The sequence below is a fragment of the Papaver somniferum genome, chromosome 9 (genome assembly GCF_003573695.1).
Source record: "Papaver somniferum cultivar HN1 chromosome 9, ASM357369v1, whole genome shotgun sequence".
Taxonomy (NCBI): domain Eukaryota; kingdom Viridiplantae; phylum Streptophyta; class Magnoliopsida; order Ranunculales; family Papaveraceae; genus Papaver; species Papaver somniferum.
In genome coordinates, this window is record NC_039366.1 from 9,947,285 (window position 1) to 10,019,373 (window position 72,089).

General features: G+C 36.5%; 3 protein-coding genes and 1 long non-coding RNA gene across 4 annotated transcripts in view; 1 reads left to right on the top strand and 3 right to left on the bottom strand.

The window, feature by feature from the left end:
- The window catches only part of LOC113307858, a 3,372-nt gene extending 1,776 nt beyond the window's left edge, over nucleotides 1–1,596 (bottom strand). The window contains exons 1-3 of the long non-coding RNA XR_003339354.1: nucleotides 1,221–1,596; nucleotides 819–888; nucleotides 464–677 (exon numbers count right to left, since the gene is read on the bottom strand). This is a non-coding gene — a long non-coding RNA (uncharacterized LOC113307858). The remainder of the gene's footprint in view (nucleotides 1–463; nucleotides 678–818; nucleotides 889–1,220) is intronic.
- Nucleotides 1,597–25,948: 24,352 nt separating this feature from the next.
- LOC113311338 (thioredoxin-like protein CDSP32, chloroplastic) lies at nucleotides 25,949–26,980 on the bottom strand. The gene has a single exon (XM_026560177.1). It carries the CDS (start codon nucleotides 26,978–26,980, stop codon nucleotides 25,949–25,951), a length of 1,032 nt encoding a protein of 343 aa, XP_026415962.1.
- A 3,785-nt stretch (nucleotides 26,981–30,765) lies between these two features.
- Nucleotides 30,766–35,841, bottom strand: LOC113310381 (probable ADP-ribosylation factor GTPase-activating protein AGD6). Its single transcript, XM_026559039.1, has 3 exons — nucleotides 34,973–35,841; nucleotides 32,888–32,977; nucleotides 30,766–31,557 (listed from the first exon to the last, which is right to left on the bottom strand). The coding sequence occupies exons 1-3, from the start codon at nucleotides 35,741–35,743 to the stop codon at nucleotides 30,994–30,996; spliced, it is 1,425 nt and encodes a 474-aa protein (XP_026414824.1). The 5' UTR covers nucleotides 35,744–35,841; the 3' UTR covers nucleotides 30,766–30,993.
- Nucleotides 35,842–36,172: 331 nt separating this feature from the next.
- Nucleotides 36,173–37,549, top strand: LOC113311339 (cleavage stimulating factor 64-like). Its single transcript, XM_026560178.1, has one exon. The coding sequence runs from the start codon at nucleotides 36,173–36,175 to the stop codon at nucleotides 37,547–37,549; it is 1,377 nt and encodes a 458-aa protein (XP_026415963.1).
- Nucleotides 37,550–72,089: the final 34,540 nt, after the last annotated feature.

Sequence of the window (72,089 nt, forward strand, 5' to 3'; positions counted from 1 at the left end):
ACGTAAGTATTTAAGCATATTCTAAAAACGTAACCCTTTACTATTGAAATAACAATTTAAAGTACCAAGAACAAAAACTCATATTTCACAAGCTGGGTTTCAAAAGCACTGCTAGTCTTAACATGATTTAAGAAATTAAAGGCAAACAGGATTTAAGAAATTAAGCTGTGCTGAACTTGGACATAATCTTAAGATTCTTAGCAAACCAGTGATTGGGAGACAAGCACCTATCATTTTTCAAATGGGGTTAACAATCTTGGATGTCATAAACAGTCACCGCATCGATTTATGGAGCTACTCGGACAAACCCATCATTAAATTTCCAAAACCGTAAACATTTCTTTTGAGTCATTTCATACATAAAACTAAATCACTACAACTACTGAAGTTAAATAGTATCACAAAAGCATCATACAAAAGATTAAATAATCCAAATTGAACTTGACTGAGATTGAGATTAAACCTCATAAATTGAGTAGATGAAATCTGCCTCCTTTTACTCTTTGGATTGACAACACATATGATCCAACCTGAGTAGGGAAGTAACGGATGACATTGGCTGTGTTTCCTCTCCACAATGATCCAAACCCTATTTCCTTGATTATTCATCCAAAACACTCCCCAATTCCCTTGTCGGATTCAGAGAGCCTGCCTAACTTGATCATCTGATCCTGGTTCTGGACCAACCAAAACACAATAAACATTTATCTATCTACTGAAAGGCGAATTTCCGAAACACAATAGACATTTATCCACATCACCAATCAAAAGTTCCACAACAAAGGAAGTTAACCAAGATTAAAGAAAACACAACGTACCCATGTGCCTCATTAAATTTCATGATTTTATCCAAGTACCAGTTCTTTCTCTACCTATCATATCTCTCCCCTGCATCACAAACAAAAAATTAGCCACATCATACACCACTTCCCTCCAAGCTTTCAAGGTAGTAGTCATTGACATCTTCCAGTCACATTCATTTACAACAAAAATCAGATCTTTAGCATTAATTATACAACAATAACAAATATAACCATCAACTAAAACAAAATTAACACATCTTTACCATCAATTTGACATTATTGCAGTAAAATCAAACAAATCATAGCTTGCATTTATATCTAATTGAAAAGGAAAAAACAATAAATCAAAACTAGGGTTTGGCTTACATTTGAAGGAAAAAAAAAACCCAAAGTTACCCGAAAGAGTTAATGACTCACCAAGTGGGTTTCTAAAGAAATCTTCTGAAAAAAGAGAAGGGATTTTTGGGGGAAATCTCGTGCCAACGACACCCACAGAACAGAGAAAAACACTTGCAATCGATTAACTCTGATTTCCCTCATTTGGTCGAAAATTTGTAAATCGTAGATGATTTGAGAATAAAAACATGCTATGGGTAATCCAGATTATAACATGGTGAATCAGGTTAAAGATTTTGAAGTGGAAGAAAAAAAGAATCTGAATCTAGGGTTTACTTCATAAAAGTGAAATAAAAATGGAGAAACAGTTCGTAATGAGGATTCATTTCTTCTTCGATGACAACGAAGGTTTGGTTCTGATGAAGATGATAACGATGTTGGTAGTGATAGAAAGAGGGAAAATAGCTAGGGAGAACGAGAGAGAAATAAGAGAATGAGATGGAGAATGGTTATTTCCGATAATAAAAGAGATAGAGAACCGGGTCAGGACTCAGGGCTGAATAATGAGTCAGCCAAAAAGTGTGGGCAGCCACACTCTCGATTCGCACGCGTACGACTCCAATCTGTTGAGATTCGTAACACGAAAAAACAGTTGCGAGTTTTAACAAAGCTGGACTGTTGCAAACAATTCGCAACAGAGGCAAAGCTGTTGCGAAATCTAGTTACTAATCCTTGAATTTGGTGTAGTGAAAGTACTTTCGGTGTTGTATTCATCCAACAAAAGAATCCCGAATGTTAACCTGTTACCAAAATTCAAGTGTGTTTTTTGATTAGATGAAAAAGAAGAAGGACTTTAAAAGATTTATGTGAAATGAGAAGGCGTTTATATTGATTTTAATGACTCCTAATTCCAACCTTTTGTAGACATTAATCAAACTTTCATCTATGAAAAAACCCCAAACCAAATCCCAATTCAAACACTAAGTCAATTAAATTTTACATTTACAGAGCCACTGTCGGTATTGTATTCATCCAACAAAACTTTCGGTATTGTATTCATCCAACAAAAGAATACCGAATGTTAACCTGCTACCAAAATTCAAATTCGATTTTTCTTATTTAAATATAATTTCGACTTTTTTTTATAACCTAGATGGTTTTGATTCAAATCATTTTGATTATCATAATTTGCGTCGCTACTCAAAATGATTTGTTTGATAACCTAAATAAAAAATCATACATCATGATTTATGTTATTTTTTTGATGGAGAAAAAAAGTGAAGCGGGGATACTAAAAATAATTGGTTTTTTGGTTTTTCTTTTTAATTTTTATTAGGATAAGGATAATATGGTTATTTCACACTTAAAAAAAGGAGCCCTTCATCAAAATACAACCCTATTTAATTTTGAGTGTCCTCCAATTTATGGAGGTATCCCCCATTACGCCTTCCTTATTTGAACTTCACATTTTTTTTTTTGTTAATAATAGTATTTGCTAGCAAATTGTAAGCTAGTTATTATCAATATTTAATTAGAGGCGAAAACTTGAGTTTGTCTTGTTGCCAAGAGTCATTGTAACAACACAAAAAAAAAGTTCTTGGGATTTGAGCCTTAGCCCCGCCCATCGGATTGTTTGTTTAGTCATCCTTTAACATTTTTAGTGAGCATGAGTAATTAGATGCTAAGAGCAATTCCTATGGGATGAACAAACTCAGAGTTTGTTCATTTTATTCCCACTATGGAATAAACAAATCAAGAAAATGGATGTTCAAATAAACAGATCTGTTCATTTGAACATCGAGTTGGAACATCAGACGCGTGTCTGTTGCAAAGACGCGCGACATCCCTACTAGCACGCGAGCCAAGAAGAAACGCGGGCGTCACTAGCACAATCGCGGGCATCACTAGCATGAATGCCCACTGCAAATTCAGTTTTTTTACTAATATTTTTCTCACTTTATCCTATTTTATCTCATTTTTATCCTATTTTATCTCACTCCATCCTATTTTATCTCACACAAATATGATATTTTATATTTCAACTTTATCCTACAAAGCATTTTATATTAAAATGAAATACTAGTGGGGCCCTAGAAAACCAAATCTGTTCATTTTGCCCCGTTTTATCATAGTGGAGAAACCCGTTTGACCATCCACGTGGCTACACAAAATTTTGAGTTTGAACATTACCATAGGAACTGCTCTAAGAGGAAGCTGGATACTTTGGGCATGAAAGGCATGCGTCAGAGATGAACAGCTACGGACATTCCAGTCTTTTCCTTTTGTTTTCCAACCGGGTTTAAGAGAGAGAGGTCTGGGTGGTGTTTGGCTTTGGAACAATAGCCTTTTCCCCTCACTTCTATCAACATTTCTTACTAAAAAACAACCTGTAGGAATTAAAGGGAACACTTTGGGGATTTCGAATTTAAATTCTGAGTTCCACCCATTCTCTGTTTCCAGTGGTGTTTGCCTTCTGCAGAGGTATAGGGGGTTCTTCCTCTCTCAAATTAGTTGATTTTGCTTACTGCTTTGGTGCTCTGTGCTTGCATAAAAGGCGATTTCTCTTGTTTTAAGAATTATGGGTCTAATGGCGTTGATCAATTTGGCTTATTTGATTTTACTATCCATTGAAAAAAAATTGTGACTTTTACAAACCAATAAGTGGGGAGTAATATTTTCATGTGAACCTGAGTGATTTTGAATTTTATAATGGTTTGTAAAGATTAAAACTGTTTACAGTCACTCAAGTATGAATTCCTTCGCATTTCGAGTTTTCATTTCGAGTTTTCTAAGCCAGCCTCATATCTGTTTGTAAGAATGACCCACTGGGTTAAATGTTAAACATGCAGTGCACCTAGACTTGCTCATGAGTCATGAGTTATGCATTCATTAGTCTGACCGAGCGAAGCGAGAGAGGACTTCGTATATGCTGACTTTGTGTCAATGGGACATGATCTTTTTTTCCAATTTCGCAAAAAAGATTGGATTTGGCTCATCGATGAAAGGACCTCAGTGTCCTTCCTTAATTTTTTTCCTTTTATAAACAGACGTAAATAATTACAATGTCGAGGACATTTTTGTAAAATGAAAAAAATCAAAAAAACAGAATAGAATTAGAGGTCCTGGGGTCGAATCCGGCCACCTCCAAATTTTTTTATTTTTCCTCCCTTTTTCTTCTTCTCTTCTATCTATCCCTAATCTAACTTTTTCTACCAAACAGGATTCGAACAACAGCAAAAATCTCTCTCGAATCCTTCCTTCTTCGTCGAAATCGAAATCCAGTTTCAGTTTCATTTTGATCAATTTCACACCCTAAATCTCCACTAACCTTCATCAGTCACCAGCAGCTCCGCCACCACCTCTACCGATAACACCTCCACCACCACCTCCGTCGTCACATTTCCTCACCCACACCCAATATATTACACCACATCGAAACATAATAATTATTCAAATTAAACATTCACTATAGTTCAGATCATCAATTATAGATATTCCCCCATAATCAAAGACCCTTTTTCATCAATTAAAAATCATAATATGACCCACAGTATACCCTAACTTTAATTAAAACAAAATTAAACAAATTCAAACTGAAATTTAGGTAGAATAATTTTCAAGAACTATCAACTGTTCTTCGGGGTTCTTCGAATATTAGACGGCTAAACTCGCGATGGGATCCTCTCTTCCATTTTTCTTCCTCACACATCACCTGAAGCTTGTTAACAAGAAGAGAAGTGAACATAAAATCCTAATTTTTACTCACCTCTCGCCATAAATTTTTTCTCTAAAACATAGTCACATAGAGCAATCTTCCGATTTCAGAATATATATTCCATTACATATACTCTTTTTTTCTTTTAGTAAAGGTGACTTCTCTATTTTTTTCAAACCAAATAAAAAAAATGTGTCAATGTGACTTCCATACTAAATTGTGGTTAAAAGATCTTTAGGCCTTCGTTATAGTGTTAACAAAATTTAGTTTTATGTTAATTTTTCGGGTCGGCCGCCCCAACGTGGCAGCGGTCATCTAGTTAGTTTTGTAACTAATTAATATCCTGGACAACCTTATCATTTAAACTCTTAAGCATATTTCTGTTCATGCTTTACATTTCAAGCTTATCATAGGGGCGGCATGATTTATTAGAGGGGCGGCATTGTGATAGTAATGTCCCTTTAGTTGGTTAGGGGATGTCCTAAAGGGGATGTAAATTGACTTTCTTCATCTTCTCTTCTCCTCCATCAACCGTAACCTCCATTAAAACTGAAAATTTCATCGTCTTCGATTAAGCGACGATTCGAAAAATGTTTGGAAAAACCCAGTTAGGGTTTAGTTTATCGTGTTGGATTTAAGTTAATTTTGTATCAAAAATTAGGGTTTTGTATGAAAATTGAAATTGAAATTGAAATTTCTGGTTGCATGTGAGTTACAGTTGGTAATAACTCAAATACGAACCGTAACTGTAGATTGGGTTGATGTTACAGTTGGTTTTAACTCAAATACCAACTGTAAGTTCTTAGTTTTGAAAAATATGTTCAGTTACGGGTTGTATTTCCATCATATTTATCAACCGTAATTGAGTTACGGTTTTTTACTCAAACAACCATACCAACCGTAAATAATCCTGTGTCTTAATAATTTATCAAATAATGATTTACGGTTCAAAAGTTAAGTTGACACACCAACCGTAGGGTAGTTACGGTTGGTCTCGATTCATTAGTTACCAACGGTAGTTTAGTTACGGTTGTTGTCCAAATTTAATTACCAACCGTAACTGGTTTTACAATTGGATCTTTCCCAAATTTAACCAGTTACGGTTGGTATTCGATAACTTACGAACCGTAACTAAGAGTTACGGTTGGTCACGAGCAAAATTGCAACCTTAAGTTCTTCTGAAAATTTAAAAGTTTTGATTTTGTTACGTACTTTAGATAATTTTGAGCGAGAAAAAGCTAATGGGAACTAATTTAGAAGTATACCGGGTCACTGGAATCACTCATTTTGGTTGAGTGAATCAAAATCTAGGGTTTCACAAATATCACAAAAGATTTTCTTTTTCTTCTCCTCTAAACTTTTTTCTTTTTAACTCTAAAAATCTGATTTTGTTTTGATTTTGAGTTAATATAAGTGAAATTAATTTGTCATTTCCAATTTTTTTGATAAGAGATACCTTGAATGATCATGCAATGACCCTTTTTGTCCTATTAGATGTCGCCACTGTAATAAAACATGCCGCCCCTATAATAAGATTGTTACATTTATGTCAATGCATCATATGTCTGTGTATGGTAAATCAATAATTCATTTATGTGTCTTGAAATGATTTTATGAGTTTATTCATAGTATTCTGAATGCTTTCGTGTTATGAATAATTTGATAACAACAAGTAGGACATGGCAATTGGCCATGGAAATTATTAGAGCTTGGCAATTGGCCATGGAAATTAGAAGAGCTTGGCAATTGGCCATAGAAATCATTACGGTTTGGCAATTGGCCATAAAAAGTAGCTGAATTTGGCAATAGGCCATGAATGAAATTGTAGAGTTACTTCTTGTTGTTTTAAATTATTAATTGCGCAAAGTTTGCATTTTCTTTTACAAATGTTCTTTATCCTTTGTGTATTATTTATGTTTCCGCAAGCACTTTTTCTTTCGCCATCAACTCCTATTGGGCATTGCTCACTCCTTTTCTCTGTTTTCTTCCCGCGGAGTACGAGAGGAGCTTGCAGCAGTAAGCTGGGCAGAGCCTACGGCAGGGCCTGAAAGCACAAAAGTTCGTATTTTGTCTTGTTTAATATGTATATCACGGGGACGGTTCTGGGGGTAGTATCTTGATTTGATCCCATGATTATTTTGTTACATTTTGTGGTTTGTGTATATCTAGGATCTGGTTTAAGACCTTCACGCTGTTTGCAAAAATGAATCATTAGGTGGCGTAGTGTTTTTGGATGGGTCTTACCTTGGGCGTGTACTGACTTTTTTTTTGATAGGCTAAAACTGGACGCTGGCCCCTACCCAAATTTAGTCAGTTGGACTTGCCCCACTGCTAGATCCAATCCCGCCAAACCCCTCTATACAACTAATTAAATACAAACTTCTACTACGATAAGGATCGAACTCACCCCTCTATACAACTAATTAAATACAAACCTCTACCACGGTGAGGATCGAATCCTGACTTCCTCTTTACTGGAATTGATGGGATACCACTGAGCTATGCTTTTGGACCCGTGTACTGACTAGTTTGAAACCCCTTTGCTGTGTAAATAGTGCTTTAAAAACTGTCTTGTGTATATATAACTATTACATGGACTCTCAACGCCGGGTTATTAAGTAATGGCTCTCCCTCATATATGTTTAGCTATATTTTAACTACTGCGGACCTATTTCATTTCACTGTATATATTGCAATGTATGTCAGACCTTCTTACTGGTATCTTTAACCGTTTTTCGAACCGAGAAAGAGTAGTGTAGGTGCCTTAAATGGCTTGTCTTATGGCTAAAGTCGTTATTAAATTGGTTAGGTTGGATTCAATCAATTGTACAATTTCATCCACTAAATTATCAGATCTTCTCATGTAAATTATTCTCTTGAGTTTACACATGTTTCTCAACTTTTAATTTACTGATTTCGAAATCGATTTTAGAAATAGTATTATGGTTACATAATCCTAAGTACTCCAATTTTCAGTTCTAATTTCTTATTCGATTCGGGATCAGAGTTTAGATCTATAAGCATCTCATCTTGGTAATTAATTTGAGATAAAAATTTCGCAATTTCACTAGATTTGTTAGAGATCATCCCTGTAAACTAAACAAGACTTTCAATTTATTCCTCTTCAATATTGTGAATCATTTGCTTCAGCGGTAGTAAGTGTTTTTGTTGTTTTCATTTCTTATATGTTAGAAACTATTCGCAAATGTATGTGTATTTCCATTTGTTTCCCTTGTGCTAGAAACTATCAATGCAATCTTTAGTTTAACCATTGTTAGTTGTTACTACAAAAAATACGGGACAAATGATGATTGAATTGTTCCATCTTTTTGTCCTCCACTGTAGTTTTGGTAATTTCTAGTATAGTTTATTAATCCTTTCTGCGGTATACATGGTTTTTTCTGTTGAGTAGGCAATATACTTTTAGTTTGGAGTACGCCTTTTGTGCATTTGCTGATACATCATTTCTCTAGCAGCTTCCGGGGGTTGACACAAATGATGACTCGTTAAAAGATTTGATTGCGTCTTTACCAGGTCATGCAGAAGTAAGTTGGAAAAATCTGGTTCAACTTCCTTATTTTTAATACATTAGCAATATTCACTATTTTATCTTTATATTATTGCAAAGTACATGTGAATGTCATCATGAAGATTTCTAGCATGGCTTGACCTATCAAATTATGTTGAACTAGAAATAGGTTGACGAGTCAATTGATCAGGTCGAAAATTTTATGAAGTTTTGTCCCACAAAAATTAGATGGAACAACTTGAGGTGGATCTTTCTAATACATTGCAAGCATCTTTAGATTTTTGTAAAACTGTTCTTTGCATATATAATGCATATTCCTGCGGGCATGCTATCTTATTAACTGCCGTTTCCATCGTTGTTTTTCCGGTATTACGATGTTTATAAAGATGTCGTGAGGAAGTGCGAACAGGTTGTTTTACCACTATCCATGAGCCCCGTTCTTGCGTTTCTCAGTTCACTCATGTGACATCTACAACTCTAAAACTAACCAAGTAAAAATGGTATACACAAAATTTTCATTAACTAATTCTTAGTCGATATGGAGGCTACTGTGTAGACATGTATTAGATTACTAAGATGTATTTCTAGCTAGTTTTATCATGTTTTAACTAGCCAATCTGCAATTTCTTAGTTGGTTATGTAAAAGCCATTTTAGTTTTATCATTTTGTCAGTGGTATTGAATTTAAAGACATGGGTTGATTCCTTTAGCAATATTGTTACCAGCTAATATTGATACCCATCTTTAGCAGCCGTCAATTCTTCTAAAAAGTTTAGGATTTATTTTGGAATGTTCCTACATTTTTAGGCACTTTAAATTTTGAAATGAATGTCATAGTTGATGCTAAGGTTTTTAATGTTCACGTAGTTATACACATGTTGATCCTCAATGTGTATATATGTTAATTTTTAATGTGTACATATTTGTACACCTGTTGATCGTTAATGTGCCCATAGTTGTACATCGGTTAATCATTAATGTGCATATAATTATACACCTGTTAGTTGTTATTGAGTGCAAATCTTGCTTTTTGGACTAGATATTTTATTGATAAGATCTATTGGATGATGACATCTAACTTATATCTTTGTAGGATTATTAGCAATACTTGCTTAGTATCATACTTGCCCTCTTAGTATCATGATCTTTGCCCATTCTATTGGGATGGTTAGAAAGCTAATATTGGTGGATTTATGTAAGGATCATAATAAACTCAACTCCAGGTGTTGCTAGGTTATTCATTCCATCTTAATATTTATATTTTCTTGTAGTTTTTGCATGTACCAATTCCTATTCAGCTTGGTCAACTGGATTAGTCTACTTTTCCTGTATCTGAAATATGTAAATTAAGTAAATGCCTTATTGTTGCTGGTAATCGCATAAAGCTCTATCCAAGAGTAAGGTAGTTAAGGAAGATAGCAGGTGTCATCCTTGCAATATATGAGACATTTTATTTCGGCCAGGTTTTAGTCTCAAACTCTAAACTACATAATTCAACTTCTAGCACTCCCATTGTTTTGGTTGTTGTTATTTTTTGTTCAACTTCTAGCACTCCCATAATTCAACTTCTTGCACTCTCCCTGAAGATAGGGAAGCTACAGTCTGACTCTTGCATCAAGAGATTCTAAACCCTCAAATGAATTTTTTAATTATGCACATGTTTATCGTTAACGTGGACATAGTTATACACCTGGAATGAATTTTGTAATTCAACTTTAACAAAATAACCAGTCTGGACTGAAATGAATTTTATAGTTGCACCTAATAAATTTCAGATGGGCATGTATTTGGCTCAGAATTTTCGAGTTGTTCACTAATTGTTGAACTGATTGATTTTTTTCCGTACATGCTAGGTTGCTTGCTGGGAATTCCAAGTGAACATCGGTTTCCAGGGGTAAGCAAGCTAATGAATTGAGATTAATATCCACAATGGTCACCCCAGAAGTTGTCATCTGATCCTAACCTCGATGAAGCTGCCCAAGGTATGCCTTTAGTGAGTTGAACTCAAATTATGATTGCCCATTGTGACGAATATCACATGACATTATAATCATGTACCTAAGCTTTGTATGTGTTAACAACAAAATAAAGGGCCATTTGAATTGGTTTAGAAAATCATGTATACCTGGATTAGTGCTCAACTGCTATTGAAGAGGTTCTGATTATTTTTGTTGTCACATAAATTACATGTGTACATATTGGTACACCTATAATATAAGTGTAAATTGTTGTACACATATGACAAAAATTACATGATAGATAATAGTACACCTATAGTATAAATGTACATTTTTGTACACATGTGACAAAAATTACATGTGTACATAATAGTGCTCCTTAATGAACAAAATGTTACTCATAATTTCTTGTACTGTAAATCTAAGAACATAATGTGTTTGTTACAAATTTTGAGGGTTGTAAATTGCAGGGAGAGACATGCAGTCTAGAGGTAGTGGTGAAAGACCCAATAGTTGTTGAGAATGTATTCTCTCTCTCACATGCACAACCTAGCTTATAAGGATGAATAACATTTTAAACGTGAAAAGGCATACAACCAAACATCATGATTATAAAACTGTTAACCGTACTTGTATCATTTTAGAATTTCTCATATATGATTGGTTTCGTATCACTTGTGCATTTTTGTTCACTAATTCTTCTGCTCTCGATGCCAGAATATTGAAGCGGCATATCTTGCCAAGGCTCAGCAGTGTAGGTGTGGCGTGTTGTATCATGAGCATATGTGTGTGACATTATAATCAAGGCTCAATAATGATGAGCATATCTTGTATCATGTTGGTGTATACATAGTTTTACACAAGCTAGCATGTATGTAGCGGCATGATTCTCAAATAGAAATTTGTTTTTTTTAATGAGAACTGTTTTTTTTTCCACTAGAATTACTCCCAACGTGGAATATGTTGCATGAGCACTATATATATGTGGCGTGTTGTAGGTGTGCCCCAAGATGTGTGAATTTGAACTTGAGTATAGTATTATGCACCACCAGTTTATATTGTTGTGTGAAATTGAACTTGATAGAACTGTGTTATTGTTTTTCAGTAGTAATAATTTGATGATTTCCCAGTTTCAGTTTTAATTTTGTTTTTTAAATTTCTCCTTGTTTTTCTGAGGTCGAGACTTGAATCTGATTGCATCTATTTTGTAGTTTGACTGAGTAATTCATGTGAAGGTGGTAGCAGGTTGAACATGCTAAATTATCAGGTGCATTTGAGACACTGGTAGCAGATACTGTATGCACAAGGATGAGCCTGATTGGGATACACCAACGGGTGGATTCGCTTCGGTAGATGAGGCTAGGATTTTGCTTAGGTGGACGATTCAAGTTGCATGTGGTGTACAAACTGGTGCACCTTATCTTGTCTTTGGATTTTCTAGATTTTTTATAGTGTAAACTAAGATTTTAAAAAAATAAAAATTATATAGTCATATGGCCACTCTTTTTGTAAATCTCGGAAAGAGCTTTCCAAATATATAAAATTTGCAAATTTTGGACCAAAAGTTCGAAAGATAAATTGGTTTGTAATTATTTTTATATTATTTAAAATTGTTGACATCATCATGGACTAAACTGTAAATATTTGGGCTAAATTGTAAATCAGTAAGGTTATATGTGTATTTTCAAGTTCTAATACTTTTGTTGAATTCTTCAAGTTCTTAATAGATATTAAACCACAAGCTACCACCTTTTGGTCCTTTCGGTTGGAGAATTTCCCAACGATAAATGTTTCTCCAAATTTTTCAACCATGAGCTTCCTCCACAACGCATCTTTCTCTACGCCAAAACGCCACCACCATTTTTTTAGAAAAGCCGAGTTCATTTGCTTAGTTCTTCTTATACCAAGACCACCTTTTTATTTTGGTTTTGAAGCCAATTTCCAACAAATATGGTGAATTCTTTTCCGACTTTCATCATCCCATAAGAAATTTCTCACAACTTTATCAATTTTCTTAGTTAAGGTAAATTTAGTCTTGTATAAAACGTGTAATATAGATTCAATCTTGACCGTAGATATTATATTTTGGGCTACTCATATATACCAATCTTAATGATGGTCTTGTAGAAGAGAGAGGAATCCAACTTGGGTTCCTCATAATTTACCATGAACGATTTTTTGGGGACCATCGTTTTTTTTGGGGACCATGGTTTTATTTTGGGTAAAGACATTAGAAGTAAATCTAGGTCACCCCTTATCTAGATATTTATAATTACCCTAAATTACCTAAATTACCCTCCTGATTAATTTTGGGTGATGATTAGTTAGTGTTAATAATAGTTAGTATAATGATTAGTGAGATGATTAAGTTAAAGATAATTAGTGAGATTAAAAAATGAGATGGTTTTTTTTTAAAGAAGTAAAATTATTGAGAGAGTAAAGTTAGAGAAGATGAAGAAGGAAAACATGAAAAACGATGGATTTTACCAACCATAACCGGAGGAAGGGTATTTGGGTACTCAGGTGTGCTTCAAACTTAGATAATGTTGGTTGAATTGCTCCAAACTTTCAAAAAAAATGATTTTTCTTATGTAGATTTGGGTCAGTTCGGTTACCATATGTCAAGAACATGTAACCGAACACACCTGAAAGTGTAGTTCGGTTCCGTTTTCCAAACACGCAGGTTACCGAACTCGCTCGTTAATAGAGGTTTTGGTCGTACAGTGTAATGTTCGGTTACCTAGGATAAAATGGTAGGTAACCGAACTTTGAACTTAACAATTTATTTGGGTACATCTTGTGTGTTCGGTTAGTTCGCAAACTTTAAAGCTACAAAGTTCCCAACCGAACTGCAGGTTAAAAGTAACCTAGTGTTAGAAGTTTTGTTGGTTCGCAAACTTCAACATATTTTGTGAATCAACCGAACTGGGCTTATATATGCATATATGCAATTAGACAAATGTTCGGTTACTACGAAATGTATTTCTTGGCGAATTAGGTAGAGTTCGGTTATGAAGTTTCAAAGGTAGAGTTCGGTTACAAAGAAAACTTAACATTTTTGCGAACGAACCGAACTTGTGGACTTCACATTATTTTCGTAAACTAAAGTTCGGTGATATCCTTATTTTGCGAAAGAACCGAACTTATGGACTTGTGTTGTTCTAATACAAGGAGTTCGGTTAAGAATATTTTTTTGCGAATCAACCGAACTCTGAGTTCGGTTAAGAAAAAATTAATTTGTGATAACCGAACTTTTATATGAAAAAAAAACCCTCCATTAAACCTCTCTGCAACTTCCATTTTCAACTCATTTTAATGATTACTTCTCATTTATTCAATCAAAAACGAATGACAAGTAATAGGTTTGTGAGAATATCTTTGTTAATGTTTTAAATTAAGCTATATATATATATATAGTGGTGGTGGTGGTTGGTGGTGGCGGTAATTGGAGGTGGTGATGGTAATCGGTTGTTGGTGCTGGTGATAATCGGAGGAGGTGATGGTGGTAATCGGCGGTGGTGGGCGATGGTGATGGTGGTAATCGGTGGTTGGTGGTGGTGATATCAGAGGTGGTGGTGGTGGTAATCAACGATGGTGGGAGGTGGTGGTGGTAATCGGTGGTTGGTGGTGGTGATAATCGGAAGTGGTGGTGGTGGTAATCGGCGATGGTGGGCGGTGGTGGTGGTGGTAATCGGTGGTTGGTGGTGGTGATAATCGGAGGTGGTGGTGGTGGTAATCTGCGATGGTGGGAGGTGGTGGTTGGAGGAGGTGGTGGTTATATATATATACTAGGTATCACCCCGGCCTACAGCCGGGGCTCAACCTTTTTCGTTTTCGTTTTGTTGTTTGATTGGCTAGTCCGTATTCTACCAAAATCTTTTTTAGTCATTCACAAAACTAATTAGATTATAACGGTCAAACATCGAGCTTATAATTTAGTTCAGACTTGCGTCCCTAGTATTTGTGGTTGTGTCAAATTAGCCGGGGCTTACAGCCCCGGCCGTGGTCCCTTGAGGATACCATAGTATTTTGTTGATCGGGTCAAATTAGCCAGGACCGTGGTCCCTTGAGAATACTATAGTATTTTGTTGGTCAGGTCAAATTATCCGAGGCTTACAACCCCGACCGTGGCCCTTAAACATTCCCTAATGTTTTGTTGGTCGGGGTTGTGACACTTATATCTCGCACATAAATCTTTACCATGTTTTTTATTTTATTTGTTTTTTTTAAAATATCTTTTAGATTAGTTGAGACTAACTTAAATTTTCTTGAAAAAGTTATGGTACAAATCATTATGCTTATTGGATGATTGAACGTTCGATGGACCAGAGTATATCTGGTGTATACGAATAATCTTCATGGAGGGTCATCCACCAAACATAAGCCAAACAGACCCTTAGCCATATGTTTTCCGTGTATTAGTAAGGAGATATTTGGTTGCATTAAACATAAAACCTCTTACCCAATTCACCCATCTTCCTCTATTAGGTTTTTTTCTTCTCCTTTCCTCTTTAGACCAATTTTTTTTTTAAATCATCAACTCTGTTTTCTTTTATTTCACCGTATCCATCCTTTAAATCATCCATAATAATAACTTAGTATTAATAACTCAGTATTATTATGATATAGAGAGACGAAGTTAAGAATTAGAAGTCCTTAATGGAGGGGAAGAACTATAAATAAAAGACTATCTGTTGGTGAAACCGTTAAAGAATGACGCTCTTCCGTTCTATAAATACATCTACTTAGTGTTAGCCTATATTAACGGAAACTTAGTCAAATTAGGAAATCCGACGCTGCAGTCAAATTAAGTAATCCAAGGATCCAACGTCGTTAAATAATCTTTAGAATCATATTTTTATTAGGAAGCCAAGGGATCGGACGTACGTCTATATATGACATATAACCGATCAATCTCCATCGTGGGTAGGGCTGCACATAACCGACCCTACCCGCCGACCCAACCCGCACCCGATCCAACCCGGTTAGGAGTGGGTTGACTATGGGTGAGCACGGCCAAACCCGCTGTATGATGGGTCGGTTGCGGGTAGCTGCTTCCATCACCCGACCCAACCCGCCCACCCACCAGAATTTCCTAACCTTAGATTATCTATCCTAGGATTAATCTCATCCATAGAAAATACCATATACAATGCCTAACCCTAATCCTATCAACTTTCATTCGCACCCCTTTTCACTTCACTCCTCTTCATCCTCTTCTCTCCTTCGCTCGGTTGTGCCTTTTCACTTCAATTGCATTAATTCTCAACTCAGATCACCACCAAAAATCCAATAACGAAAGGTAAGAATCGTAAGTCATACTAATTGATCTATTTATAATTTTTAGATTCTGTGATTTTCTTTGATTTTGAATTATTGGTATCTGTTTAGGGTTTTGTTGTTTTTTTTTCAATTTGGGGTATCTATTTTTGTTATAATCTTTGATTAATTGATCTTGCGATATTCTGACTTTGTTTTGTTAATCTTTTGTGTATATTGGAATTGTAATTTGGGGATTTTGTTCACTTCTTAAAGGAGCTAAAAGTAATCTGCGATTCTGAGGTACTATACTTATGACCCTTATCCAATCTGGCAACATCCAATTGATTCCGAGCTAAAAGTAATCTGAGATTTTGAGATTTTGTTAATGATTTTGGGGATTTTGTTAGTGTAATGGTATTTTTATGGTTACTATGATTGCTAAAAATTGCTAAAAATGTGAGACTGTAACATGTTATTACTTGAGCACATTGGCAGTAAATAAGAAACGAATAAATTCATTGTTTCTAACATTGTTTCTAACAGTGCGGTATACTTCCTATTTTACAGAATTTTTTGTGTTTCAGTTTTACTTTATTTTACTGGATGTTAACAGCCATCCTCAATCTTTCACCATGGAAAGTGATGTTACTTGCAACAGATAGCTTTAATTGGCAGCAGATAGCTTAAAACTAAAATTAGTGTTTGTATTTGAAAATAAGAAAGAGTAAAATTCTTGGCTCTAATTCTCTGGGTGGATTCCCCTTTTAGAGTTGCTTAAACTAAAATTGGCAGCAGATAGCTTTAATATGTTATCTAGGTACAATCATCATAAGCGGCATCTGTTTTACATTTTTGGTTTCTGCTGCTCTGACTGACCCCCCTGCACTGTAATTATCAACGACAATATGTTTTGCAATGTTTTCATCCTCCTATGAAATGACTTTTCTCTTATTATAATTTTCTGGGGTGATATTTGTTTGTGGTTTTATATTCTGCAATGGATGATGATTATTGAACTTGTGCCAGAACTGTAGAAGGTAACTCATACAATCAAACAACAATATGTATCTCTTTGGTGACTGAATATGTTTGACATTTAATTTGTATGATATAGTCTCTCTAGTTTTGAGGCTTGAGTTGTATGACATTTAATTTGTATGATTCTCATGGTCATCTGGTTGCGTCACATGGATGGCATAGCAGAATTATACCCCATTGTCGGTGCTTTGATTACTTACATCAACTTTCATTCTAATTGTTCATTTCCCTTGCAGATCTATTTGGTGACCTTGCTACTTCTTACATCATCATAGATGATTGATTTCTACTGGGTTAGACAAGGTAATGACGCCAAGGGCCACTGTCAGTAAATTGATTCTGAGTTCGTTGGTCTGTTACATATATGTTATTGTAAGTTGTAACTAATTGACATACGTTGATTGATTTCAGACTTCCAACGCATTTAGGGGTAAAACGTCTATATTTTTTGATGGAGGAAGCTGGTCGCTTGATGAATCACATCTCATGATCTTTCTTTTCTCCAGCTACTAGTATAGTTATTAGGATTTAGTACAGTAGCCAGTAGGCTAGTAATTCACCATTTGAGCTTTTAGAAGTTGAACTCATTTTCATTTTGTGAACACTCTTAGTTGTAAGTAACTTGTTATGATGCTAATTGTCTGCACTTTTAGTTATTTGTCATGTTCATACAATTCATTTCATTTTATGACGGGTTAACCCGCCACCCACCCGAACCAACCCGCTGTAATGTGGGTCGGGTTAAAACCGACCCACTATGATGTCGGGTTGGTTGTGGGTGACAACTTCTGTTACCCGCCATCAGTGGGTTGGGTGGTGGGTGAGGCCAAAACCGACCCAAACCGACTCATGTGCAGCCCTAATCGTGGGATGACGAAATCGATGGTCGGATTTGTAAGGCTACACACACCACTTCTTTTTATAATATTGATAGGTGTTATTGGGTTGGTTTAAATTAATTTAGATTAACGGTAGGTTAGTCATTTCAATGCTTTAGGACACCCCTTATAACTATAGGGAAGGTGGCCTAATAAAACTATGATTTCCTAGAAAAAAATCATGGTCCCTAAAAAAATCGTTCTTTACCATTCTTCGTTAAAAGGGACCAAATTTTGAATAGAAATAACTTGACTGGAACTAAATGGTTGTAATGTCAGATTGACAACGCAAATGTGTCACATGATGATTACCACTAAAACCAATTGTGCCGGGCAAATGCGTATAAGTTAGTCAGACCCATGAATGGGTCATATCTCAGAGTCAACACTTAGTTTAATAGAGGTGTAAAACGTACTATTACAGTATGCTGTTCTGGCACAATACTTAAAGAACCGTGCCTAGCGTGCTTGGTTGTTTCCTGGAATTAAGTGTGTCACGTGGCGGTGTGTATTTTTAATCGAAGCACGGTATGGCATATCCACACATCACACGAATATCCATGATGTGCCACCTGCTAATTTATATTTCGGAATATAATACTAACATTTTTGAGATATATACCTAGAGTGGAGTATTATCTAGTTAACTATAGTAAATTTATCAGAACGGTAAGCTTTTTTCCAAATACAATATAAGTTGTGTGAGTTGACGGTTTGATTTGGATGAAGATGTACTTGGTGTCGTTGGAAAAAAAAATGATTGCTGAAGAGTTATCTTTTGAAGTGAAGGAATTCCACCTCTAAAGGTAATACTAATATCGTTTTCAGAGTCTGCTTTCTACATCGGTTTTGCATTTTTTTCCTACAGTGTGTCTCATGCTTATGTGGAACCCCATTACGAAGGAATGTATAGCTTTCGGAAGACTGAGATTGAAAGTGAAAAAGAGATGGCAAGCACATAAGGATTTGGATTCAATTGTTTGGACGTTTTCGTGGTTCTTCTTTTTGTAAATATGACAGGATTAAACTTTCATTAATAAATGAATAAACAAACAAGATGGAACGCCTAAGCGATACAAGCCGAGAGACCATAAAAGTCTACTTTACAACAAACGCACAAAGCAAAAGCTAAGCCGAAGGCCGGAAAAAGCTACAAAAACTAAACCATTTTAGCATGGGTTCTATAACCTCTCCCCACGCTTTCCTTCCGATTCTCATTAATCTGACCATCACGTTTCAGTCGTACTAGTTCTCGATGATTCCTTTCAATCATTTTTTCTCCGTGGGAAAGATGATTTGTCACTCTCTCAAACTTAGTATTAGAACAGCCTACAACATCAGAACACTCTTCTACAACAATTCTTTCTTCCATGTTCTTTGCTGCAAATTTATCGCCACTCTTTTTTCCATGTTCTTTGCTGCAAGTTTATTTCCGATTATTTTCAAGGGAATAGACACCTTCGATGTCAATTAAGAGTGTAAGGTTAATAATAGGTACCACCATGTCATGGAGGTGAATCCAACAACAAAAGAACTTTCGTCATCTGTACTCCAGGACCCGTCCAGATTCATGTATAAATCTGATTTTTTGTTTCCTTTGTACCATGTTCCACTCACTTGATTATCTCCAAGATGGAGAATCTATTAATCATCTCTTATACTTATATTCTGGTTTTTGGGTTTTCTCCCCCATTTCACACATGACTTGACATAAGATTGTAAGTAGACAAAAATATAAACAACGAATGAGATAACAACAAGGTGAGGCAAAACAATCAAACATATTTATAGATAAGAGATCACTCTAAATCCCAGATTGTAATTTTGAGAAGGTATAAGAAGGTAATGAAATATTGGTTGGTGAAATACTTGTTTAAAATAACTCGGATACAAAATAGCGTTAATGTGTTCCACAGTCATTCTTATTAAGTATTTCACAGTCATAGATTATTTCGACTCTTACTAAGTATCCCACAGAAATCTCCAGAAGTCCCGAGTTGAGTTATTTAACCTAATGAATTTCATTTAAAACAATTATTGGCCTAATCACTATAAGGCTTTACACTTTTACCAATTCGAATCCAGAAAACAACTCTCCTTAATATACCGAATCAAGGCTTGAATTTTACCCTAATCATGATCAACAACAAGAACAGATGATGGATGTAAGAGCAGTGAGGCGGTGGTTCTAAAAAGTTTTCTTAGAGTGAGTTGAGAAGAATAACGTGATGCTAGGGTTTGTGCTGATCACACGGAGTCTTGGCAAATATGCCAACTTTTAGCTCCAATGGGCTTGCACTAGGCCATTTTAGTTGAAGACTCCGGCGACCAGCTTTATCATCTCTTATATTTATATTGTAGTTTTTCGGTTTTCTCCCCCATCTCACACATAACTTGATATAACATTGTAAGTAGACATAAAAATAAACCACGAAAGAGATAACACCAAAGTGATGTAAAACAATCTGACATATTTATAGATAAGAGATCACTCTAAATCCCAGATTGGTAATTTCTTGAGAAGGTATAAGAAGGTAATGAACTATTGGGTGGTGAAATACTTGTTTAGAGTAAACCGGATTAAAAATAATGTTAATGCGAAGGAATATATATTTAAAAAGCATGACCCTCACCATTTACATGGAATGAAAGATAGGTTTGTAATTAGTAGCTCTCCACCATTTTTGAGTAAATGATTCTACATCCTCATAAGATGATGAAGATCTCACTAAATCCCTTTAAGGTCCGTACGCATAAGAGCAAGTTTTATGGTGAAGGATTTCATCTTCTATCTTTCATCTTCCACGCCACATCAGCACTAGGAGTCATTCATGGAATGTCAATGGGTGGAACCGTCAAAATCATAATAAGGATAGCTTTGGACGCTAATGTAAATAGCGTAGATAAAGCCCCGGAATGAATAGCGTACAAAACAGTTCCCAACTCTTTTTTTCTTGTTTTGAGAAATCAAAATTTTATATGGGAGGGACCTACATGCTATATATACAGGGAGTATAATGTGGAACGTGGCGAAGATATTACTGTTTTTATATGGTATGATCTTGATACCGTTTCTGAAGCTCTGCATTTGGTCAACCATTGACATATTTTAACCAATCGGAGTAGAGAAGATTCACCAACTTATCGCTCTAATCTTCATATGCTATGATCGTTTTGGAGATACCACGGGCCAACCTTCCATGGTTTGTGCAAAAATATTTTGATTTTCCGAAACCAGGTGTACCTTTATCTTGCGGAGACAATATGTATCTCAAAGCCCTAATGTGTTTACCATGTTTATAATTATATTAAAAACGCAGCGATGTAAAGCTAAAATATATTTAATCTCTTCCCCATATAACTAGATAATCTATCAATGTTCGTTTTTTTTTATTTGCTCCACCAAAATTGATTATATCAAGTGAAAATACCACATGACAACCACACAGAACCACCCTTCTAACTTGGGATGACACTTGATAATAAATAAAGCCTAACAAGCCTAAATCCAACAATGTACTGTTACATAAGTTGAACAGGTTTCCGTGCTAACTACCAACAAGCCTCATGAGGAACCAATCAAGGGAGTCGAAGTGGATAGGGGGACTGATTACGTCACAAGGGGGGAAAGCTAACTCTACCTTCCATATTAAATTCTGTAGTATTGCGCCATCAGATATTCGAACCTGGGAACTCCAAAAGTACATCAACTTTTGATGAACGAGAATGACTAGCTGACCAGTTAATTCTGTAATTAGTCTAAGAAGGGGCCTCAAGACGTACCAAAAATGGAGGTCTGTACATATATAATCTACTTCACTCAAGACGTACCAAAAATGGAGGTCTGTACATATATAATATACTTCACTCTGGCCAATCTAACACCTTTTAGGTAGTTTATCCGTAGAGAAATTTCTCCTAAGTATGTACTCCTCCTTGTTATTTCAAACCAAGGAGATTTCCTAAAGTAAAAGCTGTGGTAAATGCCCTCGAGTCACATCCAAAGCATACCTGATTATACCGGTATTATTTTTTTTATGCTAGGTATAGGCGGTCCTGCCCCTGACAGGGTAGCCACCGGCTTACTTTTCACTGAACAAACTCGATCCTCTTAAACTCATGTTAAAATTAGTATAATTTACGTTTGAACGGAGACTCGAACCACTGACTTCCTATTTGAGAGTCAGGAACCTGACCAATTGGACTAATCTCTGATGGTTTTATACCGGTATCTATTTTGCAACACATAGGATACCTAGCAATCACCTCTACAAAACTACAAGGTAAAGAAAGCCTATTACTACTTTTTTTTCAATAAACCCAACACCCGCATCACCGGGATTCTGATCTATAAACTCCATCGCAACATAGAATGGACTCCATTGACAACGTATATATGTGGACAATCCCTACTGGCCATGGCCCTAAAATTTAAGGTGTGTAATTTTTCTTTTGGAATAAAATAATCCCATCTTTCTCTTCGTGATTCATGAATAAGAGAGGACAAGCTGGACTTTATAATCCCTGCAATGAAGTGAGGTAGAGGTGTAAATTGGGTTGTGCCGATACGAGCACATCCCAGCACCACATGCTAAAATTTGAGCACAGCCTAGCAGGGTACTTAGTCCAGCACGACACAACACGTTAGTTAAATGGGACGTGCTGGGTTTGACTAATTGGCACAGTAGCCCAGCATAGCACGTGGCACGGCACAATACAACACGTTAAGAAAGCATGTCATGTATAAAATACTACAAAACATGGCAAAATACATCACATTTTGCGTATATTTCAATAAAAAACCTTTATTTTAGCCAATTATTGACATTTTATCGTCGTTTTATTGCCTTATTTTCATAATAATACATATAATACCTAAATATTTGGAAAACATTTATACTGGAAAATATAAAATAAATGTGCTCAACACAGCACATCACGTTTATTTTTCTGGCACAGCACAACCCGGCATGCCATCTAGCACGGCACAACAGGACACGTTATAATCTCCGACACAGCACAATACGGCACAACACATAACACACTAAGCATGTGATTTCGTGGGATGTGCTGTGCTGGGCCGGCACGTTTTGCACCTCTAACTTGAGGCATTTGAGCAGAATAAAATTGAGGTTTGGGCCTGACATGCGTTGGTGGCGTAGCCGTGTCGGTCTACTCATGGAGGCCCATACTAATCCGGTAAAAAGAAGAACTATGATTTTGGGCATACCAAAATCTTCCAAGGCATACTGAATGAAGACAAAAAAGGTTGTGAAATAGAAAAATCAGATAACCCCTTAACCCAAAATTTTCTTAATGGCAAATCTGCCCTTTACGTATAAGTGTTAATAATCTTGATTAGTGATTAAATATTTTGTTTAGTGATTAAAATAATTTTCAGAATTATAAGAGTTGTTTAGATGAAAAATTTGAGAAAAAAAAAGGAGAGATAGAGAAGGAGAAAGTGAGAAAATTCTAATTCTTGATTCAATGGAGGATGAGGAGGGTCATCATTCATCTAAAAAATATAGGAAAATACATATCAACTACAACAATGATCCTGAAATGGATGATTTCTTAGATTATGAGAATGATTTTACACCCACTCAAACTCAAGCTCAAACTCAAACACAAACTCAAGATGATGATTTTTATGAGCCAAATCCTGATGATGAAGACATTGATGAGGAACTCAATGCTTCTAATACACAGGTACACTTATATCCTATACTTAGTCTCACTTATATAGCTCTCAATTATCAAAAGTTAGGTTTTTTGAATCATGGTTCGGCGAAACAGGTTGAGGTTCGGCTCACATCTATGAGCCGAATCTACCAATTGATGAACGGTTCGGCTTACTGAATTTGTTTACTGCATGCGCCGAACCTATAATTTCCAATTCCAACCCTTTTGCTAGACACTAGTTCGGCTTATATGAAAGTTTCATAGTAAGCCGAACAACACCCTGAATAGCCCGGAATAGAATCATTACTAATTCGGCTTATATATCCAAAATCGTATGTGCCGAACATAATTTTTTAATTTCTGGGTTGAAATATTGTTACTGGTTCGGCACATATGGAGAATATCGTATCATCCTAAACCTCTTATGTTCAGGGTTCGACACATAATATGATTATCGTCTGAGCCTAACATGAATTTGTTACTTTTTGGGTTAAAATATTGTTCGTGGTTCAACACATATTGAGGATGTCGTATAAGCCGAAACCTGTAAATGTTTATAGTTTGGAACATAATGTGATTATCGAATGCGCCGAACCTTGTTATTATATTCCCTTTCTAGTGTTTAACCTTGTGATATTCTTTGTAGATCATGCTTGGACCCATGGAAAATCAACCTGATCCAGTAGACATAATTCACGAGGATACCAAGGATCACTTCCAAAATGATTTGGTATGTAAGAAAGTGAAGTCTAATGATGGAGAATACCAAGGTCCATATTAAACTCATTAAAATCAATTATATCTTATCTTCAACTTCAATAGAATGAAAAGACAAACACAACGCAAAAAGAATGAGGTCATTCCGACATCAGACGAAAAAGTTATGGCCAAAACAAGATCGAAAAACTTGAGTGTGCAAAGAGAAGGTTCGGCTGATAACTCAACAACACGAGCTAGCCGAACCTAGAGCCTTCAAATCAATATTTTCGAAGTGTTTACAAAGAGAGGTTCGTCTTGAAAGTGATCTAATCGAGTCATCCGAACCTGACAACCAGGGTAAATTTCACTTCTCAGGTTCGGCTGGGAAGGTTTGCAAGGTATTAGCCGAACATGACACTGTTCTGGGATGTATTCAATACACATTTTCGGGTTCGGATAAAAATTGACCTTTACGGTTTAGCCGAACTGTTCATACACACTTTCAGGGTGAAATTTCAAGAAAAGTTCGGCTCAAAACTCAACTCAATTATCAGCCGAACCCGCTACTGTAACTGTCAAAAACCCTAAGTTTTTAGCAATTTAACCCATTCAATCCATGAAAAACAACAAATAAAAAATTGGGTTTGTAGGGAATATCTTCTTATCCTCATTTCAGTATTTGGAGCTTCAAATGGTTGAATTTACGATTCAATTATAGTTTTTACACCTTCATCTTCAATTGGTTGTTCTTCTTTAATTCATGGATTGGAAGAGGATTTTGAACACCTGACGCTTACTTTTTTCTTTGCACAATCCATTATATAGTTCAATTTAACCGATGATCGAATTTTCACGAACCGATAATTAATTACAATGATGAAAAAAATATTCTGAGAGAAAAGGAAGGTGGTTTGGATGGAGGAAGAAGAAGAGATGTTTAGGATGGTTTATTTTTTGATTTTAGGTTCAAGGGTATATAGGTAATTGAACTACCCAATAGACACCCCTTATAAGGTCACCTAGGATGGGAAAACTATTTTGTATGCCTTGAAAGTTTTTGGTATGCCTAAAATCATAGTTCAAAAAGAACAATAGAAAGTTACGAGCTCTAGGTTTTGGTATCGGGAAGTTTGCAAAGCCTGCACTTTTCTAGCTAATCGGTTTTAGATGTAGAATTTCAACCTTCTCCCAGTAGAGATTAAATTAGAGATTCTCAAATTATTACCTTTGGAATCAGCTGTTCAATGTAAGTTCGTATGCAAAAATTGGAATAATATTGCGCATCATCATCTTCTAGAGTGTGGTAAGTTTGTGCTTACTTTGAATGGTGTTGTTTTTTTCGTTACTTTGATATTGTCTTACTCCATCGAATGCTTATTAGTTATTACAAATACTTCTTTTGGTTATATTAGTTAAGGAAAGCCTAGTTGAGTTGGAACGGAAGTCAAAGGAACTAACTGAAACAAATTTGCGTGTCGAACTTTGTCAGGTAATCCGTTGTTAGACATGAATTCTAAAATTTTTGCTACCCAAATTTGTATTCAGTCCTAAAGTTTTGTCAAAAAAAATAATTAGATGTGCATCGAGCTAGGCCTCATCGATGTTCAGGCACTAAGGAATGTGGAGTTGCTGGTGCAGCTGCAGCAGCAGATGAAAATCTCTTTCAAGCGATAATGTCACTACGTGCAGCTGAAAGATTTTGGAATTAGTGATCGAACAAAACGAACATTAACCATCTCAAAAATTATACAGATTAAACCAAATGGCCTAAACAACATGTTCAGTTGTCTTCCGAACGTACAACTGAAGTGACAGAGAAACAAACAAAACGAACATTAACCATCTCAAAAATTATTTCGTCTTTGCTTTGGAATGGAACTTTGATGCGTCTCCAGCAGAACTTCTAGAGGTACCAGCGACCATCAGCGTGAACATATTTTACCTTGCGGAATCCATGTGTAAACTTATGGTATTACCTTGACCATATATCTGAAGTTTAGGCCTATATATGAAAAAGACACAGACGACAAGTTCAAATATTCAAACTCATACCCCAATCAATAATCTTTTGGTTCTCTCCTTGTTGAACTCAAATTCTAAATTTGTGTCATTGAGTGACTCCCCAAGTTTGGTGGCTTTGGTACTGACGGGACCAGTTGGGCGCAAGAGGGGAGCTAGATATGAACAAGTAGAGGCAACTCCAACTCCTCGATATCTGAGTATTTCACGTATAAGTTCTACTTTACCTGACCCAACATATCTTCCACACATAACACCATCTCTGACAAACATAAATGTTGGAGCTTTAACAACTTCCATATCTTTCAAGAATTGCCTACAACTATCATTTTCATCTCCATCCATTCTTGCGAAAACTACATTATCACCCATTAGTCTTGATAACATTAAGACGGTTGGATATACCTTAACACATGGTCCACAATATTTTAACCCTATGTCGAGAACAATTAACTTGTTATCTGTTCTATGTTTTTCTATCAGATCTTCAACATCTTTTCTTGAATGTAATCGAATTACACCTGCATGATTGTCTCCGTAGTATAATACGTCTCGCATAAGTTCATCCCGACCAATTATACCGCTTTCTTCATGGATTTTCCCCATACTTCTGTAAAAATTAAACTGTGGAACTTTTTCAATTTTTTCTCTTTCACAAAGCGCTCTTGTTTTGTCAGATTCATCACCCATTACTAAGACGAACTCAGCATCATTACATCTTCTACTTAAATCTGCTATGAAAGGATATATTTTATGATTATGTTTACTATAACTTGCGGCTACTACAAGCTTGTCTCTCGCTGTATGAAGTGCTTCGTCGAATTCTTCAATACTCTGAACTTGTTGAACTCTCTCGTTACTACTTTTTCCCTTCTTGGTTGCAGTTATTATCGCTTTTGTACAAAGGTTATTGTGAGTTATCTGGAGTTTTGTTGTTGGTAACGGTTTGGACGGTGTAGGGAGGAAAAGAAAGGGAGTTTTGGAGGAGTATGGGTGTACTTTTACTGTATAAGAACGTGGTTTGAATAAGAAGCTTATGGGTGTAGTAATGGCAGCCATGGAGTTAGAATTTTGGAAATTGTGTTTGAAGAGAATGGACTTATATATACGATAGATCTATAAAAACTATAAAAAACTAGAAATTATTGACTAAGAAAATAACTCTGATAATAATAAATCAAATAATAACAATACTTGTCTTCTTATATAGGCTTCAATAGTTCCATATAGCACTAAGAAACAGACCTAAGTTAGAAAAAGGAAATCCTACATTAACAAACCAACTAAATTGAGGTTTTGGCCGGACCTGCCAATAGGGCACGCCCGGCGGTGCTAGTCTATTCGCCTGCAGGGCCCATATTTATCCTGCATAAAAAGCAACCAATTATTTTTTTAAAATTACGAGCTTTAGATTTAGGGATTGGTTCTTGCGGTGAAATTTTAAGCGTGCTCTTTCCTGGCTAATCCTTGTTTAATGGAGAAATTTAAAACTTACGCTCGAAATGAATTCTATGAGTTTTCTACAAAGTTTGCATTCATATTTAAAGTTTTGTAATAAATGAATTCAAATGTTTACTAAGGTCACCAAGCTAGAAGTTGTCAAGCATACAATTGAATCTGGAGTTACAGCTGAAGCAGATGCAATAAATCTCGTTAAAGCGACAAGGTTGGTGCGTAGAGCTGAAGGTTATAGGGAAAAATTGATTAATCAACTTGGGTCCCTAAAGTGACCAATTTCTCGTTTGTGGTTCTGCACTTTCTTCTTGAAATGGTGGTCCTAAGACAAATTAATTAAGAGACCGGAATTTGCATGTTGGCATAACACTTTCGCTTCATATCAAGGAGATGGAAACCTGCAATGTTTTTAAATTTTTGAAACTTGAAATTCCTTCTGTTAAGAGTGTGGTTATTTGCTACAAAATTGTTCTACCTTTACATTTTAAGAACAAATATTAGATGTGGTTTCAGAAAAATGATGATTGTGGTCTCATTTTGGTCTAACGTCCAGCGTGAAAATGACTTGAATATGTTGTAATCTTAGGAGGCATCAGCTCGTCAGATTCTTCTAGTACTGCCATTTAGTTAATGGTCATAAAGATGATTTACCAACCTATCTTCATATTGTAATTAAGAGAGTAAGAGTGATCTCCCAACCGCTACGGAACCAAATTTGTATTCCTGTGTAATATTTTCAGACTTGGGTCTTACATAACACGTTCACTTTCTTCTAAACCACCAAACTGATCATTTATTCCTGTGTAACTTTTGCTCTTTCACAAAACGCTTTTGTTTTGTCAGGCTCATCGCCCATTACTATGACAAGCTCAACGTCAGTACATCTTCTACTTAAATCTAACATGAAAGAATATATTTTATGATTATGTTTGCCATGACCTGCGACAAAAATTACTACTACAAGCTTGTCTGTCGTTTTTTGAAGTGCAGCGTCCAAATCTTCAATATTATGATTTTGATGAACTTTCTTCTCATTAATACTTTTTCCCTTCTTGGTCGCAGTTATTGCCTTAGCGAGTTATCTGAGGTTTTGCTGATGGTAATCGTTTGGGTAGTGTTGGGAAAAGATAGAGATTATTAGAGCAAATTGGGTATACTTTCACAGTAGAAGAATGTTGTTTGAATGAGAAGCTTTTGATTCTAGTAGTCTCAGCCATGATATATCATTGGAGTTCTCAATTTGAAAACAAAAGTTTTCTTAGACATGAATTATAAAGTTTTCTTCTCGATTTTTTATTTAGTTCTAAAGTTTTGTAAAACAATTCAGAAGATTTGTCAGTTCGTCAACAGACACGTTGACGCATCTGGAGTTACTGGTGCAGACGCTGCAGCAGATACAAAGCTCTTTCGGGCAATAAGCTGGATACGTATAGCTGAAAGTTGTTTGAAATGTCGAGGATTTCTAAAGTGATCAACCGCTTTGGGTATCCAAAGTGACCAAATTCCCGTTTGTGGTTCTCGGTTTGCTTCCATGAACGGTTGTTGTCCTGGGACAAATTACATCACTTGAATGGAATTGGTATGATGTTTTTGATGAATTACTTGTCAGTTAAAAGTGTGGTTATTTGCTACAAAATTATTGCCTTCACATTTTCAGAACAGAACTTAAATATGATGTCTAACGGTCTACAAGAGTACATGCGCCTTCGTTGACGTACAGAACGACAATTACTTAAAGAGAGTCAGCTTGTCAGGTTTCGCTGCAATTACCTGAAATGTTATACTACTTTGACTTGGTATGGCTCCGGCCATCCCTGAAGCTCTACATTTAGTTAATGGCCATATAGAAAATTTACCAACTTACTGCAGCAATCTTCTACTTACAAATGCTATACGAAACCATAGAATATCGATAATAAAGAAGTACAATACTAAAGGAGTATCAGAGATTGAATATTGTAGAGACTATACCAAATATCTTTAACAATTTTAATTGTTTTCGAACAACAAAAGTGGATGAAAAACGAACCAAACGAAGAATAACTTTCTCAAAACTGATGGCAGCTTCACTTTGTCATGGAACTTTGATGCATCTCCAGAAGAACTTTAAGAGATACCAAGGACCAATTACCCTTCTTGGTCTGTGCAAAAATTCTTTGATTCGCTGAATCCACACATACACTTATGTTACCAAAACCATATATCTGAAAACCAGAATGTGTTCTGCCGTATTTAGGCTTAAATGACAGATGATTCTGCTCCGCGTAGGACTCAATGATTTCATTTAAACTCATTTCTGGCAACATATTATAATAACCAGCTGAAGTTATTCTCCTTCGCTTGCTGGCCTCAGCCTCTTCTTGTAATTGAGCATAGAATGCTGCTGCTTTTTTCTGAGCTTCAAACTGCTGTTGACTCATCTCTCTGAATTTCTTAGGTGCAACCACTTCCTTATCTTCAGCAGCTTGATCCATCATCTCCAGGCACACATTTAGTTCATACCGTACACGATAATGGGCTTGCAGTTCAGTTGTCAGACTTCCTTTCCATCCCAAATACCACTGCACAACTTCATCCAGATTCGGGTTTGAGCATAACCACCAATAGAGTGCATCTTGCAACTTATGGAAAAAACTCGTCTCCAACATTGTAACCATGAGATGGCTCGGAACTACAGTTGCCCAAGACATGATCCAAAGGAACCGAATAAGTTGCCTGCCGTTTTGGTTCCCAGGTTTCACTTCCAATTCTTGTAATACTTTCGTTAGTTTAGGCACTATATATTGAACAACAAAATCTTCCCATACAGATTCATTCAACATTGCCTTCCATGAAGACATCTGATACAACCAATCTGCAGCATTCTTAAGAGGATCCCATTCCTGGAACGATTTAGTAAGTAAAGGCAAGGTATACGAAAACGCAACTGATGTCAAGTTGAGGTACTCAAACTCATCACTGAACGCATTGTAAAGCGAATCCAATTTTAGTGTTCCCCTTTGTTTTTCCTTGCGAATTCTTTTCAAAACCCTGACAATTTTCTTTATGCGATCATGTTGTTTCTTCTCGAGACCTCCTTTCTTTAGCTCGAACTTCAACCTGGCGATCGTCTTCTTCCCAATCTTCTTTTTGGGTTTTAGTTTCTCAAAACCAGTCGATTCGGTTCTCAGCTTGACAGGAGATTGAAATCCAGCCATGGGTTTGTAGACAGAAACCAAAAGCAAATAACCTGATCGCCCCATCTACCTGCATATATATAAGAGTGCCATACATCTAAATTTGGAAATCTTTCCTAATTTCGGTTCCTGGTTAATATATGAAAACAGATTTCCAAATTTTGTTCCAAGTCCTTTCTTTGAGTCGGTTTCTAAATCTTTAATGCAATTTCATACGAGATATAAGAAAATTATTTTATGAAAATCTGTTGTTTTACATGAAATCAAACATAATTACTAGTATTTTTAATAAATTAGGGCAATTTAGCCCAATTTCATCCTTCCCTTCCTGCCTGCAACCAACTGTTTTGCTAATAAGTGAAACAACAATGCTCTGTTTTCCCCCAAATTTGTAGGGTGTATATTCTACACAAGAAAAGACCAAACAGGTCTGCCGTTCTTTTACCGAAATCCACCTTCTGCCCACAAATCATCTGATGTTCTTCCCTTTGTCTTATTATTGTGGCTTGATGAACTGTTCTGGAAACCATCATCATAGGCATCATCTTTTGGATCATCCCAACCAGCCCAGTTATCAGAAGCACCAGCAGTAGCACCATGGCCATTTCCTCCTTTTGCAGACTCTTCCTTGCGGGTACTTACATCTTTACTATCCCAATCGTCCCAAGAGTTTGATGAAGAAACCGAGTTGAGCTGTTTACCGGATGAAGTGTTGACTCCACCTCCACCAGACCCAAAGGAGTTGTTGGCGCTGCTGTTGTTCCATCCCCTGGTTTCCTTCCCAAACTCCTGATAAAATCCATTACTTTGGCTGTCATTCCTTTGCCAATTATCTCCTCCCTTCCAAGGGGCGACACCTTCTTTGGTGTACTCCTCAACCTTTTGTGAAGCAATTGCCATGACACCTTTCATTATTCCCCAAGTTCGATGACCAATCTCTGTTGTTTTTGTGGTGACAACATTCATTGTCTCATTTACCTTGTGATCGTAGCCACCCTCTTTGACCTGCAAAAGGATTTGGGCAATGTTTCTTCAAATGAAAAGCATGATAAAATTAGCAATGTTCTACGCATACATAGTAACACAGATATCTCTTGTTTTCATGAAATAAATAGCTTACATGAAGAACTTGTTATGTTTTAAATTAAGAAGAGGAAGAGGAAATGTTGTGGTTATGCGAACAAACTGAAAGTGAACTAGTTGTAAGCTTAGGTTAGGTGCAGCGGAAAGAAGTAGGAGAAGAAAAGAGTGCAGTTTCTGAAATAATAGTCAGTCAAGTAAAACTTAACAGCGCCTTTTCACCAGTAAGTTCAGGAAACCCGTAGACGATCATGTATACACGGTTGAATCTGGCTGGAATTCGCCATCTACTAGATACAGAGAGAGAGCTACTCTGGTGTATCCTACAGAAATCTAAGAAGAAGAAGAATCCAATAATTTATTGACTGCAAACACTAATTAGGTGAAAGAATTTCAGCCAGCTCCCCATAATTAAGAATCTCAGACTAAGGATGTGAAGCATTTTACAGACCATAAGTTTCAGCAATAATTACGAACAAAGAAAGATCCTCATTATAATCAATGGGAGCTTAGGCTACAGGGCCTAAATTCAGACTATTTTTAAGGCATGTACCTTTTATTTTTAGGTAACAAACCACACTATCCCTGCTTGGTAACCACGGCCCTGCTTGGTATGCTGCAAAAAATCGCAGGCCCACCAAATTCGCAGCTGCTTGGTAAGCACATAATTTGCTGCAAATATTTGTAGACATCCACAAAAGCCCATGAAAATAGGCAAAGTTTTGCAGTGAGGTTTAGGCTTACCAAGCAGCTGCAAATTTGGAAAGCCTGCGAATTTTCTTAGGATACCAACCAGGGCCATGTAACTTACTATGCAGATTTCACAGTAAGATTCACAGTTACTTACCAAACTAGAGGTATGCACATAGAAACGTGCATACCTAAGTTGCAGAGTGTAGTCCATACAACCGAAAGCATATGTCGGCATGGAGTTTTCGTGCTTATACTATATAATCCAATCTAAAAAATCTTGTATCTGTCCATTGGCGAAGCTTCAACAAGCTCAAAATTATTAATCCAGAAACTCTAGTGTCAGAGAATCATTTTCATCCAAATCAACTCTAACACAGCTCAGTTGTCAATATTTTCAAAAGGCCAAAAAGATTGAACTAGCACATACCCAGTTAAAATCACCTCACATGTATGACTTAGCCACCTAGGTTCGCAAAACGTTCTAAGATTTGAAACAGAAAGTTCTTAAATGTTATACCTGGACAATAATAGCCTCAGTTAAAAAAAATGGAAAATCAAATACCTTGGACGTTAGTTCTTTAGTACCAGCTTGAACTACACTTGCTGCAGACTGAGCAGCCGATGCTGCAACCAGTGATAACCTTCCAAGACCCTAAAGTAAAGGGTAAAATTATACAAAGAAAGAGAAAATTATTAGCATAATAGATCCAACAAATAGACTCATGCAAACAATTAAACACAAATAGATTTTGAGCCACATCAATCCTTACAGATTTGGGTCACTTTAGTTTGTTTTCAGCTAGATTTTCCTGTAGCCCAACAAAACAAAATTCAATATAGCATAGGAGAACCGTCAAACCTTAAACCTAAGCACCAGCATCCTTTCAAACTTTAAACAGTACCCTTTTGTAAGTCAATTTGCTAGAGAATGATTTTTACTAACATTATAAGAAAAAAGGAAACCGAAGAAGAACACTGAATTCGATAAGATTTAGATCCACTGCTATGCGCTTTAGTGGATAGGTAAACAGTGGACAAAGAAGGTATCCGAACCTGTGTTACACGGATACACCTAAAAAAAAAATTCAGCCGTATCAATACGTATTTACACGGATACGCGTACTAATACTTCCAATACTTCAAGATACAACTCAATTAGAAAACTTTAACTAAATATTAGATCTCAATACCTTAATATTAGAAAATTAGGAATTTTACTAGAATCTATGAGAAGTTTTAACTATAGTGACAAAATATTAGTTCCAAACCTGTCCACTGATCTTGCTCTAGACTTTCTTCCTTGTTATCCAGACTTCTTCTCTCTAGTGAGGTTAATCATACATGTATGTATTTTGTTAAGTTTCTATCATGTGTATAATATATTTCTGTTAAACTACTGATATGCCTTATCGCCGTATTTTAGTTTTTCAAGTTGGTGTATCATAGTAGCGTATTGGTATCTTGTATCCGATACCGTATCCGTATCGTTGCAACACAGATCCGAACAAAGAAGAAAACCAAGCTCTGTAAGATTTAAAATTCACTGTTAACTCTGAATGCTCTCCACATCAGTAACTAGTGGATCTGTACAAAGTGGACGTGGTCATACTTATTACAGAAGTTATTCCGAACAAGATGGTCACCTACAAACTCTAAGATTATCTACATTGTGGTGCCAACTGACTGAAATGTCAGATGTCAAGAATATGCTAACTTCTTCTGATCTCTATCCTAGTTAAGAAACACCCAACAATACGATAAATGGAGTCTATTTTTTTTAGCCATGGGACAGAGAATGCCACAGTAAAACACTATACTCGGCTAAACCGATATATCAAACACCTACACATCCCTAACCATTGACATTCCTTGTAATACTTGCTGACAACAGCAGACTAACAACCAGCTAAAAGACTTTTCCAGCTTCAATTACTTAGCTACCAGTACCGAAACATAATCAAATTCAAAAAATTGTAAAACCAAAAACTGCATCTCACCTGAAACCAAAACCAATACATAATGGGAGAACCATCAAACCTTCACCTATGCACCAGCATCTTTTATAACTTTAGACAGTATATTTTTGGAGGTCAATTAGCTAGGGATGAGTTTTACTAATACTATAAGAAAAAAGGAAACCGAAAGAAGAAAACCAAGTTCTATAAGATTTAGCATAATTTTAATGAACAATTCACGGTTAACTATGAATGCTCCTGACATCAGTAACTAGTGAATATATAGGAAGTGGACGTGGACACGTGGTCGTACTTTACCACAAAAGTTATTTCAAACAAGAAGGTCAATTAAAGACACTGAAATTAGCTACATTCTGGTGCCAATTGACTCAACTGTTAAGAATATGCTAACTACTTCTGATCTCTATACTGTTTATGAAACACTCATCGGTACACTTATCACTTCAATTTCTATTTCTAGCCATGGTCAGACACTCTATCCTGCCAAACCCATATATCTATCCCTACACATCCCTAACCATTGACAATTGTTATCCACTTACTAAAAACTGACTAACAACAACCCAACAGACTTTTAGCAATTCAATTTATTAGCTCCCCATCTCCAAACATAATCAAATTCCAAATTAATCGAATTTCAAATTTGCAAAAGTAAAACCAACAAATCTCACCTGAAAAACAGTATCCTTAATTGCACCACTACCACCAGCACCACCACCTTGAGAATAATCCCTCTGATTTGAACTCGGCGCAGGAGTCGATCCAAACCCAACATACTTCCCACCTTTGGAAGGCGGCAAACCCTCCGGCCTACTATCATTCTCCATCATTTTCCTAGCAAAAAAATCCTCCTTATTAGCAGCAGACGCCTCATACTCAGATTTCGAATAAATATCCTGTGTGGATCTCGATCTCACCGGCATCCCACCACCCCCACTCCCACTCATATTAACACCAGAATGATTCCTCCTCATATCATTATTCCCCCTAACCCCATCATCATCCCAATTATCCCATCCCCCACCACCGCCGCGCCGTGTCTCCGCCTTCTTCACCTCCTCTTTCACAACCGGTGGATCATTCCACACCCTCCCTTCAGCCAAAGCAATAATCCTCTCCCTATAAACACTAGCCGCATTAGTATTATACTTTGCTATGATATTGGTCTCTTTAGGGATCCCGTAATTTGATAAAAAGGCGTTTAATTTGTCATTCCCACCTGATTCCATTTTCTTGAGCTGGATTTCAGACCATGAATCCATTGTTACTGATCTTACAAAACTTATGTGTACTCCTAATCCCCGATGCTTACCTGAACATTCTAAACACATGAAGATTCCGTAGGAGACTGATGCCCATTGTGGGTTTTTCTGAGAGCAATCTACGCAGGTTTTGTTTCCTGGGTGTGATTGCAATTCGCGCAATCTTCTTGATGCGGACATTTCTGGATTTGATTTGGGATGAGAATTGGGGGAGGAGAATGAAAAGGGAAAGAGCCCTAGATTTGATTTTGTGAAGATCTGTTCTACTAGTGAAAAGAGAGGAAATTAAAATTATATTCGGAATTTGGTAACTGTCGGAAATAGCTAACCGACAAGAAGAGATTTTATTCTTTTTATATCTATCTGTTTGGGTTTGGGTTATGAGACAACTCGGGTAAGGGTAAGTTTGAGTTTCATATTGGATTCGGGTTAAAAAATTGGTTCCGGGTCGGTTATAGAGAACTCAAATTTGGAAACTCTGGAATTAGGTAATTAGCGGCAGAAATTGCTTTTCTTTTCCCTTCCTTTTTCGGTTTCTCATTCTTCGTTGCCTATAAAAGCAGATGGAGGCTGCCTCCTATTCCTGTTTCTGTAACTTAATAAAAAATAATGGCTTCAAGCAATTCTAAGCAGCGCTGTGTTTTTGTTGGGAACATACCGTATGATACAACGGAAGAACAACTTGTGCAAATCTGTCAAGAGGTTGGTCCTGTTGTCTCTTTCAGATTAGTTACTGACAGAGAAACCGGGAGACCCAAAGGGTTTGGTTTCTGCGAGTATAAAGATGAAGAGACTGCCTTAAGTGCTCGTCGGAATCTTCAAGGGTATGAAATTAATGGTCGCCAGTTACGAGTTGATTTTGCTGAAAGTGATAAAAGTGCTGCTGACAGAAACCGCTCTACGCCAAGTGTTGTTGATTCTAAAAAATCAATAGGTGGTCCTGGTGTCGTTGAGGATTCAGGTCTTGATCGGCCGATTGGGATCTCGTTAGCTTCTACAGCTGCATCTGTCATGGCAGGAGCACTGGGTAGTTTTCAGAATGGTGCCATGTCCCAATCCGGTTCGGGAAGCGATCAATTGACGAATTATCTAGCTAATATGTCAAGAAACAAGATGTTTGATATTATGTCTGAATTCAAAGTAATGGCTACCCAAAACAAAGAGTTAGCACGGCAGCTATTGTTATCGAATCCGCAGCTCCCAAAAGCTCTATTTCAGGCACAGATAGTGCTTGGAATGGTGACTCCACAAGTGTTGCAGATGCCAAATATCCGTCAATCACCTGGTTCAATCTTGCAGCCGCTTCCACTACAAGCAGGCCATTTACCTTCCGTACCTCAGAATGTCCTTGTTAACAATCAGCCTTCTTCTGGGACGTTTCCTCAGCTGTCTATGCAACCTCGGCTTCCACATCCACAACAACCACAACCAAATCAACATCTGCCACAAACAGGAATGTCAATGCAGCCTGGAGCTTTAACTGTTCCTTCCATGAGGCCGTTTTCTGGTTTTCCTACAAGGCCACCCAGCCAGGTTCTGGAAATTTCTCCCGCATTAAATCAGCAATATCAACAGCCTCCTCTGCATCTGCCTCGCCCTCCGTTTTCACAACAAAATTTTCAGCCTAGCTCATCAAATTCAATTATGCGACCTAGTGTGCATGAATCAGTGAACAAATTTGCTGAAAGATCAACTCAAGTTACGGATGATGCCAGAAACAGCACGTATCCAAGCACGTCTTCCGTACTACTGGAGCAAAAGCGTAGGATGGGTGATGCTTCTGATAGTATTAATCGTCCATCAAAGCTGGCAAGGTTAGACGATGGGATGCAGTATCCAGAAAAGCAAGCTCCTCAGCAGGCACCTGATAATGAGTCAGCTCTACTTGAACAAGTGATGAACCTGACGCCAGAGCAGTTGAGTTCCTTGACCTTGGAGCAGAGGCAACAAGTGATTGAGCTCCAGAAAATGCTCGGGAATAGGTGATTTAGGTTCAGAAACATTCTCCAACAAGTTTCGTTCCCCAAGATTTCTGCCAGACCAGCCTAGCGGCGCGCTTTGGTTTTCAGGCATTCACGAGTATTATTTGTAGGAATTGGAGCCATATGGAAGAAACCGAGTTGAGATTCTTTAGAAAAGCACATGTGTGATAACATTCGATGTAAAACAAATACTTTATTATCTGATCTTCCTTGTAATTCTTATGTCAGTTAACAATATATACAGCATTCTTTGTGATGTGATTTGCTCTTTCTCTGTAATTTCTTTCGTTATAGTATTGAATTCTTATTCTTGAATGTTACGATTGATTATAAAGTCATTCTTCGGTTTTGACACCAGATTGGTAGTATTGTACCTGCATATGGATATTACAATTCAACGCCATGTCAGTAAACACCGGTTCACTCAACATCTATTTGTGATTTGATCCTTAAATCTCCCTCAATTCACTTTAACATCGATCTATTTCTTAGGATCAATACCATAACTTTTCATGTATGTAGTCTAGATGAGTTCTCAGGCTATTATTAACTACCAAAATACACACATCCATAAACAAGTCTATGAAGCAAGAAAATTCACATTCTGTGCAGCCAAAAGCATGGAAATTTAAGCAAGAAAGTTCTCATAATCCCAACTTGCTAAAATCTAAGAAAAGAAAATTAAAGCTGATGCAATCGGAAATGTTTGTTCTTGTCCTTGAATTACGTTCTAATAATTTATAGTGGCTAGTCAAGCTGGTTTCAAAAAGATGATTCTTTACTAGATTGTGACTAGATAACATTTTCACTTGGATCAATTGTTTCAAGAATGGTGTCTTTCCTGTAACAAAAAGGTCCATAATTATTTGAAACTAGTAAAATGACCAGCTTATCCCAGCACTACTCACGTGTGAAATCAACCACCTTCTTGCGGTTTCTCTTTCCCATGCAACCACCTTCTTGCGGTTTTTAGACTTCACATTCAGAGATTTTCAAAGAGAAAAAATTTTCTCTTCACAGAGAGAATAGAAACCCAAATTCATTTAGAGATTTTTGAGACAACAGATCTCAAAAATCACTCAGAGAATAGTTCGCAAACAAGGATTCTGATTCACAAGAAAAAAGAAAAACCCTAAAACCTATATTCTCTTCCGATAATGGTTAAAACAAGAAAAATCACAAGAACAATCCAAGAAGAAGAAACAATAATGGATGATACCACTGCTCCTGGAACATCAGAAGACGATTCAAGAATTTCAAGACGAAAATCAAAGAGGAAAAAGAGTAAAAAGGTTGAAACACCGAAATCGAAGAAAAAAACTTCAAAAACTTCATCGGACGATGAATCTCCACATGTACTAAAAAGAAAACGAAGAAAATCGAGTAACAACGCACCAATTCAGAAAAAAAAAAGGTACTATTTCTAACACTTTTAGTATGTTTTTTGTGTTTCTGGGACATAGATCCACCAGTACATATTTGAAGTACTGATTAAAAATTTATGAAAACCCATCAGAGTTTACATGCAACTTCTACTTTGTGTTTCTGGCACTTATAATTGGCAGTACATAACTATAAAACTGTCGAATAAGAATCAAAAGTGATATGCAATGTGTTTCATTTTATTTCTGATACATAGAGCCACCAGTACATATATCAAATACTGAGGTTTTTTCTTAATTAGGTTGTTTTTTGGCAGTACATAAGTCCAGTAGTGAATGGGTAACATTGTTTATGTGTCTATTGACCACTGTTTGTGTTTCTGGCACATAATTGGCAGTACATAACTAAAAAACTGAGACATTGTAGTGTTTATGTACTCTAAATTCATCAGTTTCTTTGTTTATGTGATAATGATCTTTGGATATGAAGTACATAAGGCCAATAGTGATTGATTTTGTTTCTGAGATGATGAATTTGTAGTCCATAAATGTTATATTGAAATAAACCCAATTAAATTTTGCAGGTAAGGTTGTGCCAAAATCTGTTAGGAAGTTGTATATGTCTGGTTTCACAGCATTACATAGCCTGGTTTCAAGAATGAAGGCGAGTAAATATACTTTGAGTGAAGCCACATTGGAAAAGATAGCTGAATCTTCTTATGGACAGATGTTTTTGATGTTCTGGCACACTAAGTACTCAGAAAGTCATTTGGAAAAGTTGGAAGGTGCAGTGAAAAAGTACTTGAAGTGTTACAAAAGGGGTCGAGTCAAGAATGAGCTCACATTTGAGTTTGTTAGAAAAGGTGAAACACACATTATCACGTCGACACCAGAAAAAATGGGTGTAATGTTTGGAATGCCAAGAATGGAAGGAAGAAGAACTGATGACACCTTTTTGATGGGAGGTGGTGGATGGAGGCAGAAACCATTCTAAATTAGACACTTTGGTGATAGCAACAGGGTTACAAGACCAATGCTACAAGATGCCATCTTGAAACTGCTCAAGCGTACTGGAATCAAGAATTCTGAATCTGAAGGTGGCGAAGACAGTGATGAACAAGTACCCGATAGTGAAGATGATGAAGATATGGAGTACAGGATACCAAGAGTAGAAACTGAACAAACAATTGAAGATATGGTTAAGCTATTATGCTTGTTTATGTGTATTACTTTGTTTTTTACAACAAAAGATGCTCATAAACTCAAAGAAAAGTACTTTGGTTTAGTTGATGATCTCGAGAAGTCAAAGAATGTATCTTGGCCTGACCTGATACATAGTTTCTTAGAGAAGAAAATCAATCAGAACTACAACACTCCCGAGGATATCACTGGTTGTGTCGTCTATTTGTTGGTATCGATCATCTAGTACAAGCTTTTTTTTTCCAAGTACATATTTACTCTACTGTCATTTAAGTTTCTGTATTTGATTCTATTGATGTTATTTTTCATAGTTGTTGTATGCGGAGCATACTCACTTGGTGAAACCAGTGACGTTACCAGATGATCGATACCTTCCAAGAGCGGCAAGGTGGAACATCAAAGAAATATCTGTTGAGTTTCTAAAGGATATGGAGGCTTCGCAATACACAGTAAGTCCCTAAGAAAAACAATACATATTACTAGGATAAGTTTTATTTCATTATGCTTCTTGTAGTTTTGGTTTAGGAAACAATGATGCACCAGTACATATCTAAAAAACTGATTAAAGTTGATGAATTTAAGTATAATTATTTATGTTTTCATACATATTAAATGATTTGTTTTAGGTAGGACACTATCAGAAAGCAGTTTTCTGATTGACCAAAATGATTGTGTGTGTGTCATATGCACTATTTATTTGAGTACACATATGTTATACTGATACAAAAACTAGTTATATGTGTGTGTTATATGTACTTTTCCAGTTCTCTAGAGAATTTAAGGATGAATATACGATGTATGAAAAAGAAATGTTGAATGAAATTTCTCAAAGGCTTCCAGTTGAAGAGGTGCCACTGACAGTAGATTGGCAAGAAAAGATCGAGGATTTGGAAGTAAAGAATGAAAATTTGAGGCTGACAATTGCAGAAAAATGGGGTGAGTTACATAGCAGGAAAGAGGACGGCCTCCCCATTGATGTGAGTATCCTAGAAGAGATTTTGAATGATATATATCACAGAGCTTACCCACCTCCACAACCAAACTCGGGAGAAGAAGAATCTAGCAGTAGCTCTGAAGATGGGCATGATGATTTGCATGACACCGTTCCATCAGCAACTACTCCAACAATGCCTGTTATGGGGGGCTCTGAAGAAAATCCCACACAATTCGATATTGAAGTTTCACAGTTTAAAATTTGGGCTAGATCTGATTTGGAGCGAAAGGTGAAAGAGCTGCAAGAGGAAAAGAGCATGCCAGAACCATCACAGTTAAGTTATATTCTTTCTAGTATTAGTTTAGTTTGTAAAAAACTAAAACTTGTCAGTACATATCTACTATACTGAAAAAACATACAAGTACATATCTGCAATATTAATTAAAAACATATCACCTTATGTTGAATAACAGACTGAAAAGGCTGAACTCCAACAAACAGCAGCGACACAAGTTCTGGGTAATATTGAAGAGGAAATTGGTTCTCTTAGAGATAGACAGGTGAGTGAATTGAACGTTACATTAGTTAGTTCAATTTTATACTTTGTCATCCTATAAAATAATACGGTTTGGCATTGCATTAATGTAGGGTGCATCGCTTGAAGAAATGTTGCCAAATATGCAGTTTATGCCTTTGGTTTGTGACCTGCCGAGTCTCAAAGAACTGCATACCGTGCCGATGGTCAATTAACCTGGCCATCCATGGGAAGGATATTTATACCGATGAGTACTCAAAATATCTACAAGCTGAAATTATGGGAGATCCTTATCCATCCTTAGGAATTCTTAGTCTGGAGTACCCGTCGACTTGTAGTTTACCAAGCTTGGAAAAAATGCAATCTTCTCAAATCTTCGACAAATTTTATGCTAAAAATCTGGATCCTCCATCACAAGTTTCAAGACCAGCTTTTGACTTGGGTTTAGTACCAAGTGATCAAAATGGAGAAGAGGTGCAACAGCCGGCAATTGATCTAGGTGCACCTGATCCACTTCAAATCCATCTTGCAGCTGCGCCTGCGCATAATGAAGCTCCAGTTGCTAGAGGAGCATCAGATCAAGCTCAAATGGATCCCTCGGATGAGAAATCTCAAATCGTTATTGCACCTACACTTAATGAAGCTTCTGCAATTATTTTATCTGCAGCTGAACAAGCTCGTTTGAAAGCTGATCAGCAACCTGAACAAGAAGTATGAACATGTTATAAACCTAGTACATATATCCTTCTGATACATATAACCAGCAGTACGTATATCAATTTTTTGTCAAATAGTTCGTAGTCTGTTTTGTTTCAAATGCAGGGAACAAGGAAACCTTGGGATCCCATTCCATTCAATGAAGTAGAAAGGAAAAAGAAAATGAAGAATGACAGAAAGAAATAGCTTACTAAACAATTAGAGAGTCTTGTAAGTACCTAAATATACTTATGTTTAATGAATTTATGTTTTGTTTTTAATGATGCCTTTAGCATATGTACTAATGTTGTCGATTCTCAAACAGAAGTATCCAGTTTTAGATGCTGAAAAGGAAGAGGAAGCTCGACTGAAGAAGAATATGAGCGCCGAAAAAGCTAATGCATATGCTGAGACTCTCCAACTTCTTTCTGAGCTACAGAAGGTAATTATAATTACCAAAAAAGTGAAAAGTAACAACTTTATCAATACTTCATGGACCACTTATGTTACATATGTTCAGTAACATGGGAAAACCCAACAGTACATATGTTATGTACTCCGTGAAACTAAAAGTACATAACTTCTGTACTGAAAAGAATCCGACAATACGTATGTTCTATTACGTTCATTTTTTTTTTTGCTTTTTTAGTCTCTCATTTGTTTTTTTTACGTTTATGGTATATAGAAGGATAACGAACCTGGAGTTAGTCAAACATCAGAGGAAGATGACGTAACACTTGCCAAGAGACTCGAAGATAGGCTGGCTACAAAGAGTAATGAAGTCAAACCAATAGCGAAGTCGACTACGTCAGTCATGGACAAGGAGAAGAGAAGGCCGACTATCTCAGCCAAGGAGAAGAAACTTACTCCAAAAATCACATACACCCCTCAGAAGCCGGTAACTCGGAGCCACCCGCAGAAAAGAGTTGATCCTGAGTTTGCTAGTGGCAAAGGACTGTCGGGACCTAAAAGGCGAAAAACAAAGTCCAGAACTGAAAACCCAGTTGAAAAATATTTCCCAACAGAGAAAGTTCAGAAAAAGGATGGAGAGAATCTGAGAAAGATAAAAGCTAAAGGTGATCCAAATCTGCAAGAACTTACTAAAAAAGTGAAGAATGCACGCAAGTTGTTGAGCCTAAGGAAATCTCCGTTCTATAAGGATTTGAGTTCACAACAAAGAGCGCTTCTCTCTCCTTTTTTGACAAAGCTACCTCAATGTGAGTCTCTCTTGGATAGGTCCCTTTCATTTTAACAAAAACTTATGTACTTCGTTTATAATCAAACTTATAATTGATTTGGATAATTGAATTTGCAGCAACAGTGCTTGGAAAGCTTCTGCTGTGATTGGTCATCACATATTATCTGCAGAGACATTTGAAGATCTTCTACATAACAGGGCTTTAGAGGGAGATCTTGTAAATTACTGGCAATACCAACTGAAAAAAGAATATCACAATGAGCAACCGGTGAATGGACAGAGAAAGTACATTCCAGTACTTCACATTGATCCAACAGGCTGGGTATGTTTTCCAATTTATCTCGATAAACAACATGCATCATGTCTTTGTAAAGTGCAGTGCATATCTCTGATACTGTTTTACATTGAATCTGAATTCATGCTTATTTGTTTTATATATTGAGAATTTGAATAGCATATCTGCGAAACTAAAACGAAACAATTTTTTTTAATGTTGTAACAAATATTATGCTTTCATATATGTGTTTTACACTATAATTTTCAGTACATATTTACTACACTGATAAATTTAATTCTTTTTTTTCTACCTTTTCAGTTTTATTTAAGTGACCCAGTACATCAAGTAGCAGCAAACACTGTTGTCTTCTTACCCATCAGGAATATGGAGGAAGGAACCAGGAAGATTATTATTCCAATGTCACACCAAAATGTGCATTGGACTCTTCTTGTGTATGAATGCGAGAAAGGAGAATTCTTCCACTAAAACACTTGGGAAGCTGTATCCAAAAACGAGTGTCTCGATAGTGCTAATCTTATGGCAGAATACTGCTTCTTAGAAATTAATGAACGCTTGTCGAGCCTGCGCCTTCCACTTGTACACAGAGTAAAGATGATTAGTTACCCAACACCTCAACAGGGAGACTATCCAGATTGTGCAATATATATCATGCACATCATGAAGAAAGTTGCAAAGGAGGAAGTAATTGATGGAGTTCGAATGAGCTTGGGAGACCCAAAAGAACTAAAGGAAAAAATGCATAAGAAGAGGATCTCTTTAGCATGCGACTTACTCTCAACAACATCTCCTCCTGAGGAGAGATGGAATATTCATGCTCCAAAAGGTTTTTAAGACAGTGCTTATATAAATTAGGACTGCATATTAGAAGTTATCATAAAGAACATATTCAGAGTTTGCTAGTTTGTTTTAGACAATATCAAAGTTTAGTAATTATTCTTATTTATTTTGATAACAATTGTTCTCGAAACTATGGTGTTTGTGTTTAATCTATGTACAATTGTTTGGCTTTATAAAAATGTTGACATGTTGGATGATAAAAGTCCATAGTATGAAGTGTTTTGGTGTGTCTTATGTAACATAGACCAGCTATTAGATTCAATTGAAGAATATGACTCTCTAAATTTGTTAATCATGATGGGAGAGAACATGAATCTCAGAGCTGGTCTCTTTGTTTGGTGTGTCTTAATTGAACACACAGTACATAATAGTTGTGCTCATAAAGTCTTGAACAAACTTGGAAATCGACCTGAAAAACCAATAATATTGACAGTGGATAATGCAGTACAAAGTACCATTAAAAGAGTCTTAAATGAGCACAAAGTACCTTGTCCCAGAAAGATATCAAACAGTACATAATTTCAGCACTCTAAAAAAAGCGAACAAAAGTGTTTAAAATGATGCGCAAAACATAATCTGCATTGTGACCAATAGAACTAATAAGGGAGAACTGAAAATCTAAAACTCATGGGTATGAAGGAATGACAGTGCACGTTGCCTTGTTGTGGGGAGTTTTCTTCTTGCAGTTGGAACAACGGACGGACTTCCTAGCTTTCTCCCATGCATTCTTGATACGATTTCCCTTTGGCCTACCTGGTGGAACTCGTGGATGGGGTGGAAAAATAGTATCCTCTGGCAGATATTGCTCTGGCCTGTTGTAGTTGGGGATTGGTCTGATAGCAATTGAATACAGCTGCTGAAAATTTGTAACTTTGAAGTAGTCTTCGATATAATCTACGTATCGATCACCCTTGGCAGAAATAGCTGCTGTAGCATGAGAGCATGGAAAACCATAAAAACGCCATCTTTGGCAGGTGCAAGTCTTGTTCAGCAGATCAACAGTGTGAGACCTGCAGATGCATAAAAATCTTTTCAGCACAAATAACTTAAAAGCAGTACATATATGCAGCACTGCAAACAAATACAAAAAAGCAAAACATATGATTCACTCCTACATGTATGCTATAGTACAGTAAAAGTTGTTTTATGGGATAAAGCTAACCTAGGCGAATGAATCTCATACTCATACGCAGATGACTGAGTAACATTCCAAACTCGACTAATTTGAATATGTTCTTTAAGTAACGCCTCGTAGGTAGGAGTGAGCTTCTCTGGGTCCATCAAAAGACTCATTTCGCGACGTTCATTCATCAACTCCATAACGCGTAACCTATGAATGGAACAAAAAGAACACCTGTAATAAATTTTGAACAAAAAAAAAATGAACCAAAAACAAAGAAAACACCAACAACAAAAAAACACACACAAACCTGATCATGTCAACGAGGGCGCAGGCAGGCAACCTCTTGTCTTTCCGAATCCAATTATTGAAGGACTCATCAGCGCTTGATGTAGTCTGACCAAATCTACAGACAGTGAAGAACGCGCTGGACCAATGTTCCCTAGGCATATTGTGTCAATTCTCAGCAACCCCAGGCCTTCCCATAAACTCCATTTCCATTAGTGCTTCTTCATATCTTGCTGGTGTGAGAGCATAAGTTGCTTTTTTGAAACAAGCCATAACTTCTTTGTACTTCTCGTCCGATTTCCTGATTGGTAAGTTTCCTTGCAAGTGGTAGTAACAATAGCCATGATGGGAAGTAGGAAAGTGTTTAGGAATAGCCCTCAACAATCCTTCATGACGATCAGACATAAAGGTGATAGGACGGTCATCAACAATGTTGCTAAGATTGCACATAAACCAATCCCAATTGTCAACATCCTCTCCTGGGACCAATGCAAAGGCTAGCGGATAAAAACCTGCAAAAAACAAACAGTACATATATTATATACTGTCACTAAATACGTTGCTATATTAATAGACGTAACATATATTATGTACTGGAAAATAGACTAAGAATTTCCAGTACATAATGGACATATTGTACTCAAGAAAAGGTCATATGCTTACATATATGAATTAGTGTGTGTTAGACACTATACCTTTTCAGTACATAAATGGTATACTCAAAAAGTTCCAACGATTAAAAGCAGTGAATAACTTGTAAACATTAACAATTAAAACGTAACAAAGAGCACTTGCCTTGATTCTCATTCAGACAAGTAGCAGCCATAAGGGTACCTCTAAATATCCCGGTCAGAAAAGTTGCATCAACAAAAATCATTGGTCGACAAAGTCTATAACCTTCAATACAAGCGCCTATTGCAATGAATAACCTTTCAAATGTCTGAGTTGCATCGTTAAACTGAAATCCACATAAGAGACAGGATTTGTTTCTTTCAATGAATTCACCCACCAAACCAGATCAGAGTAAGACTTTACATCATTCCCAAAAATTTCATGGTGTGACCGTTCCAAACCATGATATGCATGGTGATATTTGATATTAACACCAGAACCAACTTTTATATAATCTTAAATTTCGCGAGGCTTGATAAGTGGGTTGTGCATCACATGATCATGAATAAGGTTGTGTACCAGCTTCTTCGATACTTTAGGACTTCTCAACTTGACACCAGCTCCACAAGTGTGCCTCCCAACATACTTTTTTATCCTAAAAACATCGCAAGTAGAATCAATAGCAACTGCATGGATCATCCAAGTGCATAGGACTTTACTGCATTTCATTGTGAACCTTTCACGATCATTCTTCACCTTTGTTACGCGATACCCAGTCTTCAAACAATACTTTTGACAGGCCAACCGAACAGCATCAACACCACCACGAAAAAGCTTGTTCGGATCATCAAAAACATTCTCCCACCCATCGGACAGAAGAGGTTTAACAATTTCTTTTCCATCAGTTTCATAACTATCTCTATCTTCCCTAATCAGTTCTGAATTGTTGTTGACGTCGCTGAATGTAGAGGAACTACATCCACCAGCAGAAAGAAAATCCACATGCAGCTCAAAGAACGCCGATTTCTTTGAAAAATGCAAGGCAGCGAGACCATGAAGTTGAAAGTCAGCAATCACAGGCACTTAACACCATTCTCAACATAAGTGATGATAATCTCAGAAGGGTTCAAGGTTCTCCAGTTTTCACAAATAAGAAATTTCAGGTCATCAATACTAGACTTAAAAGTAACCAGGTGAGCAAAATGATGATGCTTATAATAAATGTATGCATAGCAGTAGGTATTTGGATTGGAACACTCTGCATCAGACATGTTTTGAACCTGCAAATGTGACAAAGATGTAATAGTATTAAAATACAGTATTTCACATACGTACTGATGGGTCAAATTAAAAAAAGTGAGAGATCTATGCAAGAAACAGATTCTAAGAGCAGTTTCTATGAGTATCCATATATGTACTGCAGATTCATGAACTACAAAATCAACTGCATGACAAAGAATAATTAAGAATCTAGGAGAAACAGCAGAATCGAAGCACGTAATACGGTATTTCACATACGTACTGATGGGTCAAACTAAAAAAAGTGAGAGATCTATGCAAGAAACAAAATCTAAGAGCAGAAACAATGAGTATGTCATATATGTACTGCTAGATAATACGATCTAAAAGTGAAAACAAACCTGATTTTGAAAACAAAACAGAAAGATAATCAAATCGAAAGCTAAAATAAGCTAAAAACTTAACAATCTAACCAAATAACTGAATAAATACGAACAAGATTCATAAAAAACAAACAGAACACAACCGATCTCAATGAACCAAAATTCAAATCTTAAACATGATTCAAAAACTGTACCAGAAACAATGAGTATGTCATATATGTACTGGTGGATAATACGATCTGAAAGTGAAAACAAAACTGATTTTGAAAAGAAAACAGAAAGATAATCAAATCGAAATCTAAAATAAGCTAAAAACTTAACAATCTAACCAAATAACTGAATAAATACGAACAAGATTCATAAAAAAAAAAACAAAACACAACCGATCTCCATGATCCAAAATTCAAATCTTAAACATGATTCAAAAACTGTAGCAGAAACAATGAGTATGTCATATATGTACTGCTGGATAATACGATCTGAAAGTGAAAACAAACCTGATTTTGAAAAGAAAACTGAAAGATAATCAAATCGAAAGCGAAATAAGCTAAAAACTTAACAATCTAACCAAATAACTGAATAAATACGAACAAGATTCATAAAAAACAAACAGAACACAACCGATCTCCATGAAACTGTAGCAGAAAGAAGAAAATAGAAAAGATTAAGCAACATACCTCTTAAAATCACTAAAGAAATCTTCAGAAACCCTAGTCCGAAAGCGAGAAGAAGAAAGAGAGCAGAACTGGATCTGAATTCGCTGGTATTTTTTTTTAGAAACTTTGAAATAGGCTGCTTAAATATATGTAGGATTGAAAGGCTAGTTTAGGTATTTGAAAATTTCACATGATTTGTCCCGCACGTGTACAGGACCTGGGATTAAAAAATTGGGTCAATTTTTATGTTTTCTTTTTATTATGGACCTCTAGTTACTGGGCTTTAGTGGGTGGACCTGACACTAACTAATATCACTATAATAGTACCTATTGGTAATTCCTACTTATTAATATCCAATGAGTTTATATTATGTCATCCGAAAAGGGATTTTAAAAAAAAAAATTCAATTTCCTACTTAGAGCTGTCAAGTACAACTGACCATCCAATAAACACACTGTAAATGTCTTGGCACCTACATGAGATATATTGAACACTTGAACGTGAATTCTGATGTATCAGTTCTTGACCTTTCGTTGCCAACTGAAATTCTTATAAGGAGGTGCTTTTATCTAGATTGTAAATGTTATAAAGCAAGATAAAGGTAGAGTTCTTCTATCTTAACGGTGAGACCACTCCACACAATTTTTAGAAAAAACTTGGTGGATGAATCATTTTTTATTTCAAAAGCTTCGCAAAGTGAAGCACAATTAATCTAAACAAGTAGAGTGCACGTGCGTTGCACGTCGGCAAACGCTAACTTTTTCATGTTCATGGCTAAGAGTGTTGCTGCTAATCTGCCATATCACATATCACCATAACGATACCGTAGCAAAAACATCAAATATATATTCACCAAACACCAAGATATATATTCAATAGTCAATATTATGAACTTGTATATAAGAACACACAAACAGATTCTACAGTCAGTTTGTATGAAACATGACTTGTGGGAAGTTCTAGGACATTTTTTCCCGGTCAAAAAATAAAGTCCACGGATCCACAGCAGTTTCACATTTTAAATTCGGTAGAATGGATGAACCTGACATGAAAATATTACACAGAAAAAAAATAAAAATTAGCTTGCTATTTATTAAACAATGAACGAACGGGTTTAAGAGAGGCATAGATGGGAGACGGCTACCCAATTTTCTATAGGAATGTTATGTACAGAGCACAGAGTCAACAACCATTCCCAGATGATAGGTTATTTTGTAGGGAAGACATACAGAAACAATGATCAAAAAAATAAAAATGAAAACATAAGGGAAGAAGAAGCCATAGAATTTCCAGGATCAGTTAGTCCAGGAAGAGTTTCCGGAGCCTCCGTTTTGTATGGGCAGCATCGTGTATCTTGTAAGATGTGAGGGGACTTTTAAGCTTAGCTGCTAACTGTAAAGTTGTATTCATGTTTTTTGCTGTGTTTAACATATGAAAACCTTACCAATTATTGAACTACACACCCTAAATCTAACCTCTGTCACACATTTCACATGTGGTTTGGAGCCACTACTTGGTTGAGCCACCACTTTGTTGAACCATTTTTTTAGAGTTACTGGTTTTGTTCTCGGAAAACCTTGCTTCAAACAAATGAATAACATAACTGCACAACTTGTCATTATAGATGAGATATCGCCAAGTTTTACAGATTAACGAGCATATCAATAGCGATTCAGTAAGGAAACGTGAAAGGATGTTTATTATGATCTCTTCCGGTAGAGAATCGGCCATGACAAATAAAACACACAGAAACCCTAGTTGATTAGTTGAGGAGAGATTGAATGATACTTAAATATGTCGGAGGGTTCAAAATCCAGGGTCTATAATATGTAGGCCAAGGTGGGCCTCTATAGGCCTTAGGGGCCTAAGAGCATCCACAGTGGGCGACTAAACCCAAATATTTGGTTTATTAACGAGACGTAGTGGGACGGACTATCGATTAAATCCTGACCATCGACTATATTTCAGACTATATTTGGTCTGGGACCAAGACTAAACCCAAATTTGATCGCGCGGGACCTGAAGGCTACGCCCCACATCAGGCGTACATTTAGATTACGCCCCACACCAGGCGTAAATTTAATCTCCGCGCCATTTTTTTTTTTTTCAATTTTGTATGGGGCGGACGTTTACACCTCCGCCCCATAAGATTACTTTGACTGCACCATGGGACGGGCGGAGATTTAATCGTCCGCCCCAATTTTTTTTTTTTTTTTTTAAAACAACGGGCGGATGCACAGTGTTACGCTCGATCAAATTTAGTCTTCCACCGTAGCGTCACACACCAGACTAAACTCAAATTTAGTCGTTTTTTTTGGTCTTTGATCTTTGGTTATACTCGCACCACTGCAGTTGCTCTAACTCCAGACCTAGCTGAGCACTTCGGTTTTCAGGCATTTACGAGTAATATTTGTAGGAAATGGAGCCATATGGAAGAGATCGATTGTCGATCTTCATGTTGAGATTCATGTGTAAAATAATAATACTTTGTTATCTGATCTTCCTTGTAATTCTTATGTCAGTTAATGATATATAGCATTTGTAGGAGTGAAATATCGCACATTCCATATTTGTGCTAAGTAAAGGCCGTCCAACATAAGTGAAGATCATCGCACATAATAAAAATAGGATGACATATTCAATGATGTTAGCATAGTCATGAGTAAAGTGTGATGATCTATGCGAAAGTGTAAAGCGGAGCAAATGTATATGAGCGATTGTAACGCACAGTGATTCCGAAAATAGGGGATCTATTAGCTGTCATCCACTATGTATCACCTTATATAAAGGGAAAGAAACTGTATAATGGGGATCTCTAGAGTGAGTGTTAGACAAGAAATTAGGAGAGAGAAAGTTTATTTGGAGAGCAAGAAAAGTCTTTGTATTATCTTGTATTCAACCTTAGGATCTCGATGAAAAAACAAATGATTTTCACTATGATTTCCTAGAATGTTACTTAATTTTGAATGGATATGGTTGTAGGATTTCCTGCAACTACATTTTGGCGCTAGAAACAGATTGGAGTGATATATCCTGTTGGTAAAGGACAAACAAAAGTTTATCAAGACAAGTAAATCTAATCAAAGAGATGCTAGGCAAGAGCAACCATTAGGTAATATTGATGAGAAATTACAAGTAGATGATAATCAACACAACGAGAGACGAAAAGTATATGACCGATACGAACAACCGCGCGAACACTATTGCCGACAAGAAGGTCAAAGGAAGCATAAAGGAAAAAGCAGATAACTCGTCTTCATGCTATTTGATTTGATCCAAACGAAACGAAATGGTATGAATTATCATTCGGTTCAGTTATACCATGGGGTTTCTCTCCATGTTGTTGATAAGAAGGTTTTGATATATTATGAAGCACGTCAAAGAGCAAACACATCTAAAATTTTCAAGATGACTTGATAGATTTGTTGTGGCCGACGTAAATGCAGTTTCCTGCACCAAAGGACCCAGCGTTTTTTACCACCCACTTGTATGGTAAAATTCGTCCTTAACTAGTAAAATTCTACTATGTGGGTTAAAACAAATCAACAGAGTAATAGTACGTACTTCATCCCTCTGTTCAATTTTGTCCATAATTAATTAATCAAGACTTGTAGATGAGTAATAGTTCTATAAAAACTGCAACATGAGTAGAGGATAACTCAGAATCATGAAGTACAATTGGCATGAATACCTGTAGGTTTAGATCATTGATAATTTAGTTGGTAGTGAATGTATTCCACGTCCTGGAGGGTGACATGCTTGTCAATAACCAAAACTTCAAAAGGGTGCGATAAATCATGTCAGTACCATTTCAAGGAATGATACACTTTTTGGATTTCCCTCTATTCTTAGAGAGCTAACTAGCGTTGTTAATATGCAATGAGTTTATATTATGCCATCCAAAATGGGATGAAAAAAAAAATCAATTTCCTACTTAACTGTCAAGTATGAATGACCATCCAAATTAACACACTTTTAAATGTCTTCATGTATCGACTATGACGCCTATATGAGAGAGCAGAAATACGTCCAAGCAATAAAGCAATGACGAGCAAAATGAAGTTTACCTACATTTATTTATTCTTGAAAACTATGAAGTCTACATTTGAAATTAGCAAAATGGATTAAAACTAATTAGCACTTGCAAATTAACAAAAGTCGGTAACTAAATGAAAAAGAAATGTTAATGGCTAGAGTCTTGAGTCTTCTAAATAAACAGTAGTGTATTCAGTTGAAACTTGTAATCGGGGAGACACTCAAAAGTGTCCAAGTGAGTAGTAATAAGGTGGGCGTGCGTGAGAGCAATGTGAGTCTTGTAAACAAAGTGGTCGTGTACGACCAAGTTTTGCGTTCTTCTGAGGGGTGCGCTTTTATCATTTCTTCTAAAATTTAGCCTTTAACTTCAAAACCAGAAATCAGAAGAAGTTGCAAGAAAAGAAATCTAATATCATCAAGTATGGTGTTGCACGGTGTATGATCTCATAAAAAGTAGGGATTAGTACTGAAACACACCTCTGAGTCAAGTAACTCAGTGAAATGTTTCTGTATTTATCTCTTCTTATAAGATTATTATGACCATAAATACTAATTTTATTATCTAACAGTACATACTTTGATGATATTAAATTTTCTCATCTTGGCAGCAGCATGGAAGGCCTGGTTATCAATTTGTCTGAGATTTTATTGTCATCTGGTCTCACAGGTCTGAAATTACATGTTAGACACACGGAAAATTTCCCGGTATTATTCTTCTGTTAAACGCAACTTGTTCTTCCTTTTTGACGAGTCTATTAACATACGTGCACCATGTTTTAGACAATGCATGGATTTCAATTCTGGAGATATCCATGAAAGAGATATTCAATATCATTGAAAAAATAAGATTGGAGAAGTAGGAATTACCAATAGGTGCTATTATGGTAGTATTATTTAATGGCAGGTCCACCCACTAAAACCCAGTAACCAGAGGTCCATAATAAAAGGAAAAAGAGAAAATTGGACCAAAAATTTTATTCCCTGGGCCGGTACACGTGCGGGACCGGTAATGCGTAATTTCGAAATTCCCAAATTAACCTTCCACCTGTAGATATTTAAGCTCCTGGTTGTTATCGTCACCTTCTCTTTCAATTTTTGGTTTTGCTCCAAAGAAGCTTTCACGCTGGAGATCTTTTTGATTTCGTTAATTGAGTCGCCAATTCGATCCCAAAGCTATCATTTTGTATATTATAGAAGAACTCCTCCGATGAAGATTTTTGCAAGATATATAGGTTGATTTTCTTACTGTTAATGTTAGTCTAGTTTTTTTTTTATAATCAATTTTCATCTAGTAATGTTTATTTTAGGGCTTCTAATATTAATCGTTTAATGGATGTTTGATTATGTTTTGATCTCCTTGTTTGATTGTTTATTTTATTTTATTAAAAAATAGTTCAGATCTATATGGATAATCATGTTTTTTGTCAATTTCTTCACTAGATCTGATCATATCAGTTTCATTTTGTTGGTTTTAGATGTGTTTCGGTTTATTTTTGTGTATGAACCAACAGTACATATCTGCAGTACTGACAAAAACCTAGTTTTGAAGACCTTTTTTTATTTGATTCAGAAGTACATATATGGAATAGTGAAATAGAAGTGTTTCAATACCGTTTTTTCACGGATTCGTTAATTATTTTTGACATGCAGCTGATTGTTGTGTATGAACCAACACTACTTATATCCCGTACTGACAGAAACCTAGTCTACTTTTAAGAAAAAGAAGAAGAACAAGATGGTGCATCGTTATGATTTACGAGGAGAATATTTGTTTTCTGTTTCCAGGTATGCTTTCTAATCATCTTGTTTGATTATTTTGTTCGGTTTTTCTTCATTTGATTTTTTTTTTTGATTGTATTCTGATAATCAAATCGATTTGATTGACGCTTTTATGGTTTTTAGGTCTGTTACAGTTGTTTTTCGTGTATGAATCGACAGTACATATATAGCGTACTGATACAAAACTCTTCTAATTTTGTTTTATTTGAAGTTTTTCCAATATTTTTGGTTCGATCCATGAGTATGTATGTATAATACTGATAGGAAGTGCTATTTGCTGTGTTTTTGCTCCTTTTTTAGTCTTACCCTTCAGTACTTATGTGAAATACTATATGTCTTTCGATTCTCTTATTTTTCATAGATCTGTCACCTGTTGTTGTCATACTGTTGATTTGTAGTTCATGAATCTTCAGTACATATATCGCATACTGATAGGAAGTGCTCCTTATTATGTTTGATTCAGTACGTGTATGAAATACTGAAATAGATGCTCTTTGTTACGTTTGATTCAGTACTGGAATTGGATATGGAGATGATCTGGAGCTGCAGTTCAGAACTTATTGCAAGAAATGACATATTTTGAATGATAGGAACAGGAGTTATTGTTGGTTCATATTTGCAAGCTTATGAAATTGGTGGTGGTCTTGATGAAGTTACAAATTGGTTGTGATGTGTGTTTGAAAGAAGGTGTGCTGCAAATGGATTTGGAGGAACATAGAAGGTTGGGTTGCTGATGTAAAATGAAGATACAGATGAGATAGAGGAGGAATTGTAGGTGGTGATTACTGTGAACAAAATCAGTGGATGAGATGTTCGTCTCAATGGGTTTATGAAGATGGTAGTGTTGTTTAAACAGGAAAGAAGAACAAGTCTGTGTTGCAGCTGAATTGAAATGACAATGATGTTGATGTAGCTGTTGCAGTTGTGGTTTAAGCTAAGAAGATTGTGATGCAGCAAGATAGAAGATTACTGAGAAGATTGAGCTGAAGGCAGTGGTGAATGGTTGACTGCAGAGGTGCTGGTGCTGCAATAAAGTAAAGTGAATTGAGGAGTACTCAGATTCCTAAGTAGTGTAGCAAATATGTACTCATATTTGTAAGCAGTGTGGCAGATATGTACTCAAATTTGTAAACAGTGTAGCAGTTATGTACTCAAATCTTTGGTCCTTTATATGTTTTAATTAAATTTGGACCTCCAGATAAATAAAATCCCGATTTGGTAGAAGTATATTATTTCACACGTACTTAAAAAGTGGGGTATATTAGTCATTTCCATGTTTTCAAATAATTTTGGACCCTAGAATAAGAGTAAAATCTAGTTGGACCCTGCTATAAATAACCTTATGGGCTTAGGACCAAACAAGAAATTTTCCATCGGAGAATCTAGGAGATAGAAGAAATTCCAGAAGAAGCAGCAAAAGAGACTCCATCTGGTGAAAGCCCAGATAAGAAGCCCATTCTTTTCTAGTTTCAAGGGAGGGGGCGAAAATAAAATTGCCGTTTAAAATGAAATCCCGAAGAAAAATTGGTACCCCCATTTCCAAATGCAAAAGACATTCATGCCCAGAAATCAAAATTATATGTTCTCTAATTTCTTGAGCATAACCTCTGTTATCAAAAGTTGATTTATTTTCCTCATGCTCGAGTTCAACTGTGATGTTGACATACCCCAGTGCCCACATTCTCTCTGCATATTTGGAAGTGTTTAATTTACTTGTTGGGAAGATTCAAAATTTGAATTTTACATGAAGAGAGCATTGCAAAGAGTCATTGAAATTATGGTTTAGAGTTATTTAAAGTTATGCTACAACATTTTTGATTGTTGACTTTGAAAATGCTTTTAAATGAATCCATTCACTAGGGAAAAACCAGATGTATTTTGTTTTCCAAATTTCCACAGATATCTTGTCCCCAACATCACTGGCAATGTGAATGGGCTTAACTGTAAGCATTTGCAAAGATATGCAGACATCAATATCCGATGAGAACCACCACCACCATTTCAAACCCCGATAAAATACAACTTTGACATTTTTTTTTTACTTTTCTTAAATTTAGTGATAAAATACAGCCGTTTAGACCTCTTCCATTTTTACCGATGAAACTTACTAGATATGGATTGGAATTGATTAGCTCCGAGATAAACTCAACAATCCCATTTGCACCTGTAAGATGCATAACATCGCCTGCTACTACCTCTCCAGATCTATGTTCAGTCATGTCTGAAAGCCGTGGACAAATAATGCCGACTATTTGAAGTGCCTTTTCTTGTCTCGCCTTCCTATCATGTAGTTGTTTAAGACCGGGAACTGTTTACACAGGTAAAAAATGCTACATATATTAATACAACTAAAAGAGTTCATTAAATTGGTGTAAGGTATCATTTCCACACAGAATCAAATCAAGTCAAGAAACAACACACAGTTCGGGGTCAAAAGATTCTTATGGTTTATCTTAATTGGTTAATCAAATCAAGAAACAGTTGGAGGCAAAATACTACTGCATCTCTAACAGACAAATCACACATGGTAAGATGTGGTGCTGTGCTGCGAGATCCATATTCATCTAGTAAATATCTTGGTGATTAATTATACAGGAGTAACTTAATCTAGAGGTCGGATCCACATACATACCTACTGCATTGAGTGATTCGAAAACTGATCCTTGTTTGTTTGGATATGACCACAACTTATTCCAACTGAGTACTAACCAAAAAAGGGAGAGAAATATCACTTACCCCATTATACATGCAACTTTTCCATAATCCAAATCGATTTCCCCATTGAATTTGCAAACCCCAAAGGGTAGATTTTGAGACTAAGAAACTCTAATATAGACCTTCGAAAGTTGATTTTGCAATTTCTGATAAGAAGAATCAAGTAAAACCCAAACTTATTACTTGTTTTGCTTTTGATTCGAGGCCAATTTATGAATGATATGTTTTGTTAATTTCTGATTTTTCAGTTAGATTTTTATCTTTAAAGGCACAAATGGTGAATCTGCGTCTTAGAAGTTCAGTTGGATTTGTACCTTTAAAGATGCAGAAGGTAATGAATTCTACAATAGCAGATGAACTTCAAGGTACAACAACAAAAGACCTCGGTTTTAAGTGCAATTCATAGTGAAGACAGAAAACTAATTCCTTTGTATTCTTTTAATAAAAAAAAGAAGAGATCTAGTAGTTAAATCTTTGCAAAAATCTTAGGTTTACCAAGCAGAGAAAGGTAACTTATATGGACACTTCAAAGTGCTAGGCATTTAGGTACTAAGGACATTTCAGAGTGCGTACATATTTGTGAAGGCACTGCATATTTTTCACAATGATTCACAAAAACTAGAGGTATGCAAACATACTAATTGCACAGTGTGGTACTTTACTAAAGAAAAGGCAGCCGTAAAGTATAACCAAGCTTGTTTCCTCGTCCTATGCGAAGCTTCAACAAGCTCAAAATTATAAATCTAGCTATCCGAGTGTTAGAGAATCTCTTTCATCCTAATCGACCTAGCATTGCCCAGTAGTCGAAACCTAATCGCCCTAACATTGCCCGCTAGTCAAAACCACTTCACAAGTAGGATCTTTAAAGATACAAATCTAACTGAAAAAATTAGAATTCAACAAAATATATTGTTCACAAATTTACTAAAAAATCAAAAACAAAAACAAATAATAAGTTTAATTTTAACCTGATTTTTCTGCTCAGAAATTGTAAAACCAACTTTGAAGGGTTTATACTTGAATTTCTTAGTGTCTCAAAATCTACCTCTAGGGTTCTTTCTCTCGGTGGTGGTGTTTTGGTGATAAAACAAAATGGTGAATAAGCATGCACCAATAGTAATGAAATCTCTTAGCTTCATCTGTGAAAACTCTTCTTGCAGTTTACATGAAGAACTCGTTATAACTTTAATCAAGAAGAGGAAGGGGAGATAGCGGTGGTTACGAGAGTCGTTGAAAATTGAACTTGAATTAATTGGGAGCTTAGGTCAGGTGCAGCAATGGAGAAGTAAGAAAAGAGTCGACTAGATTTTCTGAAAAATTAAACTATCAAATAAAACTGAACGGTGGATGCTTTTTCATAGAAAACAGCAAAAATACATGTAATTTAGCGCCTTAGGCACCTTTTTTTCTAGGGTCCCCTTGGGCGACTCGCGCGCCTAGGTGAGCACCCAGGATGCCTTCTACAACATAACTCGGTGTATCCTAAAAAAAACTTAGAAGAACCCAATGGTTTATGGACTGCAAACAATAAATAGGTGGACGAGTATCAGCCAGCTCCATGGAGTAATTCAGAATTTCAGACTAAAGATTTGAAGCATTTTACACACCATAATTTTGAGTAATAACTACTACAAAGAAAGATCTGAATGCTCCAGACATCAATAATTAGTAACAGACAAATCACACATGGTCAGATGTGGTGCTGTGCTGCTAGATCCATATTCATCTAGTAAATATTTTGGTGATTAATTATACAGGAGTTACTTAATCTAGAGGTCGGATCCACATACATACCTACTGCATTCAGAGATTGGCAAACTGACGATTACCAACTGTGTCATACAACAAGAAAAGCAAAATAGTGTTTGTCTGGACATGTCCACAACTTATTCCAACAGAGTACTAATTGAAAGAGGGAGAGAAATATCAATTACCCCATTGATACATGCAACTTTTCCGTAATCCAGATCGATTATCCCATTGATTTTGCAAACCCCAAAGGGTAGATTTTGAGACTAAGAAAATTGAAATACAAACCCTAAAAAGTAGATTTTGGAATTTCTAATAACAAGAATCAGGTAAACTCCAAACTTATTACTGGTTTTGCTTTTGATTTGAGGTCAAAAATTGTAAAATCAACTTTGAAGGGCATATACCTGAATTTCTTAGTGTCTCATACCATAAATAAAATCTAGTCATTACTTCTACTTCTATTTCAATGTCTAGCCAAATGCCAGAGAGTCGAACTAAAACACTCCAGCTGGCTAAATCCATATATGTATGCCCTAGACATCCATTAACATTTGTTGCAACATAGTGAAAACAGACTAACAACAAGCTAAAAGTTTTTCCAGCTTCAATTACTTAGCAACCACTATCGCATAGTCAAATTCCAAAATTTGAAACCAAAAACAACTATCCCAGCAGAAACAAAAACCAATACATCACGGGAGAACCATCAAACCTTAACCAGCATCTTTTAAAACTTAAAACAGTACACTTACAGAAGTCAATTGACCGAAAGACTTATCATCGAATGCTGTGCATTTTCATGAACAAATTCATTGTCAACTCTGAATGCTCTTGACGTGCATTTTCATGAACAAATTCATTGTTAACTCTGAATACTCTTGACATCAGTGACTAGTCCATAGGTAAAAGGTATCCTGAACAAGATGGCTATCGAAAAACATTAAGATTAACTATGTCTTGGTGCCAATCGACTCAAATGTCAAGAATATGCTAACTACTTCTGATCTGTATACTAGTTAAGAAACACTCATCGGTACAATAATAAATAAAGTCTACTTAGCACTTCGATTTCTATTTCTACTCTAGCCATGGGTCAGAGATGTCAAAAATTAGTGCCTAGTTCTTGTATGTGTTTTCAGTTATTTGTTAGTCTTCAGTTCTGTTTTGAACGTGTCTGTAGTAGTGTCTTCAGTCTTGCTTTGAACGTGTCAGTAGTAGTGGAAGTCGTGAGTCGTTGTTGCTGGTTTGTAGGAGTCTGTTAGTAGTGAGTCATGTTCTCAACTAGTATAAATTGAGTCTGCAATGTATTGAAGAAATCATCAACACAACTAGTTAAATTGAGAAATAGAATTCAGCAATATTCCAGTTCTTTCTCTTCTGATTTCTTCTCTATTTGTGTGATCTGATGAAGTAACAGATCATAGCATTATTTCTGTTATGGTCATCAGAGCAGGTTGAGAGAAACCTGTTTGTTCGAGTACAACTAGTTTGCTACAACATAAAAAAAAAAAAAAAAAAATCTGAGAGAGAAGTCTAGTTTTTTGTTCTTGTCTGTGAAGATGAATGGTGGTAATTCGGCTCAAGTATGTGTGGAGAAGCTTGTAGGTAACAATTACAAGTATTGGCGTTTGTGTATGGAGGCCTATCTGCAAGGTCAAGACCTGTGGGATCTTGTAAGTGGTGCTGATGTTATTCCTGACGACACTCAAGATAATGCTGAAGCACGTAGGAAGTGGAAGATAAAATGCGGAAAAGCTCTCTATGCCTTGCGAACATCAATCAGTAAGGAGTATATTGATCATGTTCGTGATGAGATTTCGCCAAAACAAATTTGGGATAACCTTGAAAGGTTGAATATGAAGAAGAATACTGCCAAGTTACAATTTCTTGAGAATGAGCTTGCGACATTAAGTCAAGGAGGTATGTCCATCTCTGATTTATTTCTGAAAATCAAAAACCTTTGTGCTGAAATTTCAGATCTGGATGAGGAGGAGAAGATCAGTGAGGCAAGAATGCGGCGTCATATAATTCGATGCTTGAGAAAAGAATTCATGCATTTTATTTCCAGTATTCAAGGGTGGACAACTCAACCGTCCATCATTGAGTTAGAAAATATTCTCTCAAACCAAGAGGCGTTGATGAAGCAAATGTCAAGAAACCACAGTTCAGAAGATGTACTTTTCACCAAAGAAAAATCAAGAGATGCTGATGGAGAGATGGAGGTCCGTGGAAAGAAGATTTTTAAATGTCACAAATGCGGGAAGCCTAATCACATAGCAAGAAATTGTCGCACGAGATATGAAGAATGGATTGAGTGTGTTAGGTGTGGAAGACGTGGTCACACCCAGCAGAGATGTCGTGCAAAGCTCGTGGATGAAAATGCGAATGTCGTCCATGAAAAGAAGGATGATGACCCTAAATGGGAGCAATGTTTTTCAATTGAAGTTGCTGATATGAAGGAGAGTAAAAAGTTGTTTAATGCAAATGTCTCTATTGATTATACGAAGGAATGGATTGTCGATTCTGGTTGCTCACATCATGCAACTGGAAACGAGTCCTTACTTTCGGATGTCCGTAGACATGATGGAGGGAGAGCAATCGTTACAGCTGATAACTCGGTGCATCCAGTAGTGAATGAAGGGAAGCTGAATGTCATAGTTAAAAAACGAAATGGAGATAACGTAGATGTGGATAATGTATATCATGTTCCCGGACTGAAAAAGAACCTTCTGTCTGTTCCTCAGATAACCAAGTCGGGAAGGTATGTTCTTTTTGGTCCTGAAGACGTAAAGATTATCGAGAATATTAAATCGTTAACAGGTGACATTATTCTCACTTGAAAGAAGAAGGACTCCTTGTTTGTTATGACTGCAAGTGAAGCCTTTGTAGAGAATACTGGGAGGAATGATCGTGCATCTATTTGGCATGCATGATTGGGCCATATTGGAAATCAGCTGCTGCAACAAATCTCTTCAAAGAAACTACTTGATGGTGTACCTGATCTGGAGAGAATACAACAATATGTCATCTGCCAAGGATGCCAATACGGTAAATCTCATCGTCTTCCGTTTAAAAGTTCAGTTAACCGGTCATCAAAAATGTTTGAATTATTACACTCAGATGTCACCGGTCCGACCAGAACTCCAAGTTACAGTGGCCTTCATTATATGTTGATCATTGTCGACGAATATTCAAGATACACATGGGTGTACTTTATGGAAAACAAAAGCGAAGTCTTCTCAAGGTTTATGGAATTCAAGAACAACGTAGAGAAGGAGTTTGGGTCAAAAATAAAGTGTTTGCGAACAGACAATGGAGGTGAATATATGTCAGACGAGTTTCTAACCTACTGCAGTCATCATGGCATTCGACGACAAATGACATGCCCAAGTACCCCACAACAGAATGGAGTAGCAGAACGGAAGATCGCACACCTCACCTCGATGAGTCTATCATGGTTGCACGATAAGAACCTTCCTAGAGAGTTTTGGGCAGAAGCAATGCAGTGTTCTTGTCACGTGGTAAATCGATTGCCGCCATGGCCAGGTACCGAAAAATCTCCATTTGAAATTCTATTTCATAAAAAACCAGATGTGAGTTATTTTCGTGTATTTGGGTCTATATGTTATGTACATGTGCCTAAAAGCAACAGAACAAAACTAGACCCAAAAGCTAGAAAATGCATCTTTGTGGGTTATGACCCATGTAGGAAAGGGTGGAAATGTATGGATCCAGAGACGAAGAAGTGTGTCACCTCTCGAGATGTGATATTGGACGAGGTATCAAATTATTACACTATTCCTAACATGGTTACCAACTTGGAGGATGAAATTGATGATCCCGTTGCTGTGGATGGAGAAAATTCAGTGAGAAACCAAGAGGTGACAACTGATGGTGATGTTACAAGTAGTAGGGGGAGCAACTCTGATGATTCAAATCAGCAAGAAGATTCTTCTAGGAGGTCAACAAGAGCAAGAAAGCAACCTAAGCATCTCAAAGATTATGTGATTCAATTAAACCCTTGTACTGTGACATCATGTTTTCTTTCAGGAAATATGACTGGACTTGAGCCCTCATGCTACAAAGAAGCTCAAGGAATTTCAAAATGGGAGGATGCGATGAAAGAGGAAATCTCAGCCCTCAAGAAGAACAACACGTGGGAGTTAGTACCAAAGCCTAAATATACCGAGCTAGTAACCTGTAAATGGGTTTACAAATTAAAGAAGAAGGCTGACGGAGCTGTTGATCGATACAAGGCACGCCTAGTTGCTCGTGGGTTCTCACAAAATTATGGGTTGGATTATGAAGAGACATTCAGTCCTGTCGCAAAAATGGTAACAGTAAGAAGCGTCATTTCATTTGCAGCGCACAACTCTTGGAATATGTGGCAGTTTGATGTCAAAAATGCATTCCTCTATGGTGAACTGGATCGAGAAATCTTTATGGAGCAGCCCCAAGCTTTTATCTAAGAGCAGTACCCGGATTACGTTTGTCGACTAAAGAAGGCGTTGTACGGTCTTAAGCAAGCTCCACGTGCTTGGTATGGTAAGATTTCTGAATATCTTACTTTCTGTGGCTTTAAGATTTCGGAATCAGATTCTAGCTTATTTGTTAAAATGAAAACAAATATGTGTACCATGATATTGTTATACGTGGATGATATGATAATTACGGGAGACGATGTTGCTGAAATTGCACGTCTTCAAGATAACTTATCCGTTCGGTTTGAAATGAAAAACTTGGGAGAAGTTGGATGCTTTCTGGGGCTTGAAATAGAAAAGGCAGATGGTTATTTTGTTTCTCAAAAGGGGTATGCTACCAGTTTAATGAAGCGTTTTGGCATGGATGATGCAAAACCAATGGCTACACCTATGGAGGCTGGTCTCAAATTATTGAAAGATGAAGGGAAGTTATTGAAGGATCCAACCTTATATAGACAACTTGTGGGTAGTTTAATCTATTTAACTATCACAAGGCCTGATATTCTATATGCTGTTGGAGTTGTTTCTCAGTTTATGGAGAAACCTTGTGTATCTCACTGGATTGCAGCAAAAAGAGTTCTACGTTATGTCAAAGGTACTTTGGAGTATGGTCTTATGTACACAGGCAGTAAAGAGTGTTCGTTGCACGGATTCGTTGATGCAGATTGGGCTGGTGATATGAATGACAGGCGCTCAACTACTGGATATTGTTTCTATATGGGTTCAGCAGCAGTTTCCTGGTGCAGTAAAAAGCAACGTACTGTGGCACTTTCAAGCACTGAAGCTGAATATGTGGCATCAACTATGGCTACACAGGAGTGCATTTGGCTGAAAAGATTGATTGGTGATATCAGCAACAAGGTAGACTATTCAGTACCTATCAAATGTGATAACCAGAGTGCAATGCAGCTTGCAGCAAACCCGGTGTTTCACGCTCGCAGCAAACACATCGAAATTCAACATCATTTTGTTCGTGAGAAGGTGCTTGATCGAGAAATAGAGCTGCAGAACATTCCAAGTGAAGAACAAGTTGCAGATGTCTTTACCAAAGCACTTGGAAGAGTTAAGTTTGAAAATTTTAGGAACCTTCTTGGAGTAATTGACCGTAACTATGCACTAAGGGGGAGTGTCAAAAATTAGTGCCTAGTTCGTGTATGTGTTTTCAGTTATTTGTTAGTCTTCAGTTCTGTTTTGAACGTGTCTGTAGTAGTGTCTTCAGTCTTGCTTTGAACGTGTCAGTAGTAGTGGAAGTCGTGAGTCGTTGTTGCTGGTTTGTAGGAGTCTGTTAGTAGTGATTCATGTTCTCAACTAGTATAAATTGAGTCTGCAATGTATTGAAGAAATCATCAACACAACTAGTTAAATTGAGAAATAGAATTCAGCAATATTCCAGTTCTTTCTCTTCTGATTTCTTCTCTATTTGTGTGATCTGATGAAGTAACAGATCATAGCATTATTTCTGTTAAGAGACTCTATTCGGCTAAACCCATATATCGATCCCTACACATCCCTAACCATGACAATTGTTTTATAGTTACTAAGGTCAAACTATCTATCACGAAATGACTCCAATAATTTCAGTTCTTCAAAACAATCGTCCCCACAACATAAACTATCAAATCTCCCTCGTTTTGATCACTTCAACAAATACGTGCACTTCGTCCTTGAACCTAAGTGAATCTGCCTGCACTTCGAAAAGTGAATCTTTACTTCTGCATCTCTTAGGGTTCGTAGTAACTTGGTTAACGAAACTTTCTTCATCTTTGTATTCGTTTTAAAATACTAAAATCAAAGAGAGCTTATGTTTCTTATACAGAAAAACTGAGTATTTGGCTGTATAGAAGATTTGCGAAAATATGATGAAGAAGATAAAAGAGCAAAGAGATGGAGATAACAATAGGTTTGTCCCTCTTTATTGATGGTATAGACGTGTTTCTTGCCGCGTGTTTCAATCTCAATTGAAGATAGACGGTGCAATTTATTGATTTTTTATATGATTTTGCGTATTTGCACCATAAAAAAATAATGGTGCAGGTTTGTTGATTCTTTATTTCTGCGATGTGCCACAATTTTGCACCATACAAAAGGAGCGAGCAGTCAGTGTAGAGAAGACTACGGGCTATTTCATTTCGTATTAATTTTCAGCAATTTAAAAAAATGATAAGAATAAGTATTATATTTTGAAATGAAAATAACTTAGGAACTTGTTGTTGACTTTATAGAGAAAAGTGAAATATGAGTACGAACCTTTGCAATGGACAAGTTAAATTTGGACTAAAACTAAATTTGATCCGAAATTCAATCACAGTTGAATGGAATAAAATAATATTTGCTTAGTTTTTCAGAGTTTCTCAGTAAATTTCGTTTTAAATCTGGAATAGAACTACATATAATCGAGCGAAAATTAAAAGTGTATCTGATACTAGGCATTAATATTTTCTACGCTTGAAACTAGACGTAAGCTTAAAAGTCATTCCACGTTATTAAACGTCAAGGGCGTATGTTTAAGCTACACCTCATGGGGCGAACGGTCAATCTTCGTTCGTCTTACGGACAGTCATTTATGCCTCATGGGGCGAACATTCGCGTGTTCGTTTCTTTTGGGGAGTAACTTTTATGTTCGTCATATATGACACGTGAGTTTTATCTATACCCATTCAGGTGTGTAACTATAAGTTTTTCTGTCAGTGACACGAAGATTAAATGTTCGCTCAATTTTTCGAGGAGATTAAGACCTCGCCAGACTATAATTTGCTCCACCATCGTTATGTTGAAACACTCCCAAACCTAACTTTTTCAGTTTTTGGTTTGGTTTGGTTTTGGTTTTTAGTATGCTCGTATGATTGTAAATGCTCTAATGAATATGAGAGAGTTGTATAGGAAATTTAAATAAATGAAAGAAAAAAAGTGTCATTTCGACTTGCTAGGTTTTTTCTTTTTTTGAGAAATCATTATACCCAAAATCACAAGATAACTAAAGACGGGTACCAAAATCAAAAGGGTGGGTACCGTTTTGGTGATCCCAAGGCCAAGATAGAATATATTTTTCTTCTTGATGTCATATACATTTTTTTCAATAGTACCCACCCCGCTAAACTTAGTACCCACTTATAGAAACCATGCAAAATCAGACCACATAATTCGAGATTATACTTTTTGTAAATGGTGGAATTTGGACGAAGAGTAAAATTGTCACTTTAGATAAATTTTAAGGTCGAGGATAAATTGGTAAGTTTATATACCGTCGGAAAAACGGTCACTTTATAACTAGAGGAGAAAAGTCATTTTCATTAAGTATCATATCAGGGATAAAATGGTCATTTGATTAAAAGTCGGGCAAAAGGTGCACAAACAACCATCGTGGAGTTTGCTTAATGCATAAGGAAGATTTCAAAGATGGAATATAGCTCTTTTTGCGGAAAGACAAAGTTCGCCCTCGACCTCAGCCCTTATCGCCAAAAGATGAAGAAGTTTGGCGTACCCTCGTCGCCAAAAGTCAAGTTCATCGCTGACTACAGTCTTCTTCTTCAAACTTCAAGTTCATTCCGACAACAACCCTCGTGACCAAGAGTGAAGTTCAGCCCTGACTACAACCCTCGCAGCAAAAAGACAAGTTCATCTTTGATTTCCTCCCTCATTGTTAAAAGCCAAGCATATCCTCGGCTTCAGCCCTCGCTATATAAAAACTTGATTTCAACCATGATCGTGAAGTGGGGATGGGGATGGACAGAACCCGAGTCGTTACATAAAATTCCATCTTGCTTATAGACGTTTTTTTTGGAAGCACATAGATATGAAATCCCAACTGGTAATATGTCGTTCTCCCCTTCACATTGGAAATGGAAAAACTATTTGTTTCTGGCTAGATGCATGGCTAAGGGAGTCGATCTTCCAATTACTCTATTTCGGGTCGCAAACCGCAAACAAGGTTCCCTCAAGGATCACATCTCTCACGATGGCCGAAGCTGGTCCTTCAATCTCAAGAGAAACCTCAAGGAGGTAGAAGTGTTATAATTGATCTCTCTAATGGATATATTGCCAAATGTTCCTACATCCCTATCTAATGTCTCAAACTCGAGATCGTGAAGTCAGCATACGAACTCTTATACACTCAGCCTGTAATCCAAGTTTTGTCAACATCACACTTCCCATACAAACATATATGGAACCCCCACCAACCTCCCAAAGTAAGTTTTTATATTAGTGTGTTCTCCTTGACGAAATCTCCACACAAGATTTTTCTACAGAATCGCAACTACAAGCTAGCTAGCAGATGCCCATTGTGTCTAAACAACTGCGAATCCACCACTAACTTTCTCCTCGGCTGCCCATTCATGATCCACATCTGGAAATCTCTTACGCCATCCTTCAATGTTTGGATACCCCCAAACATCCATCTTAGAGCATGCCAAAAGCTGGTCTTCACGAAATATCTAGGATCCTGCAAGGAATATATGGGATTTACCAGCAACAATACTTTGGAGGATATGGAAATAGCGTGATCAAATAATCTTTCAAGGCCTTAATCGATCTGCTTCTCAGGTTATCATTGAAGTAAAGGCTAGCATTTTAGATTGGAGTTCTTCCTTTCGAAGAGAATTTAATTTTACTCTATACTGGTGCATCTCTTCATGGGAAAGTACTTTTTATTAACTAGTTTCAGTAGAAGGAATTTAGGCATTCTCTAGATTTCTTTGCAGCTCTAATGTAGCTTGCATCCTTTTTGACTCTCTTATATATTTGTATGTGTTAGGAAATAGAATTTCGAATGTGTCAACAGAGCGTGTGACAAGCCAGTGTGCAAAATGTGTGTGTGTGTAACTGTTAGGTGTCAGTCTGTAGTTGGTGTGTAACCGGCTGTGTTGGATTGGTTACCTGTTTAACCAGTCATTTATTTCAGGTGTATTTAGTGTGTGTTCTTCAAGAGAGTCTGTAAGAAATGAATTGAATCGAAATCAAAATAATACTGAACTTGTGGAGATTGTCTAAGGACATTTTATCTCTCAACATGGTATCAGAGACCGATTCAAAACCCTAATTTCATTCGTTCTTCTCAAATCTCTTCTTTTCCATGGCAAAATCAGATAAACACATCCCTATGACCTTCAAACCCCCATCGAAATTATTTACCACCAGTTATACTTTATGGAAATCTCAAATTGCTCCAATACTTTAGAGCTACAACCTACTTCGATTTGTTGATGGATCTCTCTATTGTCCTGTCAAATACTATCGTCGAACATCTGCAGAAGGAGCTAAAATCATCGCCGATGCAGATTTTGTTGATACTGATCCGGAGAATGAATTAGTTCCAAATCCATCTTACGAATATTGGGTAAATCAAGACTTTGCTATTTTATCTTGGTTATTTTCAGCTTGTACCGAAGAAATTCATTCTCAGGTTATAGATTGTACATTTTCTCATGAGATTTGGAATCGCTTGGAACAAAATTATAATTCAACCACTAAATCTCGTTTGTTACAACTTAAAACTGATCTGATAAGTTTAAAAAAGGGTTCAAAATCGATGTTAGTTTATTTCAATCGAGCTCGTTTCATTTCTCATCAATTAGTTCAGATCGGTAGAGCAGTTTCAGACGAAGATCTGATAATGGACATTCTTCCTGGTTTGTCTTCTGAATTTAATACTTTCACCACATCAGTTTGTACTCAGCAACTAAAGAATGACAATCTTATAACCTCATCAGAACTGCTAGGCTTGTTGTTATCATAAGAAGCTCGAGTTAACACTTAGTCTAAACTTGATCTTATTTCTGCCTCTACAAATGTATCTCATCAACACAAGCCATCTCCACCATCAAACTAACACTGCTGCTTATTCACGCAACAACACTCCACACACTGATCATTCTTATTCAACTGGTCCACCTCCATATGGTAATTCTTCATGGTTTAATTCCTCTCTTTACCATGGATATGGAAGATCTCAATACTCTGGTTATAGAGGAAACAAAAATGGTGGCAGAAAACAGAGGGAACTTTAGAGGTGGAAAAACTAATGCCAGATTTGGATTTCAAGGCAATCCTAATAACTTCTTTCCTCCTCCAAAATATAATACTTCCATGGACTTTCAACTCTGCAAGAAACCTGGTCATTTGGCACCACAATGCAAGTACAGATATGTCCCTAGTGATAATTACATGATGAAAGCTTACTACACTCCCGCTGATTCATATGGAGATTATGACTATGATGACTATTGGTTCCCTGAGCCTGAGGTATTTGCTATTTATTAAGATAATTCATCTCCTTCATCCTCTTCTTTTGGCTGGGTACCAGATTCTGGAGCTACTCATCATATTACTTCAGATTTATCCAACCTTAACTTGCACTCTGAGTACCAAGGTTCTGATTAAGTCAGAGTAGTAAATGGATCAGGTTTTCCCATTACCCATGTTGGTTCTTCTATTCTACATAATGACAATGTTAAATTCACCATTTCTAATGTGCTTCATGTTCCATCTATTACCAAGAATCTGATTTATGTCCTGCAATTTACTAAAAAGAACAATTGCTACTTCCAATTTTATTCTGACAAATTTTTTATTAAGGATGTGGTTACCAACAAATTCCTTCTTATTGGTCCTGTTAAAGATGGCTTATATCACATGGAGTTTACATCAGCACAGCTTAAGCAAGCCTTTTCATCTGGATGTCTTCTACAACAACTTGGAATAATAAACTTGGTCATCCATCCTACAAGACTCTCAAGCATGTTCTGTCATCAGTCAATGAGGTTATTGACTCTCGTTTATCTTATACAGTTTGTACTTCTTGTCAGTCAGCTAAGAGTAATGCTCTCCCTTATCCATTTTCTTCAACAACTAGTGTAGCTGGTCCTCTAGATTTGACTTACTCAGATGTGTGGGTTTCTCCATTATGTTCTGTGAATGGCTACAAGTATTATGTGTCTTTCATTAACTCTTTTAGCAGATTTACATGGTTATATCCACTCACTTATAAATCTGAAGTTCTCCTTACTTTTATTAAATTCAAAAATTTTGTTGAGAACCAACTTTCTAGAAAGATTAAATTTGTTCAATCAGATTGGGGAGGTGAATATAGGAATGTTTCTACTTTTCTTGAATCTTGTGGCATAGTCTATAGAGTTTCTTGTCCACATGCCCATGCTCAGAATGGCTCACCTGAAAGAAAACACAGACATATTGTTGACATTGGCTTGGCTTTACTTTTTCATGCATCTGTACCTATATCATTCTGGTCATATGCCTTTGAAACTGCTAATTTACTGATAAACAGACTACCTACATAAAAACTTAATCACTTGTCTTCATTGTAGTGTTTGTTTCATCTCAAACCAGATTATTTGTTTTTATATACTTTTGGATGTGCCTGTTATCCTTGTTTAAGAAACTTCAATACACACAAATTGGAGCCCAGATCAGTTCAATGCATATTTTTAGGGTACAACCATCTTCATAAAGGTTACAAATGCTTCAATCCCGACACTAAAAAGTCATTATTTCTAGAGAACTTAAGTTTAATGAACACAAGTTTCCATATGCTTCTATGTTTACTAATGAACCAACTGAAGTTGTCCTGCCACTTATGTCTGTTACATCTTCACCAGAACTTGATTTGGCAGATGCTGATGACTTAACTGTTGAACCAGTCAAAGACAATGTTTTATCTTCTACTTCTACAACTACTCCAATATCATCACAAGTACCTCCTAAAGTCATTAATGAACATTCAATGAAACTAGAGGTAAAATGGGCATTGTCAAACCAAATGTAAGAATTTATACATCTGAAGTTCAATCAGTCTGTGAAGATATCAGTATTCCTACATGCTACACTGAAGCTTGCAAGGATCCAAATTGGAGGGCTGCTATGGATGAACAAATCAATGCTCTCATCCAAAATGGAACATCGAAATTGGTACTTCCTGATTCAGGATATAATGTCATAGGGTGCAAATGGATTTTCAGAATCAAGAGAAAAGCAGATGGGTCTATCGAAAGATACAAGGCAAGACTAGTTGCCAAAGGATACAATCAGGTGGAAGGTATTGATTACCAAGACACATCCATCCCTGTGGTAAAGCCAACAACATTAAGAATGATTTTATCTAAAGCTGGTAAATCAGAAAGCTAGATGTCAAAAATGCATTTTTGCGTGGTCACTTATCTGAAAATGTTTACATGGTTCAACCACCTGTTTATGCTGACAAAGTTTTTCCTCATCATGTCTGTCAACTCAAAAGGTCACTCTATGGGCTGAAACAAGCTCCAAGAGCTTGGTTTGAGAGATTAAGTACTTTTCTATTCTCAAATGGTTCTCTTCATCCAAGACAGACACATCTCTCTTTTTCAGAGTCACATCTACTTCAGCTATCTACATATTGATCAATGTTGATGA

Coding starts and splice junctions, on each gene's coding strand:
- LOC113310381 (XM_026559039.1), bottom strand. CDS start 35,743: ATGTCCGCATCAAGAAGATTGCGCGAATTGCAATCACACCCAGGAAAC. Junction 32,978..34,972: donor TTAAGGATACTGTTTTTCAG/GTGAGATTTGTT, acceptor CCTTTACTTTAG/GGTCTTGGAAGGTTATCACT. Junction 31,558..32,887: donor CTAAAGAACTAACGTCCAAG/GTATTTGATTTT, acceptor ATCCTTTTGCAG/GTCAAAGAGGGTGGCTACGA.
- LOC113311338 (XM_026560177.1), bottom strand. CDS start 26,980: ATGGCTGCCATTACTACACCCATAAGCTTCTTATTCAAACCACGTTCT.
- LOC113311339 (XM_026560178.1), top strand. CDS start 36,173: ATGGCTTCAAGCAATTCTAAGCAGCGCTGTGTTTTTGTTGGGAACATA.